At 37.7% G+C, this 72,089-nt stretch overlaps 6 protein-coding genes across 6 annotated transcripts; 4 read left to right on the forward strand and 2 right to left on the reverse strand.

Annotated features, from left to right (window-relative positions):
- Positions 1–31,482: 31,482 nt before the first annotated feature.
- K441DRAFT_677636 (uncharacterized protein) lies at positions 31,483–32,352 on the forward strand (the record flags this gene model as incomplete). The annotated part of the gene is made up of 3 exons (XM_067651086.1): positions 31,483–31,968; positions 32,023–32,091; positions 32,152–32,352. 3 exons carry the CDS (start codon positions 31,483–31,485, stop codon positions 32,350–32,352), a joined length of 756 nt encoding a protein of 251 aa, XP_067503609.1.
- K441DRAFT_611586 (putative zinc-binding alcohol dehydrogenase domain-containing protein cipB) lies at positions 32,302–34,170 on the reverse strand. Its single transcript, XM_067645580.1, has 2 exons — positions 33,573–34,170; positions 32,302–33,503 (listed from the first exon to the last, which is right to left on the reverse strand). The coding sequence occupies exons 1-2, from the start codon at positions 33,836–33,838 to the stop codon at positions 32,720–32,722; spliced, it is 1,050 nt and encodes a 349-aa protein (XP_067503610.1). The 5' UTR covers positions 33,839–34,170; the 3' UTR covers positions 32,302–32,719.
- Positions 34,171–34,401: 231 nt separating this feature from the next.
- K441DRAFT_611588 (uncharacterized protein) lies at positions 34,402–35,973 on the forward strand (the record flags this gene model as incomplete). Its single annotated transcript, XM_067645581.1, has 2 exons — positions 34,402–34,846; positions 34,931–35,973. The coding sequence occupies 2 exons, from the start codon at positions 34,402–34,404 to the stop codon at positions 35,971–35,973; spliced, it is 1,488 nt and encodes a 495-aa protein (XP_067503611.1).
- A 1,062-nt stretch (positions 35,974–37,035) lies between these two features.
- Positions 37,036–38,540, reverse strand: K441DRAFT_463304 (MFS general substrate transporter; the record flags this gene model as incomplete). Its single annotated transcript, XM_067641795.1, has 3 exons — positions 37,036–37,315; positions 37,370–37,992; positions 38,043–38,540. Coding segments are annotated over 3 exons (1,401 nt in total), but the record flags the coding sequence as incomplete, so codon positions are not given.
- Positions 38,541–41,637: 3,097 nt separating this feature from the next.
- On the forward strand, positions 41,638–42,219 carry K441DRAFT_660370 (uncharacterized protein; the record flags this gene model as incomplete). The annotated part of the gene is given in 3 exon segments (XM_067648688.1): positions 41,638–41,732; positions 41,743–42,002; positions 42,052–42,219. Coding segments are annotated over 2 exon segments (196 nt in total), but the record flags the coding sequence as incomplete, so codon positions are not given.
- Positions 42,220–58,068: 15,849 nt separating this feature from the next.
- Positions 58,069–61,095, forward strand: K441DRAFT_696623 (uncharacterized protein). Its single transcript, XM_067652905.1, has 2 exons — positions 58,069–58,397; positions 58,457–61,095. Exons 1-2 carry the CDS (start codon positions 58,175–58,177, stop codon positions 60,985–60,987), a joined length of 2,754 nt encoding a protein of 917 aa, XP_067503614.1. The 5' UTR covers positions 58,069–58,174; the 3' UTR covers positions 60,988–61,095.
- Positions 61,096–72,089: the final 10,994 nt, after the last annotated feature.

A 72,089-nucleotide genomic window follows, 5' to 3' on the forward strand; every position in this document is an offset into this window, starting at 1 on the left:
ATTATAGTAGTTATAGACCGACTATCTAAGATAAGACACTTAATCGCCTGCCCTAATATATTAATGCCTACTATCGCCTAACTATTCCTAGATTACGTATAGAAACTTTACAGACTCCCTAAAACAATTATCTCTAATAAAGGCAGCTAGTTTATCTTGGCATTCTGGAAAGAACTAACTACTTAACTCCGTATTAAAGCACTATTATCTACTACATATTACCTAGAAACGGATGGTTAAACGGAATACGTAAATGCTATAATAGAATAGTATATTCGGATATACACGTTATATTTATAGGATAACTAGATTAACTGGCTCGTATTTGCCGAGTTTACTATAAATAATTCCGTCTTAGAAACTACGAAAGTCTCCCTGTTCCTAGCTAATTATAGCTAGTACCTATAAATAGGTTTTAAACCCTTTAGTAATGTTCTTTACCCCGCTTATTACGCCTTATAAGTCATAGAAGTAAATAAATTTATAGAGAAGATGGAGGAACTATAATAGTTCCTTACTAATAAAATAATATGGGCTTAATCTATCTATAAAGCCGCAGCGAATAAGAAATAAACCCTAGCACTGGCCTACTAAATTAGTAATTTTATCTGGCTAGATACAAGAAATCTAAACACGAAACGACCTACTAAGAAACTTAATTAGAAGAACGCTGGCCCTTATAAGGTTAAAAAGGTTATCTTTCCTTATACCTACTGACTAAAGCTCTTAGATACGGTTAAAATCCACCCTATATTCTATACGTTAGTCCTTTACCCTACTACCCCTATATTAGACGCCCTGCCTAAATAGATATAGGACCCTCCCCCACTAGTTAAGGTAGACGGTAAGGATAAGTACTTTATTAAAAGAATTAATAATATTAAGTACAATAAACGGAAACGCTAATACATATATCTTATAAAGTGGAGAGGCTATACTAAGCCCTTATAGGAACCCGTTAACTCTATAGGACTTATATAAGCTATAGAAGACTGTTACAAACTTTACCTAAAACTACCACAGCCCTATCTTATAGAAGCTCGAGTTTAAAGGGGGGGTACTGTTATGGGACACCCCCGTAACACCTTATATACATCTACCTATTCCTACTAACTTAGTAATTAGAGACCGACCACGAGATAGCAATTTAATGGCAATCTAACAGTAATCTAATGGCAATCTACGGCAATCTGCTATATTCTGCCATATTCTACTAAGTCTACTAAATCCTACTAAGTTCTACCAGGACTGCTGCCCAAATCCTATTCTGCCCCGTATACGTGTTAACTAAGCAACTAAGTTAACAATATAGACCCTTTCTTCCCGTTTTCTTACCTTCTTTCCTTACGTAACGTCTTGACTTCCTTATACAGTTTATGTATATAGCTTAATAATATCTACCTTGCTATATATTATCATCGCTTATACTCACTCCGTGACACAAATAATATATATTAAGCTATAACTAAAGTCTTTATGCTAATACTCCTTAATGCTGCTTTCTATATATAGCCCTATATAAATTAGCACTTCTAAGTATATATACAGCTCTGCCCTTAATATTGGCTTCTACTTCCGTAGGCGTCCCTTTAAAGTCTTATTCTCTAGGGTTTAGTAGAGCTTTGCGTTCCTATTTATATACTCTATAAGTTAATCTAAAATTTTATCTATAAAGAATAGCTTAAATAGCTGCAGGGGGTCGCTATTATCGACGTTAGAAGGAAGATTTGGCTTGCTATAGGTATTTTCGTTCTTAATAGGAAAAGGTTTAGAATTAGGTAAGGGCCAGGGTTCGGGAGGAAGGTTTTAAGACTTCTAAGACGCGTATTTTAGGTGTTTGGTATAAGGAACAAAGTCTATATTATTGCTTTTACAATTACACACTATAATTGTAGTGTATTTAATTAATGAAGCTATATATTTACGACTTTAACGCGAAATTTCAATGTTCTTAACCGCGCGCACGGGCCACATTTATATCACATTGACAATATAAGGGATAATAGCGTTAGGGAGATTAAGCTTTAGGTCTTAGGGAGATATAAATATAAGAAAAAGTAGTAACTTATAGACAGTTATAATAGATAGACTTAAGGAGATTATAGATTGCATTAATATTAATTAAATAGGCTTTAAAAAGAAACTTAATAATATTAGAATAATAAAGATAAAGATGCTATTAATCGAATGATTCTTAGGGGAAAGGTTAAAGCTTAAAGGATTCCTTATATAGATAAAACTTAAAATATAGTATAAAGGAGCTAAGCTACCTACCCTAACTAATTAGGTAGCGTATATAAGATTATTTTTAATAGGTTGGGCACTAGAATAGTTTAAACCCTATCTTACGAAGATATAAACTAATAGGTTAGCTATAACAAATCTAGTAATTCGATATATGTTTTTAATATAGAATGGATTTATGGGGGCATCAGGATTTTTTTTTTGGGGCTCGTTGTTGCGGTTTGCGGCAGGTGGATATGGTCGATAGCAATTTGCGCAAAACGCACGTTTTGCAACAAGTTTGCAGCACCCTAATAGCAATTTACGCGTTTTACAATAAATTTGCAGCATCTAATAGCAATTTGCGGCAAAACGCTACCCCATAAATAAATAGTGCGCAAACTGTACGAATTGTACAAATTGTAAAAACTATATCAGGGCACTGAGCAGGCTGATGGAATAATACATATGATGCTCTATATGGAAGAATCTCAGGGGCTCGAAGGCCCCGAGAAGATATCTACACGATGGCCCGCGCGCTGTCACGTGACACGTCGCTGAGCTCAAAGAGACTGCCCAAGTACCCCCCCCCTACCAACAAACTATACAAATTATAAAAACTGTACAAATTGTAAAAACTGTACAAATTGTAACTATATAAATTGTAACTATATAAATTATAATTATATTATATAATAACCAAATTATCACATATTTCCATAGATTTCTGTAGTATACTTTTAAATATATTTATATTATAACTATATAAAATGTAGAGCTATCTACTTTAGGCGTTAAGGGGGAAGCCTCTCGCGGAGGCTCTAAATCATCTGCCTACCTACCTGCCCGCCTGCCCGCCTGCCTGCCTGCCTAACCTGCCTGCCTGCCTGCTTGCCTACTACCTACCTTGTCCTGTCTGTCCTGTCTGTCTGTCTATACCTACCCGTCTATGCCTAACCTATCTGTGCCTACCTGTCTGTGCCTACCTGTCTATGTCACCTTGATTCGATCGATCGATCGAATCGTTTATCGTGTCTGCTGCTGGCTGGTCGGTTCGAACGGTTGTCGTGTGGCTCTGGCGACGGTCGTCTAGCTCTGGCGACCGGTCATCTGGCGACGGCGACGGTCGTCCAGCTCTGGCGACGGTCGTCTAGCTCTGGCGACGGTCATCTGGCGACGGCGACGGTCGTCCAGCTCTGACGACGGTCGTCTAGCTCTAACGACGGTCGTCTAGCTCTGACGACGGTCGTCTAGCTCTAACGACGGTCGTCTAGCTCTGACGACGGTCGTCTGGCTCTGACGGTCGTCTAGCTCTGGCGACGGTCATCTGGCGACGGCGACGGTCGTCCAGCTCTGACGACGGTCATCTGGCGACGGCGACGGTCGTCCAGCTCTGGCGACGGTCATCTGGCGACGGCGACGGTCGTCTAGCTCTGACGACGGTCGTCTGGCTCCGGCGACGGTCGTCTGCTGGCTGTCGTTCTGGTGTCTTCCTAGGTAGGGAGGATGTAAGGAAGGGTAAAAAATGAGGTGGCTACCTAGGTGTATATAGGGGGTATACTTGGCAGAGGCACGTGTAGAGGCTATCGGGAATATAGCGGGGACCCGATAGTAGTGTGTCGAGCGCACACACAAAGGCTTTATGTAGAGCTTCGTGTAGAGCCTCCGTACGCAGAGCTTCGCGCAGAGCCTCGTGCAGAGCCTCTATATGTAGAGCTTCGTGTAGAGCTTCGTAGAGCTTTATGTAGAGCTTCGTGTAGAGCTTCATATAGAGCTTTGTGCAGAGCTTCGTGTAGAGCTTCGTGCAGAGCCTTGTGTAGAGCTTCGTGTAGAGCCTCTGTACGCAGAGCTTCATGTAGAGCATCGTGCAAAGCTTCGTGTAGAGCTTCGTGTAGAGCTTTGTGTAGAGCTTCGTACAGAGCTTCGTACAGAGCTTCGTGTAGAGCCTCGTGCAGAGCCTCTGTACGCAGAGCTTTGTGTAGAGCCTCTGTACGCAGAGCTTTGTGTAGAGCCTCGTGTAGAGCCTCGTGCAAAGCTTCGTGTAGAGCTTCGCGCAGAGCTTTGTATAGAGCTTCGTGCAGAGCTTCGTGCAGAGCTTTGTGTAGAGCCTCGTGCAGAGCCTCTGCATCAGGAAAAAAAATTTTAGGCACGTTATTGCAAGCGAAAATCGGGGTCTGCAAAACCTGCGTAAGTCGCAATTTTAGTAATTTGCGGCGATTTGCAGCAATTTGCTACGAACACATAGATAGGGCAGGCGCGTGCATAGGTAGCCTATGTGTTTGTAGCAAATTGCTGCAAATCGCCGCAAATTGCCAAAATTGCGACTTACGCAGGTTTTGCAGACCCCGATTTTCGTTTATAACAACGCGCCCAAAAAAAAAAAAATCCTGATAGGGACTTATATAGATATATAGAGATCTAGAATTAGCAGTTATAGTAGAATAAAAGCTATATAAACTTATATAGAAAACATCGGCTATAGACTATACAACGTAGTTCTAAATACTAGTAGCGTAAACTAAGTAGAATAAAGGGGCGTTAATAGCATAGTACTAATATTACGGACGCTTTAAGTACGATGTTACGACTACTTGGAGAGGAGTTAGAGGAAGCTAGTTAGTTAATACAAGCACGGTCTAGGATGGAACCCGTGGAACTATATAATGAGGAATGGTAAGTAAAGTTACGTAATATAATCTGTGTAATCTATATAATCTACAAGATCTATAATAGAGTAAATAGAGCAGATAGAGTAGATAGAGTAACGACTTTTTTAGGAGTACGGTTATGTATTTAAGGACCCTTAGTCCCTACCTAGATAGTTCCTTCCTTATAGTAATTCTTAGAATATAATTGGAGTTAATCTATTAGGCAACCACTCTACTAGTTATTATTTACGTTATTAACTTACTTATAATACCTATATACCTAGCCCATTAATAAGTCTACCGTAGTTCCTACTATAAGGCTCCGTTATACAATTACTACTATAGTTACGGTTTTAATAAGTTAAACAACATGCCACCAAAGCAGCCACTATAACGCCATTAATGGCGGTAACTACGTTAGGATTAGGTAACGATACTAGTATAGTAGATACTAATTTATAACAACCTATAACAGTAGGACAGTTATAAGCAATAGTTGACTAGTTAACGGGAGATAACACAGCACTTAAAAATAGGATTAATAGAATAGGAGTAGTAAAGGTTAAGTTACCATTAATTAAAAGATTTTTAGGAGAGAGATTAAAGCTTAAAGGATTCCTTACGCAAATATACTTTAAGGCTGCGTAAGAAGGAATAAAACTGGCAATAACTATAGATTAAGTAGCATACGCAGGATTGTTCTTATTAGGAAGGGCACTTAAATAATTTAAGCCTTACCTTATAGAGATATAAGTAAATAGAATAACAATAACGAACTAAGAGGTATGGTTTATATTCTTAAGTTAGGGAGGGTTTGCAGAGCGACTTATATAAATGTTTGGAGATCTAAAGGTAATAACTATAGTAGAAAGGAAACTCTAAGATATTACGTAATAAACCTTAGTAATTAAGTATACTATATAGTTCTAAACGCTAGCAATGTAAGTTAAGTAGAATAATAAGGCGCTTATAGCATAGTATAAATAGGGACTTAAGGCTAAAGTCTAGGATGTAATTATTCTAATAGAAGACGTGGATACCCTAAGGGAACTAATAGATTAAGTAATAAAGATTGATAATAGGATCTACTAAAGGGAATAGGCTAAGAAAGGCTAGAATAGAGTTCTATAGTTATATAAGATATAGAGTACGTAACAACCTAAGCCAAATTAGAAAATATAGTATGGCGTAGAGCTAATAGACTTAAGTGGTACTAAAGAAACCTATAAAAAATAGAGTAAGAAACTATAGAAACCTAGAGGTTAAGGATTAAGTAATTATAGGACTAAGGAGTATAGGCTAAACTAAGGATTTTAGTAATAAAAGATGTTTAAGCGGACTCTATAATAATAATAATTTATTACTTAACATCCGATTTAGATCCCTATTGGGCCCACGCGGACTACTCCTTATTTATATATAGGGAGAAAACTCTATTTAAGAAAAATAAGAAAACCCCGTAATCCATCTCCCCGCCTTTTAGGACTCGCCTATTTAGCGCCTATAAGTCGCCTATAGTACTCTACTACCTTACTATTTGACCTCCTTAGGAACCACTACTACCGTAATAGGCCTACGGACGCGCTAGTATTATAAACTTTTACTCTACTACTGTAGAGTTACTAGGGGGCACCTACTACTTACCCCCTTACCTTTTATTACCATTTCCCTTGCAACCCGGAACTAATTTAGTATATTTTAACTAATAAGCCACTAGGTAACCGCCTTAAGGCCTTTTTATATTAAGAGCAGTGTATTATAGTTCTCTATACCAGCTACTAAGAGTATTATTTCTTAATTGGTGCGTAGGGGGCATAGCAGTATTATATGTTTTGGTGTCTGTTTTAGCTAGCTATATTTACATCTTAGGCTACCTACTAGGATACCTACCTAGTAAAGCCAATCTTTTAGTCCTATTATTCCTGTTTTTAAGAGTGTTGCTATTATATTTTCTGCCTTTATTAGGCCTTCTTAAAGCCCTTAGGTATTTACCCCCTATAGCGTTAAATATACTATAGCTTAGGTTTATCTTGCCTAAGTTAGCCTCTATACCTTTAACTCCTATTTACCTCTTTAGTGTTAGTTTAACCAGTATTACATTGCGGTAGATAGTTTCCTGGCGTTCTTATATGTTCTATTTTAGCTCCTTTCTCTATCTTACTATTATTTTTACTAACCTCTTATATGTCTCCCTTCCTCCTCTATATAGGCCTAGGCCCTAAAGCGGCACTATTCTTCTTCTACTTTCTTTACCTATTTCTCTAATATCTCTTCCCTACTTTAGGGTTGTTGGTTTATTCTCCTATAGGGCACCCTAGGGTCCCTCTATAGTTTACTTAGGCGTGTTTTAATATACTTTATAACATTAGAGTTGCGTTTATTTTATATCCTTTATATTACAGCAGCTTTAATATATAACTATAGGGGGGGAATATTAGATTCCTTCTTAAGCAGTGCTATAGCCGTTCGCTTATACCCGCCTGTAATACTTTAAAGGCAGGCTATTTAGACCTTTTAAAGTGGTTTAAGGAGTGATTTAGGGAGGCCCTTCTTAGTTTCTCTAATGGCCTAAATACTGGATCTATATGTTATAGTTAGCTAGACGACTGCTATATATAGTAGGCGTAACCTCTAAAAGTATAGACCCTATATAGAATTGATAATCCTGGATAAACCGATAAACTATACTTAGCCTTTACGGGCTACTTGCGCCGCATATACGCTCTACTAGAGCTTACTATCTACCTATACTTCTAATACCCTTAGGCCCTAAACTGGTTAACCCCTAAAGCCTTAAATGCGAATTATATGCTAGAGATCTATAAATTGGTTGCGTTTTCTTATAAAATAGATTAGCTGGTATTTCTTTAGTAAGAATTGGACTTTATAACGTTTTGCCTATTTTATATAAGTATTATAGGCTTTCTTTAGTGTTCTGCAATTCTCTACGGCTATTAGCCCGTATATAATTAGGTTTGTGTTATTAATAAAGCCTATCCCCTAGGTCGCCCCTTTCTTAAAGGAGTTAAGCAGGCTACTTATAAAGAAGAGGAAAAGTATAGGCAAAAGGGGTAATCCTTATAGTATTTCTGTTATAACTACAATAGGGGGGCTCTAGTATCCGCTAAAGACTAGTGATATTTCTTTCTAGCCTATAAACCCTTAGATAAATTATATAATCTATTTTAGGAAGCCCTTTACCCTAAGGATATATAGGAGACGCTTATAGGGTATATTGTTATAGGCACTACTAATATCTAGGCTAAGTATTAATACTATAAAGTCCTTTCGCATCACCTATGTAGATTTAATAGTGGTAGTAAGTAGCGTAAGTACTAATAGTATTAAGCGGTTCTTTCTTGCCCCTATTTAGCTTTATGGTAGTAGGGCGTGTTCCTCTACTATATCTGCTATATATTCCGCTATTACCCTTTTTAAGATCTTGCTAAGGGTGTTTTTTAAGGCAATAGGGCGGTAGCTTCCTAGGATTAAGTAATCTACTTTACCTTCTTTTTTGTTACGGAACCCTACCGTAGGGGCCTCCATAGGAGAGCCCTATGCTCTTATATACACCTCACATATAGCTTACGTCAGCTACGCGTAGGTATATTACCTCCTTACGCCCTTAACCCTTACGATCGATCGCGTAATGTCTTATAGACTCCCTAAATACATACGCTTTATAGCCATTGCCCGCGTTCTATAACATTATATTGCGCCTTTTTCTTCACTAATGCTTAGCCTACGACTAATTCTATATCTTTATAATACCGTAGACGCTGCTAGAAGCAGCGTATCTATAGGTTACCTCACTTTATACTTTTAAAGAATTAACGATAGTAAAACGAAATTCCTTACTAGCTACTATGTTAAACTTAAAGAATAACCTAATACCTATATTAAAACCACGACACTAATTAGTCCTAGGAGGATTTAATTTATTAACCCTAGCCTTAACCCCTAAAGGGAAGCCTAGTGGCTTAAAAGACTATAACAACCACAAGGGGGATATTAATAATGTCTTATCCTTTATTAACTACATAACCATAGATAAATAAGCCGAAGGGCTACTACCTATTAAGATCGAGATACAAGACGCCGAGATGTTTGTAAAAATAGTAGTACAAGAACCCGATAAATACTACTACCTTTTATAGAACTACTATTTAAAGCTTATACGAGCTAAGATACGTACTGCTTAAGATTATAATATCATCTAAGACCTATAAGCTCGTAAGGCGCTCGCTAATAATACACGCTAAGAGATTAAAGATAACCTCCGCGCGTCTAAACGCGACGTTTAACGATTAAAGAAGACCGAGATTATACTTATTACTACAGTTACCAAAAAAAAGGGTATAATTAAATACCTATAATCTTAGCTTAACGAGCATATTCGTAATAATACTAGATACCCCTCTACTGCATATAACACCACCTAAGTCTCTACGCCCCTAGCAACCTTACCTACTTAATACTTAACAGAAGGTTAGCGCTAAGCAGCTTTACCTAATAGGAACCCTTACTATAGCAGCGGCGATAATAAAAGCTATAACAATTAAACCTAAACTACTACTATAGGGTCTAATATACGCTACCCTAATCCCCTAATCTTTAAGGGTGACTATAAGGAATATAGCTACTAGAAGATATAAACCCGTAAGAAACTAACCTAGAGCGCCTGCCTTTTCCCTATAGAAGATACTAAGATTAGCTATATCATCGGACGAACAAAGGGCATCCCATTTAATAGGCTTTTCGCTTAATAGGAGACTAGCAGTCCCTAGAAGTAGCAGTCCTACTAAAAAGTCCTTAACGACCTTAATTAAATATACCGCGACTATAACCTAGTGGCCACTAGTTAAGCTAAACTATACGCCTTAAAGATAAGTCCTACTAAATTATTTAATAAGTTTTATATTAAATTCTAGGAATATACTAGAGTTCTTACCTAAGACAACGCTAAAGACTAAAAAGACCTCCTTAAAAAAGTCACTTATTGCCTTAGTTACGCAGCCGCTAGCCACAACTATAACAACGTTTATAATATAGTAGCAGCCCTATAGAAGATTAAATAACGGCTAAACTAGATTACTACTACAAACCCCTACCTAAAGACCTCCCTATAGAAGCCCTTTAGACCTACTAAACTACTAACGCCTACTACCCTAAGTAATACTACTAGTCCTAATATTGACCTCTCTATACTAGCCTTCCTAAAGAAGCTACTAAATAAAGAGCGCGAGCTACTCTAGAAGCTAAGGCGTTACTATAAATGCCGTTAAGAAGGCTGTTATAGCTATAGCCTAAACTACCTAATAGCTAGGTTTAACAGCCGCTATTAAACACCTAACCCTATACCCTAGACACTAAATATATTACTATACGCCGCTACCGTATAAGACAAAGATATAGTAATGGTAGTAGAATTAGACGCGGAAGCAGAAAACGCAAAGTCCTAGCCCTAAGTCGTAGGTTAGGATACTCTAATAATAGAGGGATCTATATATTGGCTTACTTAATAGATAGCTTAGTAAGAATAAAAGGATAGAAGTAAATAGTCTTACCTATAGAGGGAAATACCGCTAAGAAATAATATAAAACCTATTCTATAATTAACTACGGAGCTACTAATAAATTTATAGATACCTAATTTGTGCGTACTTATAACCTACCTACCTTACCCCTTACTAAAGCCCGCGCCCTATAACTCGCTAACGGTAGTTATACTATATAAAAGATTACCTATATGGCATAACTTTACCTAAATATAAACGGACACTAGGAGGAGCTCTAGGCCTATATTATACTACTTACAAACTACCCTATTATCCTTAGAATAAACTAGCTTAAATAACACAACCCCGCCATTAACTAGNAAAAGAAAGAAGTAACCTTTAACTCTAAATACTGTAGAGAGACTTGCCTAGGGTATAGCCTAGCCGCCTCTATCTACTCCCCAGGATATCAACCTAAGGAAACCCTTATCACCCTACCTACGACCAACTACTACTACGTAAGCGCTGCGGCCTTCTACTATATAGTATATAGGAAAGGCTAGACCGTTGCCGTAGCCTTCTAATTACAACTATATAAGCTTAATAAAGATTAGGACTACGTCCTCTATAGTAATAGAATAGATATAGTCAACCTTCTAGAAAATAATACCCCCGTAGAACTCTACGGACTTTTACCCTTAGACTTTAAGAAGTTTATAAAGCTTAAAAAAGGACTTACCAACGAGGAACTCCGCAAGCTCCTCCCTAAGAGATACTATAACTTTATCAACATATACTTATAAAAGAGCGTAGATATACTCCCCCCACATTAACCTAATAACTATGCTATTAATATTAAATAAGGAAAAACGCCGCCCTATAAGAGACCCTACTTAATATTAAAAGACGAACTCCTAGTTGTTAAAAAGTATATCAACGAGCACCTTAATAAAGGGTTCATTCGTCCTAGTATATCCCCAGCAGCCGCCCCTATCCTCCTTACTAAAAAGCTAGGAGGAGGTATTTGATTTTGTGTTAACTATAAAGGACTTAACGCTATTATAATTAAGAACCGATACCCTATACCGCTTATACGCGAGACCCTTAAACGGCTTAGCTAAGCTAAAATCTATACTAAACTTGATATTATTATTGCCTTTAACCACCTCCGAATACGGAAAGGTAATGAATGGAAAACCGTATTTATATTATACTTTAGCCAATTTAAATACACCGTTATACCTTTTAGTGTATATAATGGCCTAGGCAGCTTTTAAAGCTATATTAATAATACCTTACGGGACTACCTTAATAACTTCTACTCCGCGTACCTAGATGATATACTTATTTATAGCAACGACCCTTTTAAGCATACTAAGCACGTTTAAAAGGTCCTATAGCGCCTTAGAGATATAGGACTTTATATTAATTTAAAAAAGTGCGAATTCTTAGTTATAGAAGTAAAATACCTTAGACTAATTATTACTACTAAGGGTGTCTATATAGACCCCGAAAAAGTATGCATAATTACTAGATAGTAAACCCCTACCTATATTAAGGACGTATAAGCCTTCCTTAGTTTCGCCAACTTCTATTAGAAATTTATATACAACTTCTTAGGTATTATAGCACTACTTATAGCAATAATACAAACAAAGGGCCTTTCCGCGAAAGGAAGAAAAATATATTTATATTTTATCTAGACGCTTAAATACAAAAAGGCGTTCTAAGACTTAAAAGATACGTTTACTAAAGCACTTATCCTAGCTCACTTTATACCAGGACGACAACTCTATCTTAAGACTAACTTCTTAGACTATATTAACGCGGGTATCCTCTCTTAGATAGGCGACAACGGTTTCCTCTACCCAGTCGCATTCTACTCGTCTAAGCTTATACTATAAGAATATAACTACAAAATCTATAATAAGGAACTCCTCGCAATTATATAAGCATTTAAGGAATTCTAACTAGAACTCTCCTTAGCAGAACCTAACTAGCCAACTAAGGTCCTTACAGATTATCGCAATCTTAAGTACTTTATAACTATGAAATAACTAAATTAACGCTAAGCATGTTGGAACGAGTTCCTCTCCAGTTTTAACTTCAAAATCGCATATAGGCTAGGAGTATAAGGTACTAAGCCTAATAGCCTAATACGCCGTTCGTAAGACCTTCCTTAGTTAGAAGATAACCCTTATAATTAATTCCAATGATAAATAATCCTAAAAGCACAAAACTTAGCCCTAGGCATACTACCTAAGATAGAACTAACCGCCCCTTAGCTTTATACTATAGAACTAAAGTTACCCCCTAAAATTAACAAACTCATTACCGTAGCATATAACACCCCTATTAACCTATTATTATATTAACTAATTATTATAAAGATCGCCAGCACCCGTACACTACCTACTAACCTCTAAAGCTTAGGCTAGATTAATATAGCAGCCTTAAAAGTAAAAGAGAATAGGCTCTATTATAGAGGCCGTCTATTTATCCCTAACTTAAAAGACCTATAACGGCAACTAATCCAAATGGCCTATAACCTCCAATTAAGCGGCCACCTAGGTAAAGGAGAAACCTATAAGCTTCTCAGCTAATACTACTTCTGGTCTAAAATAATAGACTTAGTTAAACGCTTTATAAGCGCCTACTATGGCTATAAACGTACTAAAGCATTTTATATAAAGTACTAAGGACTGTTATACCCTCTACCAGTACCTATATAATAATAGGTAGATATCGCTATAGATTTCGTTGTTAACCTACCGCCTTATAAACGATATAGCCGAACCTATAAGAATATCCTTATGATAATATGCCAACTTATAAAAGAACGCCACTACGTCCCAACTAAAGGCGTAGCCGTAAGCGATGTTGCTAACGCCTTCCTCCGCAAAGTCTACTAACTACACGGGTTACCTAACTCTATTACGTCTAACTAAGGCACGTAATTTAACTCTAATATATAGAGGCGGATTTACCAACGCCTTAGTATCTCCGTTAAGATGTCTATATCCTTTTACCACGAAACTACAGAATAACTAGAAAACGCTAACGCTAGTATAAAGGCGTACTTACGATAGGTAGTCGCCTATAGTTAGAACGACTAGGTAAACCACCTTCCGCTAGGTAAATTCGCAGTAAATAACTACGTTTTAGCCACTATAGGACTTACCCCGTTCTTCGCGAATAAAAAATATTACCTATAATCCGGTATAGAGCCACTAGAGCCTATTAATAAGAAACTGCTATATAGAAAACGCCTTAAGAAGCTACTTACTAATTAATATATAGACCGTATAAAAGACCTACTCGACTACTATAAAGGAGAGATGGCCTAGGCCTAAGTGAAATAAGCTTACTTCGCCGACTACTATAAAACACCACTACCTAAGATGCGTGTTGGCGACTGGGTATAGTTAGATGCACGCAATATCTTCACATAGAGACCTATAAAGTCACTTAATTATAAGAACCTTAGCCCCTACTAAATTAAACGAGTTATTGACAGAAGAGCTATATATAAACTAGAACTCCTACCTACCTTAGCCACCCACGGGATATAGCCCGTGTTTTACCTATAGCTACTACACCTTTATTAGCCTAACCCTCTACTAGGATAAATATAGCCTAAACCCCTGCTAGTACTAATCCGAGATAAGAACGAAGACGAAAACTATAAGGAGTGGACCGTTAAACGAATTATTAACTCTAAATACTTTAGTAAAGGCAGAGGACGGCGGCTCTACTATAAAGCTGTCTATATAGGATTTAATATAGATTAGCTAGAATGGTAACTATAGAAAGACTTTAAAAATGCAAAGGACCTAATTAGTGATTTTTACTATATAAACCTACAGAAACCGGGCCTAAGTAGAGATTTTGTACCTAATCCTCTATAGGAGCCCTTATAGAGTTAAACCGTTATATATTACCACGTAAGGGCAAATTACCGTTAGATTGCCGCAGATTACTATTATATAATGGCAAAATGCGATTACGTGACCGGAATATTAATAAGATGTCCAGGAACTTTAACCGCCGGTTAAAGTTATCTAATTGGTCGGATTCTTAGGTGCTAAGCCTTATTATATAATGTTGTTTTAAGCCCTTAGCGATACCCCCTTACTTTTCCTTCCCTATACCTTAAATGTCCCTTTTATATATATATAGCAACCACAGCGTCGCCGGAGCTCCGCCTTTATAAGAGGGGGGGTAGTGTTACGGAACCCCACCGTAGGGGCCTCCATAGGAGAGCCCCGTGCTCTTACATACACCTCGTGTACAGCTTACGTCAGCTACGCGTAGGTATATTACCTCCTTACGCCCTCGACCCTTACGATCGATCGCGTAACGTCTTGTAGACTCCCTAAATACATACGCTTTGTAGCTATTACCTGCGTTCCGTGACATTTTTATAGGATAATTGTCGTTATAGATCTTCCAAGTCGCGGGTAGTAGCCTATAGTAAAGCATACTCTAGCTATATTTATAAGCCACGGTGCTATAAGTGGCCTATAGGTTTTTAGGGCCTTATTTAAAATCCTATCTAGTCCTAGTACTATATTGTTTAAAAGGCGGCTAATGGTTTTAGCCATTTCCTTTATTATTATGTCGCTGTTAACCCGTAGGCGAGTTACTAGTGTTTTACCCGTAATATTACTAAGGTCTGCTAGAGCCGGTTAGGGGAAGAACCTTTCTATAAGGATCTTTGCCTTCTTATTATTGTTATTTATAGCCTGTAATTCTCCTGCTCTTTATAGGGGTAGTAGGTATAAATCTTCTGCTAGGCGCCCTGCCTTTTTCTTTACCCATTTTACTATAGCCTAAAGGCCCTTATTATAGGGGAGGCTCGGGTTAAAAGTATGCTCGTTTATAAACCGTCTCTAGTTATTCCTTGCTTTTTTTTTTAGGGTATTCTTTAGCTAGTTTCTTGTATCTTTGTATTATCTCTCGTCTTTAGGGTTATGGCTACTTATATATTTCCTTCTTACTCATCGTTAGCTAGTAACTAGAACTGCGTATTATATAGACTATGCGTGTCGCGCGTAAGGGCCCGGTTTTAAGATCGGGCAGTACTCTTCTAGCCTATTTTTAATCGCTGCCTGGATCCTTTTTAGTCTTTAGTCGATTTCCTTAGGGGTGGCCAATAAGCCTCGCTTGTTTGGTATTAGGTGGATTTCTTCTAGGTCTTAGAGTTGCTATTTAACTGTATTAAGGAAACTGTCTATCTTAAGCTTCCTTATTACGTATCTTTTTTTATTTAGTTATGCTTTGGTATCTAAGTCTAGCTATATCTAAATAGGGATATAGTCTAAGGTAAGTACCTATTCTTCTTCGGGGTTATACCTTCCGAGTCTCTGGTATAGGCCTTTGTTTATAAATATAAGGTTAATTATACTTCTAGTGGTGCCTTATTGCCATATAATTACTTCTAGGGGGGTGGCTAGCTTAAGGCCCTAGATATTTATAGCTCTTAGTAGGCATTCTAACTGTTAATCTATAGTAATATAGATACCTTCTCACCGCGGGTAGTAGAGGTTTATATCTCCTAATAAGATAAACTCTATACCTTTGGTTTCTAGTAAGCTTATTACTAATATAATATTCTCTATTTATAGGACCCCTTTAACCCTAGGGTTATATATATTAATAATTTGTACCGGTCCCCTATATATTTAGATTATTATAACTATAATATTTAGGTTAACTACCTGCTATAACTATAAAGATAGGCTAATAGCCTTACTAATTATAAAGCACACGCGTATAGCTGCTTTTGGTTTATATAGGAGCTAAAATCCTTAGGGGCAGTATGTTAATTATATAAAGGTATTATAATACGGCTCTTATATAGCAAGGATATAGTGTTTCTCTAGGTCTAGACTATCTAGTAGGGGCCTTATAAGGCGGTGGTTTATATTGCCGCAGTTATACTATATAATGGATAGGTAGCGAACCCCCGGCGAGGGTCCTTTGACTTTTCTTCGTTCCTCGCTTCTTCTATTTCCACTTTCTTTAGGATATTTAGAGCTTCTATCTCTTATATCTACACCCTAGTTACTACTTATTTTATATAGAGCTTTCTATTCCCATGTCTTATATTCCTATTAGCGCTTCTATATCTAAATCTATTATTATTACCGNTTCTTCCCCTATTCTTACTAGTCGGCTATATACCCTTTATAGGTCGGCTGCAAATATTATATTTGCCGCATTAAGTCTAATTCTTAATTATCCTAGTCTTAAGCCTACTGTCGCTATCCATAGGGGTCTTCCTATAGGGCGTCCTCTCCCTTATGTCCCCTATAACCCTTATATCCCTAATTAGTCTAGTAATATCGCGTGGCGTTACTTCTGGCCCGTTAAGGCTTGGGATAGCTGGCCTAGCCCTCTAGTATTAAAGGTAGGAAACGCTAGGAAAGTACCTACGTCCCCCTAGCTTATTGCCTGTTATTTCCATTTATATAACCTAGCGTGCAGTTATTCCCGCAGCTGTTAAGCCCTTGCCTTCCGTCTCCTGTATTTAATGCAGTCTTCTTTCTCCTACGCCTTATGTATGCTTTAGTGGCAGTTCGCGTATTTTATTTGGTCTTAATTTAAGCAATGTCTTATATTATAGGGGCCTATATAATAGCCGCAGCACACCTGTACTGCGTATATAGATTAGGTATATCCCTATTATATATAGCAATACTAGCATCGTTCTAGGCGTAGTCTGTGGTTATAGAGCCTTATATTGTATATAAGGCCATTTATAATTATTCCTTTTTAGATAAGAAGTTTTTGCATTCCTAGTATATATGTGCTAACGATAAGGGAGCTATACGTTTGTTTAGCGTCTCCCTAGCAAGTCTCCAGCAACCCTTATATCCTCTTATTATTCTCGTTATATACTTAGTTTACATTTTTCTGTTAAAGCTATTAGATTTGGGTGATTTTAAGTCCTAGTATAAGGCGTTCCATTTATCTTACTATCTTCTATATAATTGCTGTATTGTCTACCTAGCGTCCCTTTTCTACCCTAAGGCTTATAGAAACCGCTAGAACTTTAACTAGGTAATCCTTACGGAGTACTTTTATGCCAATACGTTCTCCTAGCCTATCCCCTACCCTTATAGCTTATTCCTTTACCTATTAGTCCTTTAGGGTAACTCTAATATCTCCGCTCTTAAGGTGTTGGACTATAATAGCGTTATGGACCTCTTTGCGTATCTCTATAAGGACTTCTGTTTCTAATTATCCCCTAAGCCCCTCTACTTATTCTATATTTGGTTATATTATAATTATATACCCGGTTATTAACTTAAGGGGGGTAGATTCCTTATACTATAAAAGCGCAGCTATAGCGGCCTAGGTGCGGTTCGCCGGTAAGGGGGGGTTATACTTATTTTTAATTTTGCTTAGCCGTTAGAGGATTTAATTAAGGGTTTGCTAGAGGGGCGCCTAAGGTTTACTAGACCAGCGGAGCCATTCTACTAGCTNTATTAGTTNGTTATAGCTAACAGTTACTCCCCTATAATTCTAGATACTAGACGCGTCTAATAGGCTTTATATTTTATTAGATGCCTTCTTAATAGAGGTATTTCCGCTTTATAGTATAGTATTCGCCCGTCTTTATTATAGAGGGCTATTACTAGGCGTAGTTCTAGCGGTCGCGCGCGAGTGCGAGCCACCGTTGTTTGACGTGTGCCTCCCCTACGATGTATACATCTTAGGGGGATTCTCTGGGTGTTTTTCAGGGTTCTTTTAGTTAGTTTTGGTCTTTTTGGGCCGGGTGCAGCAAGAGCTCCTTTTTAGCGTTTTTTGCGGACTCTATAATAAAAGCAATGGTTTAAAGAGGGAGCTTATATAAATTGCGGGAAATAGGGTTATTTCGCTAAAGACTATAGAAGTGGTTAGAGTTATTACGCAGTAAAGGGAACTAGACTAGTAGTATATAATATAAACGTATAGAGGGACGATAGTGTGCTATAAGGAACAAAAGAATATTTAATTAGAAGTTTTACGTTTTGTTATAATAACGTATACTAAATTTATAAAGACGCTAAGTATAGCGTAAGCTATTAGCTATAAGAACCAGAGTTAAGAGGACTTAAAGGAACTAAAGAGTTAGATAAAGAATAAGATTAACTCTATAAGCTAGATTAGGATATTATAGCAACATATAGATAATAATTAGTAATAATAATAATAGAGTTGGAGTACTTATTAATTAATAGCAATAAGGATAGTAAAGGAACTAACTAGGGGTATTTAGACCTTAATAACGCAATAGAAGTAGAGACTAAGACCGCTATAGAGTAAGGTTTGGTAATAGGTATTATAACACCGTTAGATACGGCATCTATCACTTTATAAGACGGAAGGAGTAATATCTAGAGACGATTAAGTAAGTAGATAACTGCTAGTGCTAGCTTACTACTTAATAAAGGCAAAAGGCTAAAGGCTTAAGATTCTTAAGATAAGATAAGAAATAACTAAGACTCTTAAGATAAGATAAGGTATGCTTAAGGACCTATAATAGACGAAAACCAATAGGATAGAGTAATAGCTTAGTTTAGTAATATACGAATAAGCTTAGGACGAAGTTTCCTAAAGGTATAAGACTTTTAAGATAAGATAAGTGAGATCTAGGACTCTTAAGACGAGATAAGGACACTAGTAAAGCCTAGTTAGACTAAGGCTAGAGCGCAGCTTAAGAAAGAAGTAAGCTTAGGTTTAAAGAATCTAAGGGGTTAAGAATTTAGAGTACGAATAAGGACACCCGTAAGAAAGAAGTAAGAGATTTTGCTATAGATTAGGGAATCTATAGTATAAATAGCAGTTAGATTAGGAGATAGATATATAGACCTAGAAGACTTACTAGGTAAATGTAGTGTTTAACCTAAAGATTAAAAAGTTAATATAGTGATTAAGAAGTAAGAGAACTTTAAGGATTTAATTATAAGACGTAAATAATAAGAAACTATAGACGAGTTTAGAGCAAGAATTATCGTATAGTAAGAAAAGAAACTAGATATAAGATCTAGTATACTAGGTTATATAAGGGACAGAGTACCTATATAAAGAATTACTAATAGGCTAAGAATAGGTATACTAAGAGCTAAGTGGCTTACCAAACTGGAAAATGAAGAGGATTTAGGGATTTTTACTAGGTTTAAAGAACGATACATAAAAGGCTATTATAACGCAGTAATAAGAAGATACTTCTTTACGGACAAACTATATATACTCTAGCAGCTATACTAAAAGTGGTATATTGGGAAAATATTCGCAGGCTAGGTTTCAAGTCGACTTTGTTAAGCGCGTTTTGCGTAATTAATATACAGTTGACTAACTTAACACATTTAAAAGTTAAATGACACGCAGTTAACCAACTTGACATATTTAAAAGTCAAATAACACGCAATTAACCTATAATTGACCTGCAATTAACCAACTTGATATATTTAAAAGTTAAATAACACGTAGTTAACCAACTTATATATTCCTTAATATACAATTAAGGTAATATAATATATTATTTTTAAGTTATATGCTCAAGAGGCTCTGCACGAGGCTCTGCACAAAGCTCTGCAACAGAGGCTCTACACGAAGCTCTGCGTACAGATACTCTACACGAGGCTCTGCACAAAGCTCTACACGAAGCTCTACACGAAGCTCTACGTACAGAGGCTCTACACGAGGCTCTGCGCGANGCTCTGCGTACGGAGGCTCTACACGAAGCTCTGCGTACGGAGGCTCTACACGAAGCTCTACATCGGGTCCCCGCACGTGCCTCTGCCAAGTTACCCCCTTTGCAGCCACCTTATTTTTTACCCTTCCTTACATCCTCCCTACCTTAGGAGGCACTGGAACGGCAGCCAGCAGAGGACCGTTACTAGAATTAGACAACCGTCGCCAGAACCAGACGACCGTCGCCAGAACCAGATGACCGTCGCCAGAACCAGACGACGACCGTTTGAACGACTAGCCAGCAAACACCACGAACGATTTAATTAATTGATCGATTGAATTAAACCAGAGCTTTAATATCGGCCCATTACCGAATCGAATCAAGACTTCCTAGGGAGGCACCCCAGACGACTACCGTTTAAATGTACAGCCAGCGAACGGCTATAGAGAACGATTCGAATCAATAAGAGCCTTCGATCAGGCCGACTCCTCCCCCGAATTAAACCAGACACTGACGCAGGCAGGCAGGCAGGCAGGCAGGCAGGTAGGTAGGTAGACAAACAAGTAGGTAGGCAGACAAGTAGGTAGGCAGGCAGGTAGGTAGGTAGGAGAGGACCGTTGCCAGAACTAGACGACCGTCGCCAGAACTAGACGACCGTAGAACTAGACGACCGTCGCCAGAACCACGACCGTCGCCAGAACTAGACGAACGTCGCCAGAACCAGATGACCGTCGCCAGAACCAGATAACCGTCGCCAGAACCGGATGACCGTCGCCAGAACCAGACGACCGTCGCCAGAACTAGTAGACGACCGTTACCAGAACCAGACGACGACCGTTCGAACAACCAGCCAGCGAACACCACGAACGATTCAATCGATCAATTGAATTAATCTAGAGCCTATTACCGAATCGAATCGAATCAAGGCCTCCTAGGGAGGCACCCTAGATGACCACTGTTCGAATATATAGCCAGCAAACGGCTATGGAGAACGATTCGAATCAATTAGAGCCTTTAATCGGGCCGACCTCTCCCCCGAATTAAATTAGACACTATAGGCAGATACAAACAGGTAGGCGATACAGACAGGTAAACAATATAGACAGGTAGACGATGTAGATAGGTAGGCGATGTAGATAGGTAGGTGATACAAACAGGTAGGTAATGTAGACAGGTAGGTAATGTAGATAGGTAGACGATACAGACTAGTAGACGATATAAATAGGTAGGCGATGCAAACAGGTAGACAATGCAGATAGGTAAGTAATATAGATAGGTAGGTAATATAGACAGGTAGGTAATGTAGATAGGTAGGTAATATAAATAGGTAGATAATACAGATAGGTAGGCGATGCAGATAGGTAGGTAATATAAATAGGTAATATAGACAGGTAGACAATATAGATAGGTAGGCGATGTAGATAGGTAGGTAATACAGATAGGTAGGTAATATAGATAGGTAGGTAATATAGATAGGTAGACAATGCAGATAGGTAGCAGATGTAGATATAATAGATTATATAAAGAAGTGTATACAATTTATCTTACTAGCTTTATAAACGGCTTTAAAGTAGCCTTTATTATCTAAAATTATAAGTTATATAGGTTGCGCAGGTTGCGTAGGTTATATAGGTTACGCAGGCTATACGTAGACTGCGCGTAGGCTGCGCGCAGGCTGTATGTTAAATAAACTCAATATAGGCTGGTTTATTAAGTTAGTTAATGCCCTTAATGGCCCGCCAACGACGCCAACTTCTAGCAGCTGAGGTCATTTATAAGGGACAATATTTTGCCGGTGTATAGACAACGATATAATAATAAATAGGAAGATTTCTATATATAGTTAGATAAAAAAGTTATCTAAGACTACCTAATTACGGAAAAAGTGATAAATTATATTAAGGGAGCCTTAATTATAACATTAAAGGATCTAAAGGAATAATTAGAGGACTAGAGAAGTGAGAGGCGCGTCTTAGTACCTATAAATAAAGTCATAACGTTTAGATTAGTGCGATAGAGGTTTAAACTTAAGGATAAAGATAAGTTAAGAGTTAACCTAAAGCACCTAGTACACTACACGCTATTATAAATTGCATGCGTAGATAATATATACAAAATATATAAGAATCTAAAGGAAAAGAACCGGAAATACCCTATAAGGATATACTGGATAATAGATAAACAATAGTATAGGAATGCTAAGTATATACATAGCTGGCATCTAGCAGAAGTTTAAAAAAAAGGAAGTTTAATACTTTAACTAGGAAGGTTCCTTACGGAAGAATGCTTAGATAGATAATAATAGTAGAAATATCTAGAAAACACCTATTTATAGTATATTAAAGACAAAAAGCGAACTAGGTATTGGTTAAAGAATAAGCTAAATATAATAGGATTAAGCAGCTAATAGTTGGGAAAAGTAGAGGCCTATAGGACTAGAGGGAGCTAGTAGTAGAGCCTTAAACCCTTAAAGGAATTTAAGGACGACACCTAAACCTAAGAGTTAATTAGCAAAATTAATAGTTTAAAGCGTTAGTAGATAGTAGAGCAACACAAAACCATATCTTACTAGTAGTAGTTAAAAGGATAGGGCTACTATATAGGTAAAAAGAGCACCCTTATTTATTAGTAGTAGTTCTTTAATTAACGTCTAATACGGATCCTATCTTAGCCCACGCAGACTACTCCGTCACAGGGGGGAAAACTTGTAATTTACATGAAGAAAACCCTGCAGTTAGGGGAGGAAAAACCCTATAAGCAGCCTCAGTAGGATGAAAAACCCTAATTTACCATGTTTACACATAGCAGCGGCCCTACGGGCCTACTGCACGTCCTCCTCCTTAAATGTTTTGAACTCCTTGGGAACCACTACTTCCTTCTCTAGCTTATCAAAGCTAGGGTTCACTACGTCCCAACTAGGCCTTGCTAATCGATTACTGTGTCTTATTGTCTCTTTGTGTCCCATATCTTGCCCATCCCCTATATGCTATCTCTTATATAGACCACTGCCATATACGCCTTGCCTCCCCCCCCCTAGAGCCATTAAAGGCGTAAGGGGGATTCATCCGTTCTAACTACCGTAATACTGATAAGCAAGCGGGATATTATGTTATTTGGGTATCTTTTATGCCTAGGCCCCAGCTAGGCCCTCTCTAAGGGTCACCACTCCATTAAAAGGAGACAGGGAAAACCGTGGGTCGCAATCCAAGCTGCTAGGTAGTATTTAGTAGTTGAAAACGGCAAGTAACCGCATGCTCCGCGGGCGACTGCCCTAGGGGTTAGGAGGGGCCGTATATTTACTCGTTCGTTCATTCGCTTATACGCTTGTTCGTCCGTTAATATAAGGTCGTCAATGCTTTCCATTGGGGGCTAGGGGATGCTTTTAAAAGCTATTTATCCACGTTGGATTACACAGGTGCTTAGTAGGAGAACTAGTGGCTGTATTGTGAAGGGGTACTGTTAGTAGTGGTTTTCGAGATCTCACCATCCCATGTGAAAACTTTTCACTACGCCCCACGACGCACACAACCACCAGGTCCTACTTACACGCGCTATACAACGTCTCTGCGTTGGCTCTAGGTCTAAACTTCGAAGACCTAGGTTTGTAGCCGTCACCACGTACAGGTGCAGAATCCGTTTTCGACGGCCCACCCTTATTTATTAGTAACAATTTTAGGAGATCTAATAGCCTATAAAGGAGGTATTATTAATCTTAAAATAGGACTAATTTAGATAACTATTAAAGGAAGATAGGTTAAGATGTTTTTTAATATATTACTATTAGGGAATAATAAGGCAGTATTAGGAATACCTTAGTTATAAAAATATAATCTAAAAATTAATTAGGTTATAGGTTAGGTTAATATTAGAGATATATAATAATATAAGATGCAATAATAAACTAAGTTAGTATAGTACTAAGTTGGAGCAATATATAAGGAGACTAATTAAGGATTAAGCTATATACTAAAGAGATACTATAAGTATAGTAAGAAGCTATAGTTACNAGAAAGTAAAAAGCTGTTANATTATATAGTATAGGACTATAANATAGANNTAGAACTAGGAATNAGTTTAAGGTTCTACCTAACTTATAAGTTAATAGAAAAAGAGTTATAGGCACTTAAGNAGTTTGTCCAGGAAAATCTTTAAAAAGGATATATTAGACNATNNNAGTTATTAGNNGGATATCTAGTACTATTCGTACTAAAGAAGAATAGAAAACTTAGGCTATGCATTAACTATAGATAGTTAAACAGCATTACTAGGAAGAATAGGTATCCTTTACCCTTAATTAGCGAAATCTAAGATAGGATTAGTAACGCGCAAATCTTTATAAAGATAGATTTAAGATAGGCGTACTATTAGATTAGAATTAAGAAAGGCGATAAATAGAAGGCAGCCTTTAGGTTAAAGGAAGGACTATATAAACTACTAGTTATATAATTTAGGCTTATAAATATACTAGTAACGTTTTAAAAGCGTATTAATAATATATTAAAAGAATACTTAGATAAATTTGTTATAGTATACCTTAATAATAATATTATCTACTTAATAAGTAAGGAAGAATATAGAGAACACGTTAAATGGGTCTTAAAGAGACTATAAGAAGAATAGATGCTAGTAGCAATTAAGAAATACGAATTCTTTACTAGGAAGATAGATTTTATTAAATTTATTATTAAACTAGGCTAACTTAGTATAGATCTAAAGAAGATCGAGGCTATAGTAAATTAGTAAAAACTAGAAAATGTAATACAGTTAAGGTTATTTTTAGGGTTCTACAACTACTGTAGAAGATTTATAGCTTAATAGTTAAAGAATATTAAGCCACTTATAAGATTAATAAAGAAGGAAGAACTATGGGTATAGGGAGAGAAATAAAAGGAACTGTTTAAGAAAATTAAATAGTTGTTTACCTAGGAGCCAGTTCTTAAAATCTATTAACTATAGTTAGAGATAGTAGTCGAAATAGATATATTAGACTATGCACTAAAAGCGTGCTTCCTATAAAAATATAAAGATAGATAGCACCTAGTAGCATACTATAGTTAAAAGATAACACTACTAGAACTAAACTATAACATCTATAATAAGAAGTTATTAGGTATAGTTATAGCATTAAAAAAATAGAGATTATTCTTATAAGGTATAGAAAAACTATTTATAGTTAAGATAGACTATAAGAACCTAACGGGGTTCCTAATAATAAAAGAACTTAATCGCAGATAGGTTAGATAGGCGGAGATGCTTATAGAATACTATTTTAAGATTTAGTATACTAAGGGTATAGAGAATGTATAAGCAGACGCTCTAAGTAGAAAGGCTAAACTATAAAATAATAAAAAGCCATTAGGGGCTTTATTGCGAAGGAATATAGATAGATTAATCCGGTATAATTATCTAAAGATTATAGTAATATGAGAAGAGAAGACCCATAAATTACTAAAGAGTAATTAGATATAAAAGATCCTAGACGTATAAACAGAGGATCTAGACTTAGAGTAGTACGAAAATTAAGAAGCGATATATATACTAAGATCTATTATAAAGGAGTTTATTAAGTTATTTTATAGAGAATTAACTTAAGGATATAACGGAGCTATAGGCTTAGTGTTAAGACTTTAAGAGGAGTATATTATTAATAGAATCTAGGGACTAGCTAGGTAAGTTATAAAAGAATATTTAGATTGCTAAAGGAATAAACTAATAAGGCATAAGCTATATAGAGAGCTACAACCTATTAAAATACTAAAGAGACTATAGGAGGTTATATTATAGGACTTTATTATTAAGTTATTAAAGTTAAGAGATCTTATTACCGGGTAAGATTATAACGTAATCTTAATAATAGTAGATAAGCTTATAAAGTGGGGATACTTTATAGCATATTTAGAAGAAATATTAGCGGAAGATATCGCTAGAATCTATATTAAAGAAGTATTTATAAGATATAGAGCACTAAGTAAGATTATATTAGATAGAAATCTAAGATTTATAGCAGTATTTTAGGAAGTATTCTTAGCAGAGTAAGGAGTTTAAGTAGTAACTTCTACCGTATATTATCTATAGATAGACGGTTAAACGGAAAGATTAAATTAGACACTAAAATAATATCTAAGGCATTATGTTAATTATATATAGAATAATTAGGTATCGCTATTACTAGTTATATAGTTTATATATAATATAACACTATAAGAAGGAATAGGCATGTTACTATTTAAGGCGAATTACGGATATAAGCTAAGGACCTTATTATTACTATATTAAGTAAAGAAGATAAGTAGCACAGCTAAGTAAAGAATAAAGAGTTTAATAAATCTTTATATAAACCTTATAGAAATAGCTAAGGTGGTATAGTAAAGGATAAAAAAGTACTATAATGCTAAGAGATCTAAGGGACCAGATCTTAAGGAGGAAGATAAAGTATAGCTACTATATAAAAATTTTAAGAGTTAATGACTAAGTAAGAAGTTAAACCACGTTAGACTAGAACCTTTTAAAATTATATAAAGAATTTTATTGGTTATATTTAAGTTAAACCTACTAGCTAGGATAAAGATCTACCCTATATAGTATATTGTAATACTAGAGCTAGTATATAGGAATGTTAAGCCACTAGTTTACGAGGTAGACACATATAGAGGATAGGAAGAAAATAAATAGCAAGTTTTAAGGATTGTTAGCTATAAAAACGTAGATAATAAAACATAGTACGAAGTAAAGTAAATAGGCTATAACGAGACTACCTAGGAACTACTAGAGAACCTGAAAAACGCTATAGGAAAGGTATAGGAGTATTAGAAGAAAAAAGGTTAGGTAATAGTAATAAAGAGGAATTGCTAAAGAATAAGTTACCTAAGGGGGACCTAGGAAGAGCGACTGCTAAACTACTTAGAGTTATTTCCTTTTCTATTAGAAGAGAATCTATTCTTTTATTACCAAGTTTCTATAAACCTTATTAAATAAGTTTCTACTCCTTTAAACGAACCTTTTTATAGACATGTTCTAAATGCTAAAGATAAGCGTAAGCTAAACGCTAAGCTTTAAGAATACGTGCGGACTTTTCTAAGGTATATTAGACCGTAAGCAGCGCCAAGGATAGCTTACTATTAAGCTTTACAGTAGTAAATTAAATATAAGACCTTATAATAAATTACTTAGGGAACTTAGAGACTATTAAGAGTTATAGGACGTACATACTTAGCGTTAAAAATTAAGCAAATATCGCAGGACGATTAAACGTTTGCTTTAGTGCACTCTATATAAGAAGAGGGCTGCCGAGACAAAGGACTCGCCAATATAATATAGACTAACCCCTTTTTCGCGCAACGAGAACACGGAGATAGTATTACTTCACTAAGCGATAGTATAGAAGAGACTGTACACGTATAACGAAGAGTTAAAGAAGAAGAAGGTACTTTAGGTATTATAAGTAACAATATTAACTAAATTAATTAGATAGACATTATACCTCTAGTAAACAACTTAGAGATACTAGGTATCTTTAAGGACGAAGATAAAGAGAAGGGAGATAGTGTTACGAACGCTTTAAGTATAATATTATAACTACTTAGAGAGGAGTTAGAGGAAGCTAGTTAGTTAATATAAGCACGGTTTAGGATGAAACCCGTGGAACTATATAATAAGAAATAGTAAGCAGAGTTACGTAATATAATCTGTGTAATCTATATAATCTGTAAGATCTATAATAGAGCGAATAGAGTAGATAGAGCAGATAGAGCAACGACTTTCTTAGGAGTACGGTTGTGTATTTAAGGACCCTTAGTCCCTACCTAAATAGTTCCTTCCTTATAGTAATTCTTAGAATACAATTAGAGTTAATCTATTGGGCAACCACTCCACCAGTTGTTATTTACGTTGTTGATTTACTTATAATACCTACATACCTAGCCCATTAACGAGTTTACCGTAGTTCCTATTATAAGACTCTGTTACAACTAACGCGGGCTAAAGGCTAAAGTTTAAGCAATAATAATACCTATAAAGGATATAGCTACTAAAAGGGATCTAATTAATTAGGCGATAAAGGTTAATAATAGGCTTTACTAGTTAGAAAGGGGCGGTAAAAGTATAGGTAAACTAATATAGATAAATAGAGCTTCGCAATAGGTATTAAAACTATAGTATAACGAACTAGAGCTAATAGACCTAAGTAATATAAAAGAAACTAAAAGGTAAAATAAGAAACTATAGAAACCTAAAGGTTAAGAATTAAGTAATTAAAGAACTAAGGAGTAAAGGCCGAACTAGGGATCTTAATAGTAGAAGATATTTATGTAGACTTTATAGTAAGATAAGTAGTTTAGAGAAGGAGCTTATATAAATTACGGAAAATAGGACTATTATGCTAGAGACTATAGAAGTAGTTAGAGCACTAACGTAGTAAAAGGTACTAGATTAGTCTAAAATATAAAGATATAAGAAGATATTAGTATACTATAAGGGATAAAGGAGTATTTAATTAAATGTTTTATATTTTAGTATAATAATGTATACTAAATTTATAAAGACGCCAAGTATAATATAAGCTATTAGCTATAAGAGCTTAAATTAAAAGAATTCTAGGGCATATAAGAATTAGATAATAAGTAATATAGGCTTTATTATAGGAAGGATATATATAAATATAATATACCGGAAGATCTAATGAACTTATTTTAGAATAAATGCGGATTATAGTAATAATATAGTAATAAAGGCGGTTTACTAGAAATATATAAATCTTAAGAATATAATAATAGAGGTAGAGACTAAGACAGCTATAAAGTAAGGATTAGTAACGAAGATTAGAGCTCTACTAGATATAATATCTATTACTTTATAAAATAGGAGGAGATAAAACTAAGACGGCTAAAGTAAGTAAATAACTACTAGTACTAACTTATTACTTAATAAAGGCAAAAGGCTATAGGTTTAAAACTGTAAAGAATAATAAGAATATAAGCTAGTTATCTATAGGAATAGATTAAGGCTATAAAATGGACTTAAGATTCTTAAAATAGGATAAGAGCTAACTAAGATCCTAAAGAGAAATAAAGGAAATAATTAAGAATTTATAAGATAGGGCTAAAATATTTAAGTAGACGGCTTAAAAACTTAGTTACTAAATAAATAAAACAGCTAATTACGTAGATATATAAAAAGGTAGAAGTATAAAACCTTTAGAGGACTAAGATTTTAAAGAATAAACAAAGATACCTATAATAGGCAAATAAAGTATTTAGCCTAAAGGTTAAAAGATTAATACTATAATTAAGAGATTTAAGGATATTAAGGATTTACTTACTAAATATAAACTAGAAGAAGGCTAAATAGGGCTTAAAGTATAAGTTATAAAATAGTAAGAATTAAAGGGATATTAAGGGCTAAGTATACTAGGTTACTTAAGGGATAGAGTATTTATATAAAAGGTTACTAATAGGCCAAGGGTAGGTATACTAAAAGCTAAGTAGCTAGAAGAACTAGAATAAGTTTTTTTTTTAGGAATTTTAACTAGATTTAAAAAACGATATATAAAAGGCTATTATAATATAGTAATAAAAAGATACTTCCTTGTAGACTAATTATATACGCTTAAAGAAATATACTAAAAAAAATATAGGTAGCGTAATAGGGATAATTAGAAAGATTTCTACCTATAGTTAAATAAATAAGTTATTTAGTATCGCTTAGGTATAAGGGATCTTTTAGCAGCTGCTAAGGCTAGCCTTCGGCTAGGCCTTAGCACCTCCTTATAAGCTCCCTTAGGCTTATGGCCCTTTCTCTCCTTATCAGTTCTTCTCTCTCTCTCCGTACAAGGCTATTGCCATACTCTTTACCATATTATCCTCTTCCATCGACTCTCATTGTAACTTATACTCGGCTTGCCTACTCCCTACCGTACACTTAGGCAATATGCCTTACATTAGGTCTATTAGGTCTACGCTATACTATAGTTTAAATACCTACTATAGCGTCTTCATTATTTATATTAGTCCCTACTATATTCTACTAAACTTATCGCTCTAGTATAATTAGTTATCTACTTTAATAGCTTACTTAATTAGCTCTCTTATATCGTTTAGGTCGTCTATTTACATTATATAATCTATTACTAATCCATTTTATATAAGTTAATAAAGCTTTCCTTTAGCTATTACTATTAATTCCAGATCTCTATATATCTATATTAGTCTACTAGTAAATCCTTTTTAGCTTAAGAATATATACCACGTTTTTAAATTAACTGTTGCTAACCTATTAAGAACAGTCCTATATACTACTTAGTTCCTTTATACCTAATCTTTAGTTTTATTTGCGTAATAAACCCTTTTAGCTTATACTTTTCTCCTATAAACCTTTTAATTAATAGCATTTTAATATTTTCTCTTCTTATATTTTATAACTATTATAGTAGTACTCCTTAATTATTATCTGCTTATTCTATAAAGCCTTGAAATTATACTATTATAACTAACTATAAATTGTTATCCCTTATACTAGTATCCCCTTTTAACTCTAGGGTAGTTACTCCTATAGATAGCGTTATAACTAGTGCTTTAGGTAGTATATTATTTAACTTTATTAATACTATAACTAGATAGTAAATATATAATAAAGCCATATAGGAAATGCTATAGTAGATTTACTAATAGGCTAGGTATATAGGTAAATAAGAAGTTAATAATATAAATATAACTAGTAGAGTAGGTTATTTAATAGATTAACTCTAATTATATTCTAAGATTACTATAAAGAAGAGAACTATTTAGGTAGAGACTATAGTACTTTAAATACACAATACTACGCCTAAGAAATATACTGAGTACGTTGGTACGTTAGTACGTTGGTACGTTACCCGCGTTCCTACGTTCCTACGTTCCGAACTAGTAACGTGACTGGTTATGTGACTCGGCTACCCCACGGCCCGATCGGTTCCAGCGCCTCCCGTGCTGTCTCAACCAACTCATTCATGTCTCTTCTTAGTAGTCGTACTACTGCTGATACAAGGCCCGTAACAGTTACACTAGTTATATATATCCTAAACCAGCTTAGATTACAGAATATAAATTGGATCAATTGAAAGTTTAAAGGCTCGATTATCCCATGCGCGGCTAAGGCGCAATAAGAAGGCCCGTGCACAGACTTGAAATTCAACCTTGTATTAATAAATTAAAGCCCAATATTAACCCTATCGTGGCTTAATTCGATTGAGGTGCTTCTACCGGCCGGGCCCATGTTTGCAGAGCGGTATTTTACAAAGAGGATAGCCATACTAATCCTTAGAAGTCGTCGTTGTCTTGCCCACTCCCTGCGATCGCGAGACTTTTGGTGTTCGCGCACGGGCCACTCTTTATTGCGCCTTTCTCGGCCGCGTATGGGATAATCGATTAGATTTATAAAGGAATTGGGCCGTATTATGGAAAGATATTGCATCAAATATTCAATTGAAAGGGTGGATTTTAGGGTTCTGACTTTTCTTCCGCTCCAGCTCGGCGACCTGTCAATGATCAAGAGCTCGGCTGAGCAATTCTTGGCCAAGGAGACGAGACTGGATGTCCAGTGGAACAATGCAGACGTCATGGTGTCGCCGCAGGGCTCCAAGACGAAGCAGGGCCTTGAGTTGCAAATTGGCGTCAACAACCTAGGACATTTCTTGTTCACGTGGTTCCTCAGGCCAGTACTTGAAGCTACTGCGAAGATAGCGCCCAGGAACTCAGTACGCGTCATTTGGGTGTCGTCCAGTGCCGCGGACGCGGCGCCGCATCCCGCAATCGATTTTGAGAATATGGATTATCATCGCGAAGAGGGCATTTGGCCCAAGTACTCGCGCAGCAAGGCTGGTAGCGTGATCCACTCAGCCGAGTTTGCGAGGAGGACCCAGGGGTCAGGCATTGTCAGCATCGTAAGTTCTGTCTCGTGGAGGTTGGTAGACTCGATGTGCTGATGGGGTGCGCAGGCTCTCAATCCCGGCAACTTTGTGGCAAATCTCCAGCAAAACATGTCCAAGATGCAGCTCGCCATGTTTGTAGGTCGTTTACCCACCCATCCGTTGATGGAATGCACTTTGCGCTCACACTGTGTTCAGAAACTCGCGACCTCACATCCTAAGAACGGCGCCTACGCCGAGCTCTTCGCAGGAGTGAGCTCGACCATCACGGAGAAGGACAACGGCGGATGGGTTTCACCATTCGGTAAGGTCGGACCGGCACGCAAAGATCTACTCGATCCGGAACTGGGGCGGAAGCACCGGGAATGGTCTGAAGCGCAGATTAGGCCATTCTTGTGATGGCAAAACGCTCCATGGAATTCGTGCTTGGAATATAGGTAGCTATGCATCAAGGGCGTCTGGTCTTATTATCACGCGAAGCGATAGGTGTGGTCTGAGAGGGCACACAAAATTTGACGATTACGACGTCTAGCCACACAAGTATCACAAGGTCGGAAGATAGGGGAACACGGCGCACATCAACTTCTGAAAAATTCCCTTTTCTTAGAAGGTTTTATAGGGTAAGCTACTGCTACCAGGATCCGCTAAAGCTTTGCCAAGGTAAGCTACTACTACTGATGAGACATGAGACATCACCACCCGTGTGATGAGTGCCAGCTAGTTCGCCGTCCTGACGCACTCTCACGAAGAGGACTCGATCCCTCTTCTACAATGTCACTACCAGCTTCGTTGCACTAACACCGGCCCTGGACTTCTTCAGCGCTTCGTTGATGTGCTCCAAACCCTTGCCGACGACGGTAGGTGGCGGAAGACACCGGAGCTTTCCAGCCTGCAACGCAGGCGTCACGTAGTTCTTGTAGACGGGCGTCGCAACGTCGTTGACGGCGAAGATCATACCGGCCCTCACGTTCGCGGGCACTTCGGTGGGAGGAGGATGCACGCAGGCGAGGTGGCCTCCGCCCAGCTTGGAGAGGATGGCGAGGTCGTTGGCGTATGTCTCGGGAGTGGCGATGGCGTCGAAGATACCGACGAACTCGCCTCCAGATTTGCCGATGGCTTTGATGACTTTTTTGATGACTGGAGGGTCCTTGTGGTCGAAGACTTGGGCCGCACCGCAGCGCTTGCTGAAGTCGAAGTTGTGGGCGCCGGAGATGGCGATGACGTGGATTCCGGCGGCTGTAGCTAGCTGAGTCGTCATGGAGCCGACGGAAGATGAGCCGCCGTACACGACGAGCGTCTTGCCCGAGGACGGCATAGCATCCAGTGAGGGGTACGGCAGGCCGAGGGCTGGTGTAGAGACGCCGGGCATGGCTATGCCAGGCTCCTTGACGGAAAGCGCGCAAACCGCTGCTTCCACCGCAAATGAGACCACGACACCGTCCTGAAAGGAAATGGCATCAGGGAGTATAGCCGCTTTGTCAGCGGGGATGACCGTGTACAGAGCAAAGGCGCCGTCCTGGGGGCGGCCAGTGACCAGATTGATTGCATGTCTATAAAGGGAAGGAAAGTCAAAATCAATCCGGGCTTCTTTGCCAAAGAAAACATGTCAACAAACTTACCCGATGACACGGTCTCCTTTCTTGAAGCCCTGAACGTCCGGCCCCGCTTCATACACCTCGCCGGCCACGTCACAGCCGAAGATGGCAGGCCATTGCTGGACAAAGACGCCCTGGTCCTGCATATGGCAGTCGAGCGGGTTGATGGCGATGGCAGCATTCTTGACGACGATCTCGCCGGGACCGGCCGTGGGCAATGGAGCGTCGCTCACCTCCAGGGGGGTGCCGGCTTTCTTGAGCCATGCGGCTTGGTTCTTCGGTGCCGACATTCTTTCTTTCTTTTGTTGTTGCTTGTCTGGGCGGATTGAATAGGGTGGGCGAACGAGGTTGAGTGGGGAGTCTGAGGATAGAGGGTTTCGTGAATTGACAAGTGTGAGGTTGAGGGAAAGAAGAAAGCACTTCAAGTAAGGTAGTCAGGTACTGCGGCTGCCTAATGTGAATGAGGGAAGGCACGATCTTGTGGGCTGGAAACTGCCTCATATAAATATGACTCCGCATGCCTGACCGAGTGATGGAGAAGAAGCGGAATTCGCAGGCGGAAAACCAGCGACATGATTTAAAACCAGCGACATGATTTGTAACCAGCGGATGATTGAAAACCAGCTTGATTTCCGAGGAAATTTCAGAGCAGAAAGGAGTGTTGTGCTGAAGTGCAGGGTAAGCAATCCAGAGCCTCATATGGCGTTCCCCATGCAGAACCACACCTACGGTTCCTACTAAAGCCCCCGACATGAAACTAATTGTTCACTCACCGTTACTCAGTCACCTTTCTACATCACCTTGTCCAACATCAATTCCATACCAGACGTGATTCTTATCACGGTCAAGTATCATGCCGCCCATAAGACTCGGCCCACGTGACCTACTCGAGTACAGTGCTCGGTACGGCGTCCTAATCTGCCGAGAATGCCAGTACGCCATTCAGAAAAGCGCGCTGGAGAGCCACTTGCTCAAACACAAGATCTACCGCGACGAAAGACAGCGTTTGCTCTCCTCTATCGCCCAACTCGAACTTTTCGAGCCGGATGATGTGCCCCTACCCACCCCGGATTCCCCACCCATCGATGCTCTACCCATCATCTCCGGCTACCGCTGTACGGCGGTTGGCTGTAGAAATCTCTGTGCTAGTTCCAAGCGTATGAGACGCCACCGAAGCGAGATCCATGGCCTTAGCGACCCTCGCAACTTTTCCTCCTTCACCCGTCCGGTGAAGCTTCAGACATTCTTCCGCGGCACCAAATTGAGGTATTTCGAAGTCACGCCTTTATCGGGGGCGGGTGCGGCGGGAGCGGCACCGCTGACGACCACCAAAGATGATGATTATGAAGATGAAAATGAAAATGAAAAATATGATGAGGAAGAGCTTGATGAGCAAATGCATGATGCGGGCATGCCACTGCTACCACCCCGTGTGCGAACGCCCCCTGAGACACCTCCCAAGTCTTCTCTAGTCGACCTTAACCTGGAAACGCTGACGTATTTCCACCATTTCACCACTACGACGAGTCTCACGCTTCCTAGTGCCGAAAGCCCACAACTCGCAACGCACTACTGGCAGACGGACGTTGTTCTCCAGGCTCTGGGGCGGCGATGGCTGATGTGCGGTCTGTTGGCCATCTCGGCGTGCCATTTGGCCGTACTTGCGGACGATGCGACGGTCGAGCGGGTCCACCGCGAGCGATCGGCGCAATTCTTTTTGGAATTCTCCAACGGATGGGAAGAGGCAGCAAATCGTGATTTAAGTATGGAGGTTGAAGAGGAGGCTAAGAAGGCAGGCGGGCAAATGGTATGCATTCTACGTTGTGCACAGTGGGCGTCAGCTGAATACATGCCTGATCAAGGCATCATCCCGGAGCCGGCGGCCCCTTCTCAACTGCAGTCCATCATGACAACCATTCGGGGTTTCGGCGTCCGGAGTGGCGATGACGATAGTCAAGAGCAAACCTTCGCTCAGGCAAGCAGAATCCTGAACACGAGGAGCGCATCAAATGCCGGAAGCTTCGGCGCCTTCCCCCCCTGCGACAACACGCTCTCCACACTACTTAACCACCTTGGTACACTCCCTTCCCGCATGGCGGAGGCGTTGGGAAAACCAGAGAATACACAGGACGTCTTGGCCACGCTGTCGGCCATTGCTGCTTTGGTCGAATGCTGTGTCACCAGCTTTGCTTCCGATGAGGCGGGGACAGCATGGCGGGCTATGGCAACGTGGTTGATCAAGGTACCGGGTCACTTTAACCACATGGTTTCGCGTCACAGCCGAGCCGCCCTTGTGGTGCTGGCTCATTGGGCGGTGTTGGTCGAGCGAGCCGAGCATTGCGGCTGCTGGTTCTTGAAGGGCTCGGTGAGGAAGATTCTGCTGCGGATTGCGGAACGAGTTCCCGCAGACGACTTCGCGGTCTAGAGTCTGGTTGGAAACTTAATAGCATGAATAAAATAATATTGAGTATTTCATTGTTCTAGAACTAACGTCTGTTAAAATTCCCTCCTCTCCGACTCATCATGAAACCTCGCCATTCCTATGTAAGGGTCCGATTATATGTCCTTGTTCTATTTATAGCCTAGTAAATATATTTAAGTTCCTTTTTAGGAAGAAAGAGTAGTATAAGCTTTAGATAATATTAGTGACTTAGTTAATCGAGGTATAAGCATAGGAAGGACGTATGCAAGCCTATACGATTGGATTATCTATAAACGAGAATCCAAAGCTAGAGAAAGGAAAGGAGAAGAAGAGCAGCGCCGCTCGATGTTTTATAAGATCTTTGCGTCATATAACCGCAATCTGCGGCAATCGGTGGCAATTTGCCAGTATCGTAACAGTCACGTGACCGCAAAGTTCTGCCAAGTTCTGCTAACCAGGTTCTGCTATTTTCTGCCAGTGCCGTGACAATATTTAATTAAATTTAATATAGAAATAGAGCCTCCAGAGCCTTTACTACTAACTATTTTACTTACCTTTTTAAGCCTCTATAGGTATATAGGACGAATTTAGCTATATTTAAACACTATATTAAGTAGATTAGGGCTAAATTTTAATTAGGTAATATTAATATTAATATATAGGGGGATGCTACTAAAGAACCGCAATAAAATACCACAAAGTTTATACTAATTTCCTAATTGGGACATCTAGCTGACAGCTTGACAGTCGGCGTACGTTATCCAACAGTCAGCGGACAGCGAGCGATCCAATTGACGCAGTCAGTCAGCTATTTTTCTCGAGCTCGCAGCTAAGCTGACTGTTGGACACACTGAAGGTGTCTTGAAATTCATGAACATATTCGCCGTCATCTCGTCCAGCTAGGCATCCCGGATCTGTGACCGAACAAGCAAACAAACAACAGAACGCTCCATGGTGTTCGGTCCAGATTGTCTGAGCTCAAATTGAACAGCAAATGCACCATCAGCTTGAAGACATCCGATTTGGATGACACGGCAGAGCGTAACACTAAGCAGCGGTCTTCTCAGAGATGCCGCTTATAGGAGCAACGTCCTGGTAGGTCTCGTCTGAGAATTTGAGATCTTCCTCGATCGTGACGTGATCCTTGATCTTGGTCAGGATTACGGGCAGCGCAATGAGGAGGGATCCACCAAGGAGTGCCCAGCAGGATGCAAAAAGATTGATATACGGCTTCTTGACGCCGTCCAGACGCCATATAATCGCAGAGCCGGCAGATTGGATGCCCTTGTAGAAGCCCGCAAAGTTGGCGAGCTTACGGCCGTTGTTCGTCAGAGCGCCCATATACCTGCAGGCACGTGAGCGGCTGCCCTTTTGAGATACGGATTCACCAGGAGCTTACCAGTAAACGCTAGTCTGCCAAGCAGCATCGTAGAAGCCGTAGAACATGTACAAGAACATCGGACCAACATAGCCGTGGCTGGTCCAGTCGTAGATTGGGAACCCCTTCTGAGCAGCTTCCTTACGGGTGTAGTTCTTCTGGAATGCATAACCACCACCCCAGACTGCAATCGTTAGGATGAAGAGGACAGCCCAGCACACGCGAGCGCGGATCCTACGAGGAAAGTTAGAGCGGTCGAGCGCATAGCCGAAGACGAATGCGCCGACCATTTGCATTAACCAGTAGAGGACGTTGTTGAGAGCTTTGGTGCGGGTGTCGAACTTAGCGGCATTGACGTCGTTGAATTGGTAGGTGTAGAACCAATTGGATGAGAAGAACATTGGGAACATGAAAACGATGTAAGGGTCGGTCTGGAAAGTCTGGTACAGACCCATGATCTCAGTCCACCAAGTCGGATTTTTCATGAGGATGACCTTGGAGCCATCATGACGGACCACGTCCTTCGCGCTGACGAGGCACCATGCGAGGAGAGCACCGAGAACAGTAAGGACGAGGAAACCAACATATGTGCCAGTCGAGACGGTTGTGTTGCTCCTCGCGTGGATGTTCTCTCCGAGGGGAATCTGCACGGTTGTGAGTAAGGGATTACGCGGTATCACCCGAGACGACTGACCAAGCTTCCGATGAGTGCACCGAGGTTGAAAATCATCCAGAACCAGGAGATATACCGGCCCTTGGAGTCTTCAGGCGGGTAGGACATCATGATGGTACCCTGGGCGCACCAGAGCAGACCAGCGCAAAGGCCAAGCAAAGCTCCAGCGAAGATGCAGAAGCCCGTGTTCTGAGTGTAGTCATAGCACAGGAACGAGGCGATGTAGACACTGTAGCCCAGACCGCCAAAGGACAGAGTTGTCTTGACTCCGAGGACGTTGGTGAAGGTCCCTGCCGTGAACCCAATCACGGCGAAGGTAGAGTATAGCGCAGTGTTCGCGTTGTCAGCGACTGTGACGTCCTCGTTGCCGCCACCGCCCATGCCAGTCAAGGCGTTGAACATGCCAGGACACAGGAAACAGACGAAAGCGACGATAACTAGCTGGATTTGCGGCGATGCATAGAATGGCAGGCGAAAGCCGCCAATCTTGAGCTGCTTGTACTTCCAGCTCTGCGGGAGTGCGGCATGATGGCCTACTTCTTCGGCTGAATGGTCCTGAGAGTGCCCGGGCCCGTCGACTCGAGGAGCGAACTCTTTCTCATTGGTGAGCACGGCCATTTTGTGGGGTGGTCAGACGGGGTATGAAAATTGTTCGAAACCTTGGGCGCGGAGCTCCAGTGACGTGCAGAGATGACGCGCTTGGGCACGGATGGGGTAGTGGAAATTTGACTAAACACTAGAATTAGACCGTTTTTTCTGGCAATCCATCTGCTACAACACCTGCCTGAAAGGGCAAGGTGTTTGATCTTACCCTTGCCACCCCCTGCTCACCCCTTGTACGAGGCTTGCACAGTAAAATGAGGTGGCTTGCACAACTCTGCCAAGCAGGTGGATTGGTGGTTCAGTTCATCCACCAGGTGGGTGAGCTCTACCACCAATCCACCTACTGTATAAGGCGTAGCTAAAATTTTAGTTCCCGTTTAGCCCGTCATAGGGCTCGTTGTAAGGCTACCCCCGTGATAGTGCACGTGACGGTGTACTACTACTCTGAGCTGTATAACACCTCTCTATCCCTAGTATATCTAATAGAGCCTACAGCACGTAACGGCCTTATAAAAATATAAAGTTCTCTTCTATAGGCCAAAGCTTCGTTCTACGTTCAGGATATCACGTGGGGGAAGAAAAAGGCATGGCTTCGTGCCTACTGGGGGGGCCTTGTTAAGTGTATCGACGGCGTTGTATACTAAATCCGACACCAGCTGCGTGCGGCAGGTGGTTCGACGATCCTAATTTTCTCGAAAAAACGGTCTATTAGGGTACAGAGAGGGATGTGAGAGGGCGAGAACTAGCGGAGCGGGGCAGGTCCTGTATATAGTAAGCGTGGGAGCTAGTCAGTGATGCGAAGGAGAGATGTCCATCCGGTGGCTCAATTAAGCTCTTCATATCGCAGAGGGGCGAGCAGGAGGTCTAGGCCCTATCTTACACTCTGAGCAACGCTTCCAACCGCCCGGACTATGTTAGGCTTTGAAACCGGGGGAATAGAGTCGCAGCGGAAGGGCGTCGCCCCGCCAGAGAAGGCGCAGCGGGCAGCACCTCGGCCCCTCCCCCACCACCCGCATACCCGCTTGACGCCTTTTGCCCCCCCAGTACGCCCTGTCAATTCCGGTTGTTAGCGCAGCCACATCCGCACGGCCTTACTTTCCCTTAAACAGCAAAAATACCACAACTTCCCCTCCAAAAGGGCCGTGCAGACGTGGCTGCGCTAACAAGTGGAATTGGCGGGAGGGCGTTATACAGCCTTATTGTCCGCGCCGCAAAACCAGAAACATGTTCCGATCCAGCTGCCAAGTCCGTACCAAACCCATCGTCCTCAAACGATCCGCACCCCGTTAATTTTTGACACACTTCTGCGTCTTCGGCCTTAGCTACACCAGCCAGCCTTGCCCGCCAATCCCAAAAGACTCACCTCACAAAGCCGCGAGTTCAGTTGTTGATGGAAATTCCCAATATGCATACCTTGTGATCGAACGGATTCTCTATCTAGCCTACAACCCTGATTTGGCTCGTGCTGGTGGTGGGCTCTGCAGATAAATTCTGTCTATTACCGATCAAGGCCTCTTACCTACCGTATTACATTGCCGCCATGGCGCAAGAGTTTCTGCTATGCCTTTGGCACGGTGTGCATCCGAGATGCACAAGCCTGCACGCAGGCGCAGCACCACACAACTTTCTGATAATCGTCATAGGTCTGGAGGATACCCCGTCAGATAAACATCTCTTTTACCGGGTCGATCCAACATCGTGCTGCCATCCCCGTCAATTTTTTGGTTTCGTTATGTCTTCAAGATCTCATCGTTAGAGGAGAAATGACTGCCTGTAGTGCATCGTCTTCTCAAGATTGCAACTTCACCTGTCCAAGCGATGATGCGTGGTGGATATGCAAGGCTATAAGCACCGTAGGTGCACGTGCCTAGGAGGGCGTCAGCCTTCGGGAGATCCCATTCTAGCGCTTACAGTAGCGCTGGGATTAGGTTCGTCTCGGTGCCTATGTCTCAGACGATCTACTCCGTGACATGTTCGCAGGAAGGCCGCATTCGTTATAGCTACTAGGTGTGCTTTACTAGTTTACCTCATTCCTAGACGTTATTATAACGCGCTTATTGCATTGGATATAGATTATATAAGCTTAGATAAAACGTCTTTACCTTAGCAAGCTTAGACTAAGGAATTAATACTCTCTATTTGTTTTACGGATAATTAAATATCCGCTAAGCTATTTTTAAATAAAGGGTCAATTTAATCAGAAATACTTTTATATATTTTATTAAGCTTATTAGCTAGCTTTATATAGCGCCTAATTACTAACTTTAATAAAATTAATCCATTTTTCTATAATACTTTTACCTTTAAAAATAGTGTTAAATTAAGCGATAATATTTACTATATAATTGATAAATATACTAGCTCTAACTATACCTAACGTAGGTAACGGGGTTATGACCGCTCCCTGGGTTATGACCGTTTTGAACATCAAAACTTTACCTAAGTTATATCTATCACGCCTAGGTAAGCCTTAGCACGACACACCGCCTTTTAAATGTATGTGTTACTTTAATTTTGGCAGAATAACAAAACTTTACTTAAAATAGCAGGCGGTACGCTAGCGCGGTCATAACCCAGGGAGCGGTCATAACCCCGTTACCTACGTTATACTATTAAATAGTTAAGTATTAGGTGACGAAGTTACCTTACCTATATATATTGTTCCGCAAAGCCGTACCTAGTATCTTACTAGTTACTCGCTTATCTTTTATAGGTTTATACTATAGCTAGGTAGTATAGAGCCTATTACCTTATATTAAGTGTCACGGCACTGACCTGACACGTTGTTATGATTTAGTGTTGTCATGACACGAGCACGGACCTGACCCCTGAGCGACGTGTATATATACCACCTCACCTCCTACATAGATCCTCACACGACATCGTTTGTCAATGATATACAGTCACCTCGTACATCGTACCTTGCCAGTCCGCACGTACTGTGACAGTATGTCGTGTCATCTCATACGCCCCTAGTAGGGCCTCGTTTCCAAAGCCACGTTTCCAAAGCTACCCTACCCCGGGCGGGATTCTTACCCCCGTTCCACGTCAATGCGACCCAGTAAAATCTCTGTTGAATCTATTCGAGTACCCGAGCCGATCTCCTCTCCGTCCACCCGAGTTTCTAAGCTAGCAGCAGGGAGACACCCTGCGGGCTATAGTTTCTCTTCTCAGTCTCTGAGTTTCCTAGGCCGGCAGCAGGGAGACACCCTGCGGGCTATGGTTTCTCTGTCTCAGTCTCCGAGTCTCCGTTTCTAGCCATGCTACTGCTTCACGTCCAAGTTCTAAGCCGGCTGCAGGGAGACACCCTGCGGGCTATGTTCCTTGTGTCTTGATTACAGTGTAAGACTATGGGTTACGATCTCGATCTCGATCTCCGTCTCCGTCTCCGTCTCCGTCTTCGAATTTGCATAGATACTACTTCAAGTTTACCGCGACAAGAATCTACACGTTAACCTCGATCTCTGCACTCCGAGCCTGTCGAACCTATACCTTAACCTCGATCTCCGCAACCGAGCCTTTCGAGTCTACGCCTTAACCTCGATCTCCGCAACTTCGAGCCTTTCGAGAGTCAATATCCGCAATACGCCCCGCGGTTACATTTTTTTTCGTCTCCCCCGTTTTACCCCTTCGCCTTCGGCTTTATTTAGTGCTCGAGACAAGCACTAGCGGAGAGCGATGTAGTAGGGATATAGGTAGGAGGGTCTGAGGACTGTAAGGACGAGGACCTTTAAGGACTGGAAGGACGAGAACCCTTAAGGACTGGAAGGATGAGGATATGTGGTCTATTTTTTTACTTCCGTGTTTTTACTGCCGTCACTTAGCTCACAGGAGCTCGCCTTGTTGGGAGGGATGTACTGTCACGGCACTGACCTGACACGTTGTTATGATTTAGTGTTGTTATAACACGAGCACGGACCTGACCCCTGAGCGACGTGTATATATACCACCTCACCTCCTACATAGATCCTCACACGACATCGTTTGTCAATGATATACAGTCACCTCGTACATCGTACCTTGCCAGTCCGCACGTACTGTGACATTAAGCCTATAATTAAACCGCCTACTTTTATTATAAATATAGTTAATCTAATATAAATATAAAATATATATAGCTAGTAACTCTAAAGATAGTAGGGTGTTTTCCTATATAGATATTATCCTAAAGTATAGACGTAGTATATTACGACCTACTATTATAATATAGACTAAATTGGCCTAAATTAGACTAAGTAGGGCCAGCTTAGCTATAAGGGGCTAGGGCTAACGCTAAAGGCTATAGTGTTAAGATATTAGTTTATATATACGAGAGTGTAACGGGACAAGCTTAGTTATAGTAGGAATGTCTTGGTAAAATACTCAATAGATAAATTCCGACGCTTTAACTAAATTCTGCCGAATTTTACTAGCTTAATTAACTTCTGCCAAGTTCTATTAGATTAATTGAATTTAATTAAAGTCTGTTAAAGACTGCATGCGTATATGCATATATATTAACCACTAGGACCTCTAACTATTTAATTATATAATTTTCTTATTATTTCTTTCTCTTTTCTACGTAACGTCTTGTCCTTAGCAAAAGCTATATACCCTTAGATTTAGATAGAATTTATATTATTTCTTTAAATCTTCTTTAAAGTCTCTTCGCGCCCTTATAGAGAGCTAACACTACGCGATTGCAAGATTGTTATTAAATTATAATACTACGCTTATTTAGTATAGATATTAGTAAAAATCAATTATAGAGTAAGTATAAGCGACGATAATATATAGTAAAGTAGATATTATTAAGCTATGTATATAAACTGCGTAATAAAGTTAAGACATTATATAAGAAAGGGGTATATATCGTTTATTTAGTTCCTAGGTTAATAGATATCGTACTATATACGGGGTAGAATAGGATTTAGGTAGTAGTTCCAGTAGAATTTAGTAAAAGTTACGGATATTATAAATATTGTAGATATTATAGTAGGTATGGTAGAATAATAATATTTATTTATTGCTTAACGTCTAATTAGGATCCCTAGCGTGGGCCTACGTAGACTACTCCGCACACATAGGGAAAAGTAATATTAATAGAAAAAACCCCTAGTATATTAGGGAGAGAAAAGCCCTATAAGCCACCTTATTAGAATTAAAAGGAATTAATATATCGCATATCGATCTAGGCCGGCTAATTAGTAGAAGGAACTATACTATCCCTTATACTTTATTCCGTAATAAATACTAAGTTTTAACTACTACTTTAGCTAGCTTAGAAGTAAATATCTTTATTTTAATTAATACTAAGTATACTATAAAAATAGCTAACTTTTTTAATACGCCTCTAAAAAAAACTACTTATACTAATTTCTATACTAAGATATAACAGATAGGTGGAAGAACCTATTATAACTATTATGTAGACTTACCTCCGTATTAACGGGCAAAGGTAGTATAAGATCCCTTTTTTATTATAGACCTTAAAAGCTATAATGTAATCTTAGAAAGAAAGTAGCTAGCCTATTTAGATCTAAGCTTAATAGTCGGAATAAACGGCTTACTTAGCCAAAAAACCTACCCCTAACACCTTTTATAAAAGAGATTAGTATTAGTATAGAGAACGTTATACAGGTATAGGTAAATACTATTTGCTAGGATAATACTATATATAAGGGCTAGGTCTTTAAGGAAGGCGTATAGCTTAATCTATAGCTAGTCTATATAATACGTCGTCCTTAGGCCGCCTATAATATACTACCTATACTAGGAACTAAGGGGGCTAGCTATAGCCTAGCTAAATCTCCTATAAGGGACTAAATCCCAGTATAGCTATAAAGGGTAGTAAGAAATATTAGACGCTGTACTAAACTTATAGACTAAAGGAATAACTTATAAAATATAAAATATAGGCTAAGGAAGCTTATAAACCCTTAGCTATAAACAATAGCCTAATAAATAACTGTAAAGAAACTTACGGGCCTCCTATAGGTTAACATTTACTATATTAATGTTATAGAATTCTACCGGAGCTTAGTTTGGCCTAATACTATTACCTTTATAACTAGCTTATACGAAATTAACTAAATTATTAAGGATAAAGAAGTCCTAGACTGTAATTAGCTTAGTGGAGAAAAAGTAAAGTTATAAATAAGGTGCTAGTAGAATAGAAACTGCCTAGTTAATACTAGAAATTTAAAGATATATTTTTTAAGATAACGTCTAATATATTTCTGCTATGCCAACTATATAAATGTAAGATTGAGGTTAAGCTAGATAAGAAAAACATCTTTAAATATAGCCCTCTTTACTAGTAATCTATTACTGAATTATAGGCTATAAAGTAGTATCTTATTAATAACTTAAATAAGGCCTTTATTAAGCCTAGTTTAGCCCCTTTTATTTTACCTATTTTCTTTACTAAAAAGTTTAATAAAGGATTCCATTTCTATATTAATTACTATAAGCTAAATAATACAAACTAAAAGGACCGCTTCCTATTACCCCTACTTAACGAGACTTTAACTTAAATAAGTAGAATAAAGCTTTTTATAAAGCTTAATACTTATTAAGCCTATTACCGAATTAGGATAAAACCTAAATCTAAGGATCTTACTGCATTTTAGACCTATTACGTATTATATAAATATAAAATACTTCCTTTTAGACTAACTAACGGGCTAGCTATATACTAGTGGTATATAAATAACGTACTCTTTAATTACTTTAATAGCTTCTATATGCTTACCTAGATAATATTATACTATACTCTAAAAACGAGCTAGAATATGAGGAGTATGTTTATAAGGTCCTATAACGGCTCTATAAGGCTAGTCTCTAGGCCAATATTAAAGACTTAAAATTTAGTATTAAGCGTATAAAGTAATAAGGGTTTATTATTAGCATAGATAGGATTAAAACTAACCTAAAAAACGGCTGTAATTAACTAATAGGAGTTTCTATAGACCGTTAGAGGAGTATAATCTCTTTTGGGTTTCTATAACTTCTGCTAACGCTTTATTAAGAACTATAGCGGGATTACTTAACCTCTTAACCACCTTACTAATAAAGTCTAACTCTTCTACTTTAACGCTATATAAATAGGCCTTTAATAAGCTTAAAAAACGGCTAGTCTCTACTCTTTTACTTATCTTCTATACTAAGAACGGCCCCTAATCCTAGAAACTAATACTTTAAATAATAGAAATAGCTAGATAGAGAATAGCACCCTATCGCCTACTATTTAATAACTATAGTAGATACTAAGCTAAATTACCTTATCTATAATAATAAAAAAGCTAGCTATTATCTCTAGCTTTTAGTACTAGCGTATACCGCTAAAAGGGGCCCCTAAGCCTATCTGGGTAATTTTAGATTATAAGGTTTTAGAATATTTTATAATAATATAGGCCCGTATAGCCCGATAGGCACGCTAGGCGGATATCCTATCCTAGTTTAACTTCCTAATTATATATAAACTGGGCGCTATTACCTATATAAACGCCCTTATAAGACCTAGATAACTAAATAGCCGTAAATATTATATTATGGACCTAGACGCTGTTGTAGCTAAAGTACCTTAACTCCCAGATATGGGTAGAACTAAGTATAGGCTCTTTAGGCGCTAAGATATACCTTATTAAACCCTAACCTAGTACCCTATTTAGAATTTTATAGACTACTCCTAGAAGCTTAAAGAGTTCTATAACTAATACTCTAATATACCTAAACTCTTAAAGTACCTAGATAATTAGATACAATACTAATATAATAAAGACAATAAGCTACCGGAAGAGTATATAGATAAGAACGCCTAAAGGCCCTAATATAAGAAAGAAAACGGAGCCTATTACAATATATAGTTAAGCTCGGATCCCTAGAACTCGGTTACCTCCCAAACTCGGTTACCCTACCAAATCGGCCACACCACTTTGGAAGCTATTTACACTCAACAAAAATTAATTAATTATCTGCCCTTATATACCATTTAGTATCTCGGCTTCTAGCTTTCTATCTAGCGTATTTTAAAGCCTTAATTTTAGCCCCTTTACCCTTATTTTGGCCTTTTTTCCCTCTGCCTTTACTATAGCTTTATTAATTACATCTATATATTTTAGTATTATATTTAGATCTACCATTATCCATTTATATAATTTTGGACTTTTAAGGTCTTTAAGTTATAATTATAAGCTATATATTTAAGCGCCTAGGTATAGAGCCTTTAGAATAACTCTCTAAAGTTGTTAACTTATTTTTTATAAAAGTAACTAAGTCTTTTAATTAAGTATATACTTATTATTAAGACCTTAAGCTATATAATATATATTATAAGGCTTCTTTAGGGTCACTATATTATTAAATTAATTACTATTAGCTTTTTTAAAGCTTAACCCCTTTTTTAAAGCCCTATTTTTTACCTAAAAATATTTAAAGCCTTTATCTAGACTTTATAAATAAATACTAAAGATATACTGCCTGAAATTAGTTATTTTTATTAAAAGGCCTTTTTTTAGATCTTATAGTAATACTTAGTAAAATAGTACTTCTTAATTAGAGCTATATTACTAAGATATATATACCTTATAATTTACTTAAATATTTTAACTTAATAGAGGAGATTTAAAATGGATTTAAGGGTTATTATATTAAATAAAGTATTAAAACAGAATCTATATATTGTATATTTTATATTTTATTAAAAACTTAACTATATAATTGTTGGTCGCACAGGGTGACTTACTAATAACGACTACTCGAGTAGGGTTACAGTGATGTTGGTTAATAATGCTTATTAATTAGAATAAGGAAGGGCGAGGAGCTTAAGACTCCTCGCCAGTGCCGCGGCGTCACGTAACGACCGCTTGCCTCATTCCCGACACTGGCAACTCTTCTTTTATAGTTGCCATCTATATACAAATACTGCTTAACTAGCGTAACAAATATAAATCCTCCTTACTTACTATTACCATTGCAATCTAGGTCTCGCTGTCCTAAAATTTGCCTCTTAGCACGTAGTGCTCTCTTGCTAAGGGGTCGTGGGTAAACGTCGTATTAGGGCCGCTAAGGCGCTAGTTATAAGCGAGCCAATAGTGATTTTCCATCCCAGGGATGGAAAATCCTAATTGGTTGGTTAGAATTAGGGTCCGCAGAATATCGCAGGTAGAAGTAATAAAAGTCGGTTGGCTGCAGGTAGGGTAGTAAGGGTCTATCGTAATAGCAGTACGGTGCTAGCGACAGGTTATTTAGGCGGCAGTATAATGCTAGTAATAGGGTCGTGTTCTAGGGAGCAAAGCTCTACTTAGTCCTGTTCGGGTCGTTCTTATCAGCACAATCATTTAGTTAGTAGATCGCAGGCGTATTAGTGTAATTAGTATCGTAATAGCAGGCATAGCGGCGCTATTGGTTTATTAATAGTATATAGCAGTACGGTGCTAGTACAGGGTTGGTTCCGTAGGCAGATTGGCATGGAATCTTATTATAGGGTTAGTTCGCAGGCATATTAGTTGCAACAGTTATCGGGTTTATAGCTACCGTAGATACTAGCAGTTCTTTCTTTTTATAGATTAGCTGCGTGACTATGCCGTTCTAACCGCTCCCTTCCCCCCTACATCACTCTCTCTTCACGGTACCCTCTATAAGAACTTCCTATCTAGATCACACTAGTAGCCACCTCTATAGCTACCTTGGAAACTATAGGAGTCTTAAAATTCCCCTCTACGCTAGATCTTCTAAAGCTTATTAAATGTTTATAGAGAAGTAGAGGCTTATTACAGGTATTGCTGCAAAAATTACTGCGGAGATTGCTGCGGAGATTGCTGGTGGGACGGAGCTTAAGGCACAGGTTAAGATACGGCAGCTTGAGGAACTTAAGGTATTTAATAGCCTAAGGTTATCTATAGTGGTTACTACGGAGGTTCTTGCGGAGATTATCTAGGCGCGGTAGGGGTTAGAGAAGACGTCTTAGCACTTAAGTTAAACGGAGCTTATATAGACGGAGCTTATATAGACGGAGCTTGTGTAGACGGAGCTTATATAGACGGAGCTTGTACGGGCGGAGCTTACGCTAGTGTAGCTTGTGGCTATCCGTTATTGGGATTCCCTTAAGAGTAAAACTTCTTTATAGCGCGTATTTGGTGCTCAGTCTTAATCTCCTATGGGGTCCATTTATGCTCTTCTTTTACGTTAATAACCTGCTCCTAAATATTGTCTCTAATAGTACCCCCATCCTTAGGGATAAATACTCCATTCTCCCGAAGGAAGTTACAGAAGTCCTGTACGATATCCTTATTCACAGGGGCCTATATTTTCTTTATCCATTTAATAAAGTCCTCCTTTATACATTTCTATAGCGCGGTATTGTTATATTTACTATCCTTATAATATGCTATACGGTATAATAAAAATCCATTTAAGTCTTATTTATTAGCGTTTGCAAGGTTAATTATAGCTTTATTCTATATCTTTAGGTTAATATCTTCCTTATACTTCTTCAGGTAGGTTAATACTATAGTAGGTATAAAATTAACGGGGTGTCGTACGTCGAAGGTAGGTAGGATTTTCGGTTTTATAGGATCTCGTAGGTTTACTGTTAAGAGGTAAACAATTTGAGATATTGTTTAACGCATTTTGGACGTCATTTAACGCATTTTAGACGTTAACTTGGGACTCTAGGTTTAGTAACACTTCTAACCTAAAGTACTTAACTAAATCTTTATAAATACGGTTGTTCTATATAATAGACGTAACTTAGTATCTCCTAGTACTTAGTAACACTTCTATTACTAGTTTTCCACAAGTCTAAGGTAGCACAGTATCGCTAGGATCCATTCCATATAAGCGCATATAGCACCCCTATATAAGACTATCTCTTCTATTTAAAAACCTAGCTGCTCTATAGTTAACTGTGTATTTAACCACTGATTAGTATTAATTATATAGGGTGACTCACCAATAACGACTACTCGAGTAGGGTTATAGTGATGTTGGTTAATAATGCTTATTAATTGGAATGAGGAAGGGCGAGGAGCTTAAGACTCCTCGCCAGTGCCGCGGCGTCACGTGACGACCGCTTGCCTCATTCCCGACAATAATAGCTTATATAGCTATTAAAGAAATATAATTAAGCTTTATTACTAAAAAAAAAGTTTTAAGTATAAATTTTTTTAATAAATTGCCTAAATATAATACAATTAGCCATTTAACTATTCTTTTGGGCTATATATATTTAATAAAATACTTTACCTTAGTATACTTATATTAATTAGGGGTATTTTCCTTTAAAATAAATTAACTAGCTAAAGGCAAACATTATCTTTATAATAAATACCTATTTATAATTATTAAACAACTTTCTAGAAAACTTTTTTTAAAAGATATATCTTATTATAATTAAATTTATATATATACTTAATATAACTCTAAATTTGTCTATATTTTAGGTATTTTTTTACCTATATATTAACTGTAGCTAGAATATATTGCATTGCAATAGGAGGCAAATTGCCGTCACGTGCGGCAAGCTGCCGTTACGTGTAGCAAGTTGCCGTTATGTGAGGCAAGTTGCCATTACATGTCGCCGCGGCACTAGCGTGGTAAGGAACCTTAGGTCCCTTACCCTTCTTCGTATTAAAAGATAAGATCCACCTACAACACCGCATAATACATATTATCGTAATATATATATTCTGCACGTTGTTAAAGTATACTAATACTAATTAGTGAGTGCGTACAGATCAGGAAACACGCAGATAGCTTGGAAGACAGTTATACTGTCCACCTTGCAGCAGATTGGAAGATAGTTATACTTATCCACCTTTCGTATCAGCCTATTTCAGTTAAAGAGAAGAAGAGAAACTACCTAGAAATACTTGTCTGGTATCCACAATAACTTCTAGACGTCTTATTCTATCTACTCCAGAAGATTACTGCGCAGAACACCTTAACCCTTACCCCAACTGCCTCCTTAACCGCCTCCTTAACCGCCTCCTTAACCGCTCCCCTACTTTTACCTATAAACACCCTTATCTACCTAAACAATATATAAGACACAAGATGTCAGGAACAGAGAAAGATTGGGAGGAAGAAGCAGCTAAATAGAAAGACGGAATTAACCCAATAGAAGTTACTAAGGATGACCTAACCAACTACCTATAATATAAGATATACCTATACACAGAGATATACAACTAGCTTAACTTAATACTCTAGGAATCGTTCTAGGGAGATTTTAAGGACTTTACGGTTAATATTTTTATATAAATCCCTTTATACTAGCTTTAGTAATTATATAATTGCCTAAATATTAGAGGAGTATAGGTTAATTTTAACTATAAATAAAGCAAATCGCTCCCTTAGTCTTTATATAATATAGCATAAAAAGAAGACCAAACTAAATAGAGCAGAGAGATAATTAAATTAGCTAAAAATAAGTATGGACTGATGCTATCTAGATCAATTAAGGTATATATAATAGAGGGTACCTTAAAGGAGTAATAATAAACTAAAGCTACTGTAACCTAACTAACCGGTACACTAAATACCTCTACCTTTATACTATCTGTTACACCTTAATCTATAACTACCTCTACTTTTATACTATCTGTTACACCTTAACCTATAATAATAACACAGTAACTCTACATGTAACCTACGGATAAGGAGAACTGCCCTAATACTATAACTAGCTACGGCAAGGAAATTGCGAATATAGCTAAGATATATATAGAAGAGCAGAAATACGGTAGCATAAATAAAAGCCTTAACTACAAATTAATAATATTCTACGACATCTATAATCGAGCGGATGTACCCCAAGAGGCTTACCTTAAAGTATTCCCTACTATATTAAAAGGACTAGCTTTAGACCACTTCTACATAAACTAACTGTCCCGCCTATTATTTACCAAAGCTTATAAGCATCTTTAGAATTTCTTTAAAGGACTAGGATTTTAACGCAAGAATCTAGACAAATGGAATACTATTACACTTATAATAGTAATGGCAGAAAATATAGACAAGTCTATAAGCGAATATCTCTAATTGTTAATCTATAGACTTTGTTAACTACAGCATGGCCTTAGACCTATCTTATAAACCATAGACTTCCTTTATAATAAAATTGTTACTTCTTACTAGGGAATACCAGTATACAGATATGCAGTCTCTAACTCACCAGATAACCTTAAAGCCCTTATTAATAAACTCTAATCGTCTATTATAGTATATAAGAAAGAGCATACGGAGAAGATATAAGCCTTCTTTATAGACTGATAATTTTATAAAAGAGATAATAACTACGACCGTAGCAACCGTAGCAACCCTCCGTATAACCGCAACCGAAAGAAACTACGTTGCTTTATATATAATAGGGAAGGATGCCGCTCATAGAGATATACTAAGGAGGAGTAAGAAGAGTCTAAAGCTAAGTTCAAAACTGCTAACAAAGACAGGTTTAGCAAATTCGACAACTAATTCAAGAAACGACTTAACTAATATATTATGGATTACAAGGATAACAATACCGACTTAGAAGAAGAGCTTAAGGAAGCTTTTTAAGCACTAACTATTGATGCAAGTCACGAGGCAACTGATAAGAACTTATAACTGAATATTGATTACTACTATACCTCCCTTAGCCAAGTGGAACAGTAGAAAGCGATTTCTATAGCCGCCACCCTAGCTGATAAAGCCTTTGGCCATTTGGTTATAACTATAGATAATACAGTACCTTTTATAACCGACTAGGACCCCTTTACTTATAATATAACCACATCTATGTCCCGCTATACTGCAGACAAGTTTATAGGTATAATAATTAATATAGGAGCATCCAAACGATCCACAGTAGGATATAGCCAATTTTTGGCATTCTAGAGACTCGATACTAATGTATAGCTTAATACCACCACATAAGGTATGGTTAACGTACAGTTTAGCATTAGATTAACCTTATTAATTAGATTAGCTAAAGTAACTACCCTAATTAGTATAATCGAGTTTTATATTATTAAGGTCGACACCCCATTTTTACTTTACTTGGCAGATATAGATTACCTATAAGTATACTACAACAACCTAAAAAATATGCTAATTACCCCTCGGAGCGAAGTACCCGTTATACGTCGCTTTGGCCACCCTTTCCTACTTTAGAATATATCCCTATATACTTATTTAACTAAGTCATTTAAATAAAACCCCTACTACCTTACCGATGTAGAATTAAAACGACTATATCGCCGTTTTGGCCACCCTTTAGTTAAGCGTCTTGTATAAATACTTAAACGCTTAGGATATAATATTAATAGTAAAACCTTAGATTATCTTACACGCTACTACCACCATTGTTAAAAATATAGAAAGTTGCCTAGTAGATTTAGATTTACCTTATATAATAATATTAATTTTAACTATTTAATCGTGGTTAATATTATATATATTAATAGCGCTCCCCTTCTATATATTGTTAATAAAGGAACACAATTTTAAACTAGCAAATGGCTGCAAAATATCAACGCTAAATATATATAGGATATATTACAAATATACTAGATTGATATATACCTAGGACCCCCTTATATTATTATATACAATATAGGCAAGAACTTTATAAGCAAGGAATTTAAACAATACGCTATAATATTTAGAATAGCTATAAGAAGCGTACCTATCGAAGCCCATAATTTAGTTAGAATGGTAGAACGCTACTATAGCCCCCTCCGTTGTATATACCATATCATTACTACGGAACTACCGGACATTAGTAAGGACATAGCCCTATAAATGGCTTTTAAAGCAATTAACAATTCCACATGCCCTAACGGTCTTATACCTACCTTACTAGTATTCGGAGCTTACCCACACATAGTGGAATCCAACATACCTAATCCTACGGTTGTATAACGAGCAATAGCTCTTAAAAAGGCTATAGAAGAAGTTAAGAAGCTTAGAGCTGAGCGCTAAGTAGTAAATGCCCTTAATATGCGTAACGGACCTAAGATAACCGCGATTTATAAACTACTACTTAACTTACCCGTATTGGTATAGAGAGAAGGACCTATAGGCCAACCTGGTTACTGGTCTGGTCCGTATAACCTACTTAGTATTAAAAATAAGACCTATACTATATAACTTCCCTATAGACCTACTAACTTCCGTAGCACAGTTGTAAAACCATATTTGGTAAACCCTAAGATCACAGAGGATATATAGCTAGAAGATGATAAAAGCAAACTACCCTAAACTAAGCCTAAACCCCTATCTTAAATTAAACCTAAACCCCTACCTTAAACTAAACCTAAACCCCTACTTTAAACTAAGCCTAGACCTCAACCCATTAAGCGTAAAAGAGGTAGACCACGTAAGTACCCTATTAAAGCGAATATTGTAAATATCTTAATATATCTATAAAATAAGGACAATAATTAACTTATAAATTCCAATTAGTTTATAGTATCACGCCAGAAGGAAATTAAGGGATTACTTAAGAAAGGAGTTTTTAAACTAGTTAACCCTAAAGATATACCGTAAAGTAATAGAGTATTCAACTCTAGATTCGTTAACAAGATTAAGAACCCTAGCACTAATAAAGCCTTTAAAAAGTTAAGACTAGTTATATAGGCATACAACAACCCAGAGAAAGACCTCGTACTAACCCAATCACCTACAATTTAACGAGTTAGCCAACGCCTTATCCTCTGCATTACAGCTATAACTTAGGACAATAGTAAATATCTCTACTTACGAGATATTTCACAGGCCTATATATAATTAGCTACGAAACTAAATTAAGACTTTTATATTAGAGCACCTCTTAAACTTAGTATAGCATTTGGAGTCTTATAAGGTACAATCTTAAAGGTTATTAGACCTTTATACGGCATTCCTAAGGCAGGCAATTATTAGTTTAAGACTTACCATAACCACTATATTAAAGAACTAAATATAAGCCAATCTACTTATAACCCCTGCCTACTTCACCTTAATAACTCTATAAACTTTAGAATAGTTAGTTTACAGACTAATAATACCCTCCTATTGGCTAACCTAGTCTTTATAGCTTTAGAATAGGAGAAGATTAAAAAAGCTAAGTTCCTAACTAAGGAATGCGAGCAACTCATGCCGGAGCACCCAATTAAGTTCAACGGAGGTATTATCCGATAATAGGATTATATAATTACGCTTATACAGGAGCGCCAATACTAGAACTTAACCCTTATTAATATTAAGGAAGCTGTTATAACAACTAGCTCTAGAGGCACTATCTATATAGCACTTACACCTAAGGACTAATATATCGCCTAATAAGTAAGAGGAGCCTATATTGCGTCTATATGCCAACCTAAAGCCTCTTTTAATTTATCCTATACTGCCTAGGTAATTAACCCTGACGAGAAAGACGTAAAACTACTTAATAAGAGGATTTAGTGGCAAATTAAGAACCTAATAAGAGGTTTAAGCTTTGTTAAACTCGACATAGAGACATTATAACTACTTATATTCACTAATTCCTTATTTATAAATAATAAGGACCTCTTATTATAGATTGGATATATCCTAGTACTAGCAGACTTATTAAATAAGGCGAATATTATCTACTAGTCCTTAGTTAAGTGCAAGAGAATTACTAGAAGTATACTAGCCTCCGAATTATATGCTATGGCCTATAGTTTTAACATCGGCGCTGCAATTAAGGCTATAGTTAAATTGCAACTTAATATCAGCCTACCGCTTATCCTTTATACTAATTCTAAGTTAATTTATAAATGCCTTGTTAAGCTAGGAACTATATAGGAGAAAAGACTTATAATTGATGTTATATGCCTACGCCAGTTATATAAAAGACGCGAAATAGCTAAGGTTAAGTGGATCAATAGAGACAGCAACCCTGCGGACGTTATGACTAAAAGTAAACTATCATTAGCCCTTAAGCGACTTATTAATATAAACTAAATCGAGTTAAAGACAGTAGAATGGGTAAAACGTGCTACTAGTAATAGTACTAGTTTAAAAGCATAGGGCAAAAAAGCAAGGAAGGAAGGAAGGAAGAAGAAGTATATATACAGATTTTTGTGATACTAATTCTTCGCGGTTTAAAAGTACTCCTAGTGTAGCTAGAATATGTTGCATTGCAATAAGAGGTAAATTGCCGTCACGTGCGGCAAGCTGCCGTTACGTGTAGCAAGTTGCCGTTATGTAAGGCAAGTTGCCATCACGTGTTGCCGTGGCACTAGCGTAGTAAGGAACCTTAGGTCCCTCACCCTTCTTTGTATTAAAAGATAAGATCTACCTACAACACCGCATAATATATATCATCGTGATATATATATTCTGCACGTTGTTAAAGCATATCAATATTAACCTTTTTTTATACCTTTTAATAAAGGCTATAAGACTTTCAAATTTACTTTAGTTATACTCTATTAATTTATATACCTTCTATTAATTAGGTATATATAATTTTTATATAAATATTTTATTTAGAGTAGCTAATTACCTATATTTTACTAAGGGGCTTAATATTTCTACCTTAACTAGAGACTTAAGCTTTTTTTTTTTTTATAAATCCTATTTAAGTACCTAATTAGTAAGGAAGGCCTACTATATAGAAGTTAATTGCTATTTGCATTAGTGCATAAATTGTCCTAGTAGTCTGCTATTTAATTATCGCTTAAAATTACCAAAGGGACACTATATATAAGCACTGCTTTTTATATAGACTTATAAACATTAGATTTACAATCTATAATTGTTTTTTATATATTCTACTTATTTTGGTCTATATTGATTAATTCGTTGTAGAGAAAATAGGTTGACAAGTCGGTGGTTTGATTTTGGTTGGGTGGCCGAGTTTAGGGGCTAACCGAGTTCTAGGGGTCCGAGCTTACCTAAATTCGCGTGTTATATAGGAGCTTTAGATATCCTAAAAGTTTAACAGCTAGTTAAAGTTATTTATATTAGTTAGATTTTCTTACTAAGATCTTTAGTGGCTACCCTATCCTTATATTTTATAGCTAATTTCTATTTTATTTCTAGTAAAGCCTAAGGTAGTCTTTTTGGAGTAGGGGAGGAGGGTAATATTACGGTGCCGGTAGAAAACGGTAGACTATAGTAGAACTTAGTAAATAGCTATAGTTGCGCAACTAGAGAACTGTATTAAAAACCCTATTTTAAGTAGCGTTGCCTTTTTTTTTCTTTCCTTTCTTTAGCTTTAGATCCTTTTTAATAGACTGTTAATTATATAGGCTTATATATACTAGATGGCAGCTTATATAAAGAAGAGAGAAATAAATTATAAAAGAATAGGGATAGGCGTTAGGATTCCTTATATATAGTCTTTTATACTATTTTCTTATTATCTAATATTTATAAGCGATTTAGTATTTTACTAGGGAGCTATAAACCCCTAGCTTAGGGGTTTATAAACTACTAGGATATAGCTACTAGTTTATATTAAGCTGCTTAAGAAGGATTTATATATATAGAGCTATAGTGCTATAGCCTAGAGGCTATATACGTAGTATTATATATAGTATAATAGAATATATATAATAGAATAAAAATAAAAATAGGCATATATATATATCGTACTACTATACCTGTACCATTGAAATCTAGCTTAAAATTATAAGGTAACAAGCCCTATACCACTTAGCCACGGCATGGAACAATATATATAAGCGAGGTGACTTCGTCACCTGACAATGCATCCCTCCCAATGGCGACTGTCCTCAGGCGCAACGCCCTGTCCCGTAGGCTCAGGGGCGCGGATCAGGCCAAGCTACGGCGACGCTCAAGGATGTGCTTGCGGCGCCCAATATATTGGACCCCGGCAGCTACAGCGCGGCGCCTGAAGAGGCCGCCTCGCGCTTCGGTCGCAGGCCGACCGGCAAAAAGGCTGTCCCCGACACAGCCCGGGGTTCGAAAGAGCCACGAAGCCTCGGGCAGTCACTATATGAGGTGGCTCCGCCACCCAGCCACAGCACAAATCTGTAAAAGGTAGGCGAGTGACTGCCAGGACGCTACGCATGGCTGTGCGGAACAATATATATAAGCGAGGTGACTTCGTCACCTGACAAAAAACACTGTAAAATCTCTATAAATTACCTAATTAGCAAATTACGCGGATAGCGGACAGTTGGTGGGGCTTATTAAAGCCGTTAGTTAGTTAGCGATAGGGCTCTCACGCTCGCTAAACGCTGACTATTGGACACACTGACTGGTTTCGGGTTTCCTATATAAAATTGCGAAAATTTAAGTTAAGCCTTACCAAAACTCGTACTATAGGCCCTTAGACTTAAGGCCAGTAGATAGCTGATTGGTTAAAAGTAAGTGGCGTTGAGACTAGTGACACTTTAGTATTAGTGAGTGCGCCTTAAGTTCTGCCCTTGCCATCTGAGTCGCTTACTGAGATAAGCTTCATGTTCACCCCGCTCCGATACATAGCCTTGGATTCAGAGCCCCGGATTCGGGGCCTTACAACCTCTCGCACTTCTTCGTCGGCGGCGGCGACATCGAATCCTGCTTCCGAGACTAGCGATTCACCTGACCTTTCGCTTCTAGCGCGGANCATGTCTGCCTTTGTTGATACTAACGCTGCGAACTCTACACCAGCTCGCCTGGGGAACCGTTCCCAGCAGGCTGAGCAGCGGACAGTTGTAAAAACCCTGCCAACAACTCTCGACTATATAGTCAATGGAAAGCGAGCCCACATTTCAAATCAGCAGTATGAATGCTATGAGCATATTTGGCGTCAACTACCGCACCCTGTCCTTGGAGCAGTCGACGTCGAGGGTAAGGCATCGAGGAATTGTACTGATAGGCTGAAATCATGGCTAATAAAGATCTAAAAGAGGATGTTGCTGCGAGTACGGTCAAAAGGTCAGGTCTGTCTGATGAGGATCTATACGACCTTTGGGATCTTGCTCTCTCAGCGCAGGTATCTTCTCTTGGCTGCCCCGACTATCGCGAGGGTTTCTTGAGTAAAGTCGAGTTCTACGTCTTGCTCTCGGAATTGCAGGATAGAATCAGCATTCCGGTCGAGCAACTAGCAGCAAAGCTAGGATATAAACCAGCGCCACCTAATCGTAAGAATCCCTTCGCGAAGACTCGACAAACAGACAATATCCCTTTACCATCGCCCAAGGTACCCATCAACTCTACTATACAAGCACCCAGCATGGCGAACGTATACGATGAAAAAGAAGTTGTTCAAAGATCGGACACGAAGTCCCTCGTCGTCGCGCCAAACCCGACTGAAAACTCAGTACGGAATCTACCAATACCAATCTCCCTCGAAGTTCCCGAGAAGCCACCCGTGCTTTCTGAGTCGGATATGGCTTATCTAGAATCTATAGGAAACAAGACCAAGGCAGAGGAATCACTGCTTCAGGAACAAACTGCACTTATTGACCTAGATAGCGAAAAGAATGCACCAGTACCGCTAAGGCTTGGAAGCTCTGACCAAGCGACACAATTCCAGCACCGGCCTATTTCGGATGACCTGTCGAGACTCCATCCAGACATATCTGAGTCGACTTTCGCTGAGGCAACAATCTCAGATAGTGCCCATAGCTTGAGAGAAACAGGTTCACGCGGCGATAGTGCAAGCAACTACTCCGCTTCTCGTGTTAGTATTCTTGTGGACTCCTCGCGAACTGGAAGGAATCACTCTTCAACTCAATTCGAGAACGCACATGAGCTCTATTTGCCCTTGACAACGGCCGAGAGCGATCAACACGCAATTTTACTTCTCGAGCGCTTGAAAGCGGAAATTGACAATGGGGGTCGCAAAGCGAAATATCCGACAGATAAACTCAGACTGTCAGTGTCACGTGGCGTTAATCCGCTTAAAAAATTTCGTAAGGAGACCACAGTTACACGTTATCCAGAACCCCTTGCTGCGGAAGCTCTTGAAGAAGCTGCTGCTCAAGGAAATGTCCCACTCATGGTCTCTCTCGTGAAATATGGAGCAGACGTCAAGTATGCTTCCACCGTGAAGAAATTACCGCACGATGCCATCCAACGTGCTGCAATCCGTGGACACAGTCTTGCGGTCAACTTCCTGGCATCTCAAGGAGTTTTGCATGAGCAACTCGAGTATACCCTTTACCATGCTTGTCATCATGCACATGTCGATATCGCGATCAGTCTGATTGAGAATTATGGGGCCAATATTTATTTGGACCATCTTTTGAAGAGGAGGATGAATTGCCCAAAATCAAATGGCCTCCAATCTCTAGCGTCAGTTGATTACATGTCGTATTCGTGCTTTGAAGCCATGGGCTTCATTGCGAACAAGTCAGATCGATCTAGGCTACTTGATTGTTTCCTGCGTCAGAAATCCTTTCAACTTGACAAAAATGTTAGCAAGCGATATACAAATGTCCCACAGGGCGACGTGGATTGCGCGAAGCTCACGGCATTGGGAGTTTTCACATCAATGCGGTGGACAGAGGGTGTGACTAGACTCCTGGAAGCCGGAGCCAACTGCGACGTAGGGGCCGTTTATACGGATGATGATTCATCACGATTTTCTGGCTATCGCAGGCCCGTTACTCCGCTCTGTTGCCTCGGAAACATCGATTGGGCCGAAAGACCGGAGGAATCCTTCACTATCGCCAGATTGCTTCTTAATCATGGTGCGCCCGCCAATGTCGACAACCATAACTTTCTGTTAACATGGGCGAAGCAACCCATCTTTCACCCGATTCGACTGGGCAACTTGGCGGCCACGAAGCTCTTCCTCGAGCATGGCGCCGACGCAAATGCAACTTGCTATGTCCAGGGATTAGAAACCTCCTCGCTTTTGCAGCTTGCCGCTCATTATGGACACCTGGAAATCGTGCGTGGGCTCATTGATGCTGGTGCTGAGGTGTGTAAGGGCCAGCATCCTCCGCTCTGGATCGCCTGTGACCTCGGGCATGAAGCAATCGTGACCGAGCTCCTACGCCTTCAAGCGCACAAGACCGGCGATGGGGCCGAGGACTGCCTGAAAGTTGCTGTTAAGCGCATTCGTCTGCCCATCACCCAACTCCTACTTGACGCAGGCCTAGAACCAACATCGGGGGTTCTCTCCGTCGCGCTGGCCATTGAGGCAAATCGCCAGCGGCAATATGGGTACATTGAGTTATTAGACCTACTCATGATTTACGGCGCGGAGCTTAAAGGAGTTCATATTTTGACAGCTATCGAAACCGATAATTACATCGGTCTGGAGCGGGTTATGGACCATGCTGCAAAACGGGGCACTCTTAAAGCTGGCATTCATCTAAAGACCAATAGGCAAGACCTTCTTTCCAGGACATATCTGAGCCATGCTCAATCTCTAGGGAAGAATAACTTTGTGCGATTGCTGCAGAGGCATGGGTTTCAGGGCAGCTAGAATTCTCTCGCCTTAGAAGGCTATTAAGCGGAAGCGACTATTCCTTACTAACTTATCTATAAGTCTAATAGTTAAAGCGGAGGCAAGAATATATGAACCTAGTATGCGAATAGTAGTAATCTTTAAAATAAAAATTTTTACTTTAATCTTCTATTAAAAGCCGAAGTATTAAGAAATAAAGTATTAGAGCCCGAACTCAAAGTATACTAAGGAGACTATTTATATTAATTATATATCTTAAATATATAACTAATGGCAAATGTGGGCCAAGTTAGAGAAATAATATATTATTATTTATTTATTGCTTAACGCCCGATTCGGATCCCTATTAGGCCTATATAGACTATATTTAATATTAGTAAGGTTTTTAATAATCGAAATTCTAGCTAATAAAATATAGGCATTTGTTAATATTTGCGGTGTTAATATTAAATATTAGTAATAATTTAAATAAAATTATTATAATAGAATATATATAACGGGCTCTCCTAAAAGGTATATATTAGACGAGATAAATAAAGGTTTTATTAATGGGCAATACTAGCCGGACACCCCCTAATTACTGCTCGCACACCCCCTCGAAACAGGCTTAGATCCTTCCTCCTCAGGTTAGAATATCACGTGTGTTTGACTTGTTTACACCCAAATCGCGAAAATAACACCACGCACCTATACATAAATTAACACCTCGCATTTACGTTACCTTCTTATCTAAAGGCCTGCAATTGTAGAGCGTTATCGCGGTCGCCCGGCTAACTCTACGAATCGCATTAATAACTCTACTCAGCGGGAGCTCTCAGCATTCGAGCGAAATGCTAGCTGCACTACCCGCGCGCGAGCGCGGGCGCGGGTGCGGGCGTGCCCATAGAGGCAATCTACAGACGTTAAAATAGAGGCAGCAGCACCAAATCTAGTTCTTACAGCGCTTCGCAGAGCACTCCGCAGAGTTATTAGGTATGGGCGCGTGGTATTGTTTTCGCGATTTAAGTGTAAACAAGTCAAACACACGTGATATTTTAACCTAAGGAGGAAGGATCTAAGCCTGTTTCGGGGGGGTGTGTGCAGTAATTAGGGGGTGTCCGGCTAGTAGTGCCCTTATTAATATCCTACCAATGTCCTAAAAAAGGCATAGTTAGATATATAAAGGGTAAAGGGTTTTACTAGTATCTTAAAAGGATTATAAAGGGAGCTAGTTCTCCTCTAGAGAAGAACTAGTAATTAGTCTCTAAATAGAAAAGGTTAAAAGTTTTTTTCCTTTAATATATAAAGCTTATTCTACCCTTATACCTTTAACTTACCTTTAACTTATATATAACACTATCGATTTAAGAATTATACCTTCTAGTTAAACTGGCCTCTTATAATTCCAATTACTTATAATCCGTTACGGAAGAAACGTATAGCTATTAATTAACAATAACGGGCTATACTCCTTTACTCCCTAAACTAATGCCCTTACTATAAGAGGCTTAAAGAACTTCCCTAGAGGAGCGCATCCCCTCTATTTACGAAGGAGTAGACTAAGAAGCTACGGCTAGTCCGCCTAACCTTATAAGACTATTAAAAACAACTACTACTAGGGAGTTATTAGAGCGGTTATTATATAAGACCTTATTAAAAAAAAGAGCTAGAGATATAATTAAGGTAAGCATATTAAAACTATTAAAAATAATTATAAGGATAAATAGAAGAAGTATAAATACCTTAAATATAAAGCGGACTTAAAGGAGTAACGCTATACTATACTATAGCGTTAAAAAACCCTAAATTTTATATAAAGGACCTTAATAAGTATAAGGGTGATAGTCTTTAGAACTATAATTGTCTTATCCATTAATATAAAACTATATTTCGGCTAGATCTAAAATAATACTTTAATAAGTATAATTAGACACTAATTATTTCTACCTTCCTATATAGCACCGTTAAGAGTTTATAGATATACTATAAGAAGAAACTTACTATACCCCTTAAATTTGGCAAATTTAAGTTTTAGTTAGTTAATTAGACCTAAAACCCTACTAATTAAAGGATAGATTATAACTAGTACTACTATAACGCTAAATAGAGAGAAGGCTGGAGTATAGTCTAGTTTATAAACTATTTAAAAGAACTAGAAGATAATATACCCTACTTAAATCTATAGGATAACTCTATATAACTTTACTAGCTACTCGCTAAGCTATAACCTAAGATTTGGCATATATAGGAAAGGGGCGAAATTTATACCTCTAAAGAAAAACTTATCTCTAAAGCTATTCGGATTAAGAACGCTAAAAGAAATAACTAAGGTAAGTAAAAGGAATAATATACTAATAATAAAGAGCGTAAAACTAAACCTAGCTTTAATAATAGGGGTAGATTTTAACCTAACTACTTTATAGAAGGATAACGCGAGTAGGCCTTATAGCCCTAGAGTAACGCTAGTTAACCCTAAAATAATAATAGGCGGAAACCTAATCTAAATAAGTAGAATAAAAAGCTACGCGTCTATTATAACTGCGGTAAGAAAGGCTATATAAGCCGCTTCTACTAGTAAAAAGAGTAAGAGTTAGCTTAATTAGGAAAAGAGAGAGCCTAGTAGATCTTTACTCCCTTATTCTAGGCTAGTAAGAGAAAGAGGGAGTAAGCTGCCGTATAGTTATTCCTGTCTCTATTTAAGTTAATAATAAATAGGTAACGTAAGACTGCCTTATAGACAGTGGCGTAAACATAGGGTTTATTTCTTAATTACTAGTAAAAGAATTAGATTTAAACCTTAGCAGCTTACAGGTACGCACTATTTAAAGTATTAAAGGCTACCGGATTCTGTACTACGGAGAGTAGACTTTCCCCATAGCTAGCTAGGACGGCGATAGTCTATAAAATATATAGGAGATACGCTTCTACGCCGTAGAAATTAAGGGGTATAACCTTGTTTTGGGATACCTATAGCTTTACCAAGTTAATCTAGATATTAATTAGCCTTTAGCCTCGTATTAATACCGGAAGTCTTAACTGCGTATTATAGTTAAAGATTAAAAAACCCTTTTAAGCTATATATAAGAAGAAGGGTGGGTATATATTATATATACTACTTTTAATAATAAAAATAAGGGTATAGGGTATTTATTTTTAGATATCCGGCTATATATAATTAAGGAACTAAAGATTTTATAGAAATATATAGACTTAGAGGATATTTCTAATAAAGAGGCTATATAATCCTTACCTAACCCTATATTAGTTAAGCACGAGATAAATATAGGGTATAAGTAACCTCTTTTTAGACTACTATATAACCTATTAGAAAATAAGCTGGTGGTATTAGGTTAATATATAGTAGGCAATCTTTAAAGAGGATAGATTTGGCCTTCTACAAGCCCGGTAGGGGCACTAATCCTATTATACTTAAAAAGGACAAGACCCTCTATCTCTATATTAACTATTAGGCGCTAAATAAGATTATTATAAAGAATTACTACCTGCTACCCTTAATAGAGGAGCTTATTAGTAGACTATTAAGCGTAAAGATATTTATAAAATTAGATTTAAAATATATATACTATTAAATCCGGATTAAAGCTAGCGATAAGTAGTAAATAGTATTTTAAATATAGTATGGCCACTTTAAGTACCTAGTAATACTATTTAGGCTTAATAATACACTAGTAATATTTTAGGCCTATATTAATAAAGTATTATTTAACCTATTAGATATAATATATATAGTCTACCTTAATAATATTGTAGTTTACTTTATGTTACGGAACCCCACCATAGGGGCCTCCATAGGAGAGCTCCGTGCTCTTATATACACCTCGCGTACAGCTTATATTAGCTACGCGTAGGTATATTACCTCCTTACGCCCTTAACCCTTATGATTGATCGCGTAACGTCTTATAGACTCCTTAAATAAATACGCTCTGTAGCTACTGCCCTCGTTCTATAACATTACGTTGCGCCTTTTTACTACTAATACTTAGCCTATAACCAATTCTACGTCTCTATAATACTATAGGCGCTGCTAAAAGCAGCGTATCTATAAATTACCTTACTTTATACTTCTAAAGAACCTATAATAGTAAGATAATATTTCTTACTAGCTATTATATTAAACCCAAAAAATAACCTAATACCTATACTTAACCTATAACGCCAATTAATTCTAGGAAAATTTAATTTATTAACCTTAGCCTTAACCCCTAAGGAGATAGACACTAATAATATCTTATTTTTTATTAACTATATAACTATAAACAAGTAAATAGAAGGGCTACTACCTATTAAAATTAAAATATAAGACGCTAAGATGTTTATAAAAATAGTAGTATAAGATCCTAATAAATACTACCGCCTTTTATAGAACTACTACCTAAAGCTTACATAAGCTAAAATGCGTACTGCCTAAGATTATAATATTATCTAAGACCTATAAGCTTATAAGGCGCTTACTGATAATATATATTAAGAAACTAAAAATAACCTCTGTGTATCTAAACGCAATATCTAATAATTAAAGAAAAATAAGATTACACTAATTGCTATAATTACTAAAAAAAAAGGCATAATTAAATACTTATAATCTTAGCTTAATAAATACATTCGTAATAACGCTAGATACCTCTTTACTATATATAACGCCACCTAAGTCTCTACGCCCCTAGCAACTTTACCTACTTAATACTTAATAAAGGGTTAGCGCTAAGCAGCTTTACCTAATAGGAACCCCTACTAAAGTAGTAATAATAAAAGCTATAATAATTAGACCTAAACTACTACCGTAGGGTCTAATATATACTACCCTAATCCCCTAGCCTTTTAAGGAGACCGTAAGGAATATAGCTACTAGAAGATATAAATCCGTAAAAAACTAACTTAAAGCGCCTACCTTTTTCCTATAAATAATACTAAGATTGGCTATATTATTAGGCGAATAAAGGGTATACTATTTAATAGACTCTTCGCCTAATAAGAGACTAGTAGCCCCTAGAAATAGCAGTCTTACTAAAAAGTCCTTAATAATCTTAACCTAATATACCGTAACTATAACCTACTAGCTACTAACTAAGCTAAACTATATACCCTAAAAATAAGCCCTACTAAATTATTTAACGAGTTCTATATTAAATTCTAGGAATATACTAAAGCCCTTACCTAAGATAATACTAAAGACTAAAAAGATTTCCTTAAAAAAGTTACTTATCGCCTTAGTTATATAGCCGCTAGCTATAACTACAATAATATTTATAAGATGGTAGCAGCCCTATGGAAGATTAAATAACAACTAAATTAGATTACTACTGCTAACCCTTACTTAAAGACCTCTCTATAAAAGCCCTCTAGGCCTATTAAACCTATATATATTAAGCCACTAACGCCTACTACCTTAAGTACTACTAGAGCTAATATTAACCTCTTTATATTAACCTTTCTGTAAAACTCCTAGATAGAGAGCGCGAGCTACTCTAAAAACTAGGACGCTACTATAAATACCGTTAAGAAGGCTATTATTATAATAACCTAAACTACCTAATAGCTAGGTTTAGTATTTACTGCCTAATACCTAACCTAATACCCTAAATACTAAATACGTTGCTATATGCTACTACCGTATAAGATAAAGATATAGTAATAATAGTAAAATTAGATATAGAAGCGGAAAACGCTAAGTCCTAGCCCTAAGTTATAGGTTAGGACGCCCTAATAATAGAGGGATCTATATATCGGCCTACTTAATAAGTAACTTAGTAAAAATAAATAAATAGAAATAGATAGTTTTACTTATAATAGGAACTACTGCCATAAAATAATATAAAAGCCGTTCTATAATTAACTATAGAGCTATTAATTAATTTATAGATACCTAACTTATATATACTTATAACCTACCTACCTTACCCCTTACTAAAGCCCGCGCCCTATAACTTGCTAACGGTAGTTATGCCGTATAGAAGATTACCTATATAGTATAACTCTACTTAGATATAAACGAGCACTAGAAAGAGCTTTAGGCCTATATTATACTACTTACTAACTACCCTATTACCCTTAAAATAAGCTAGCTTAAATAATATAACCTCACTATTAACTAGAAAAAGAGAAAAGTAACCTTTAACTCTAAATACTATAGAGAGACTTACCTAGGATATAGCCTAGCCGCCTCTATTTACTTACTAGGATATTAACCTAAGAAACCCCCTATTACTCTACCTATAATTAACTACTACTATATAAGTGCCGTGGCCTTCTACTATATAGCACATAGGAAAGGCTAGACCGTTACTATAGCTTCCTAATTATAACTATATAAGCTTAATAAAGAATAAAACTATGTCCTCTATAGTAATAGGATAGATATAGTCGACCTTTAAAAAAATAACGCCCTTGCGAAACTCTACAGACTTTTACCTTTAGACTTTAAAAAGTTTATAAAACTTAAAAAAGGAATTACTAACAAAGAACTCCATAAGCTCCTCCTTAAGAGGTACTATAACTTTATTAATATATGCTTATAAAAGGGCGTAGATATACTCCCCCTATATTAACCTAATAACTATACTATTAATATTAAATAAGAAAAAGCGCTACCTTATAAGAGACCCTACCTAATATTAAAAGACAAACTTCTAGTTATAAGAAAGTATATTAACGAGTACCTTAATAAAGGGTTTATTTGTCCTAGTATATTACTAGTAGCCGCCCCTATCTTTCTTACTAAAAAACTAAAAGGAGGTATTTAATTTTACGTTAACTATAAAAGACTTAACGCTATTATAATTAAAAACTAATACCTAGTACCGCTTATATAGGAGACCCTTAAGCGGCTTAACTAAGCTAAAATCTATACTAAGCTTAATATTATCGCCGCCTTTAACTATCTCTAAATATAGGAAGGTAATAAATAGAAAACTATATTTATATTATACTTCGGCCAATTTAAATATACTATTATACCCTTTAGTATATATAACGGCCTAGGTACCTTCTAAAGCTATATTAATAACGCCTTATAGGACTACCTTAATAATTTCTACTCTACGTACCTAGACTATATACTTATTTATAGTAATAACCCTTCTAAGCATACTAAACATATTTAAAAGGTCCTATAGCGCCTTAGGGACGTAGGACTTTATATTAATTTAAAGAAATGCGAATTCTTAGTTATAGAAGTAAAATACCTTAAACTAATTATTACTACTAAGGGTGTCCGTATAGACCCTAAGAAGGTATATATAATTATTAAATAGTAAGCTCCTAACTATATTAAGGACGTATAAGCCTTTCTTAGTTTTGCTAACTTCTATTAAAAATTTATATACAACTTCTTAGGCGTAGTAGCACTACTTATAGCAATAATGCGAATAAAGGGCCTTTTTATAAAAGGAAGAAAAATATACCTACGCTTTACCTAGACGCCTAAATACGAGAAGGCGTTCTAAGACCTTAAAAATGCCTTTACTAAAGCACCTATTTTAGCTTACTTTACACTAGGATAACAACTCTATTTTAAAACTAACTCCTTAAACTACGTTAATGTAGGCGTTTTCTTCTAGATAGGTAATAACGGTCTCTTTTACCTAGTTGTATTTTACTTATCTAAGCTTATACTATAAGAGTATAACTATAAGATCTATAATAAAGAACTCCTTATAATTATATAGGTGTTTAAAGAATTTTAACTAGAACTCTCCTTAGTAGAGCCTAACTAGCCAACTAAAGTCCTTACGGACTATTGTAACCTTATGTACTTTATAACTATAAAGTAGCTAAACTAATGCTAAGTACATTAGAACGAGTTCCTCTCTAGTTTTAACTTTAAAATTATATATAAACTAGGAGTATAAGATACTAAACTTAATAGCCTAATATGCCGCTTATAAGACCTTCCTTAGTCTAAAGATAACCCTTATAATTAGTTCCAATAACAAATAATCCTAAAAGTATAAAATTTGGCCTTAGGTATACTACCTATAATAGAGCCAATTATACCTTAGCTTTATACCATAGAACTAAAATTACCTTCTAAAATTAATAAGCTTATTACTACGGCATATAATACCTCTGTTAACCTATTACTATATTAACTTATTATTGCAAAGACTATTAGCGCCTATACGCTGCCTACTAACCTCTAAAACTTAGGCTAGATTAATATAGCAGCCTTAGAAGTAAAGGAGAACAGGCTCTATTATAGAGGTCGCCTATTTATCCCTAACTTAGAAAATTTATAACGGTAACTTATCTAAATGGCCTATAACCTTTAATTAAGCGGCTACCTAAGCAGAGAAGAAACCTATAAGCTTCTTAGCCGATACTACTTTTAGCTAAAAATAATAGACTTAGTTAAACGCTTTATAGGCGCCTATTATAGTTATAAGCGCGCTAAGGCCTTTAGTGTAAAGTACTAAGGACTACTATACCCTCTACTAGTACCTATATAACAATAGGTAGATATTACTATAGATTTTATTATTAACCTACTACCCTATAAATAACACGGCCGTACCTATAAGAACATTCTTATAATAATATACCGACTTATAAAAGAGCGCCACTACGTCCTAACTAAAGGTATAGCCGTCAGCAACGTTACTAACGCCTTTTTTTATAAAATTTACTAACTATATAGGTTACCTAACTTAATTACGTCCGACTAAGGTATATAATTTAACTCTAATATATAGAGATGAATCTGCTAACGCCTTAGTATCTCTATTAAGATGTTTATATCCTTCTACTATAAAACTACTGGGTAACTAGAAAACGCTAATGCCAGTATAAAAGCGTACCTACGATAAGTAGTCGCCTATAGTTAGGATAACTGGGTAGATTACCTCCTACTAAGTAAATTTATAGCGAATAATTACGTCTTAACCACTATAGGACTTACCCCGTTCTTCGCAAATAAGGGTTATTACCCCTAATCTAGCATAAAGCCACTAGAACCTATTAATAAGAAACTGCTATATAGAAAACGCCTTAAGATGCTACTTACTAACTAGTATACAGACTATATAAAAAATCTACTTAACTACTATAAGGGAGAAATGGCCTAGGCTTAAGTAAAGTAGGCCTACTTTATTAACTGCTATAGAACGCCACCACTAGAGATGCGTGTTGGTGACTAGGTATAACTAGATATACACAATATCTCTATATAAAGGCCTATAAAGTTACTTAATTATAAGAACCTTAGCCCCTATTTAATTAAATAAGTTATTAATAGGGGAGCCGTATATAAGCTAGAATTTCTACCCACTCTAGCTACTTATGGGATATAGCCTATATTTTACCTATAGCTATTATACCTCTATTAGCCTAACCCCTTACTAGGGCAAATATAGCCTAAACCCCTACTAGTACTAATCCGAAATAAGAACAAAGATAAGAACTATAAAGAGTGGACCGTTAAATAAATTATTAACTCTAAATACTTTAGTAAAGGCAGAGGACAACGGCTCTACTATAGAGCTATATATACAGGATTCGATATAAATTAGCCAGAATAGCAACTATAGGAAGACTTTAAAAATGCAAAGCATCTAATTAGCGACTTTTACTACGCGAACCTATAGAAACTAGGCCTAAGCAGAGATTTTATACCCAATCCTCTATAGGAGCCCTTATAGAGTTAAACCGTTATATATTACTACGTAAGGGCAAATTGCCATTAGATTGCGGTAATGTGCAATTATATAACTAGAATATTGTTAAGATATCTAGGAACTTTAACTAGCGGTTAAAGTTATCTAATTAGTTGGATTTTTAGATGCTAAGCCTTATTATATAACGTTGTTTTAAACCTTTAGTAATACCCCCCTTTCTTCTTTTCTATACCTTAAGTGTCCCTTTTATATATATATATAGTAACCACAGCGTCGCTAGAGCTCCGCCTCTATAGGAGGGGGGGTAATATTACGGAACCCTACCGTAGAGGCCTCTATAGAAGAGCCCCGTGCTCTTACGTACACCTTATATATGGCTTATATCAGCTACGCGTAGGTATATTACCTCCTTACGCCCTTAACCCTTACGATCGATCGCGTAACGTCTTGTAGACTCCTTAAATACATACACTCTATAGCTACTACCCTCGTTTTGTAACACTTTAATAACTATAAAGTATATACGTACTATATGCAAATAGTACTAAATAGATTACGGGAATATAAGCTTTATATAAACCTAAGAAAATACATATTTTATACTACTAGCATTAATTTTCTAGGCTTTAGTATTAGCATTAATGGAATATTAATAGAGAAAAGCCGAGTAGACGCTATTAGGGAATAGCCCTACCCTATAATATTTAGAAAAAGTATAGGTTTTCTTAGGCACGGCGAACTTTTACTAAAGGTTTATTATTTACTATATAAAAGTAGTATTTCTAATTACTAATTTACTAAAGGGGTTTAAGAATGGCAAGAAGATAGGACCCTTTATATTTAGGGAAGTTGCTAAGTAGGCTATAGACCGGCTAAAAGATTTATTTACGTTAGCGCTAATCCTAATATACTTTTACTAGGAGCTACGTATATACCTTAAAATAGATATATCTGGATTTACCCTAGGGGTAATTATATCTTAATTAGGAGACGGAAACTAGTATTCTATAGCGTTTTGGTTAAGGAAAATAACCCTATAGAATAGCGTTATATAGCGCATAACTAGGAGCTACTATAATAGTTATAGTAATAAAGTACTGGCGACATCATTATATAGAAAGCAATTATCCTATTAAAGTCCTTATAGACTATAATAATCTAAAATACTTTATAACTATAAAGGTATTAAGCGGTTAATAAGCTAGATAGGTAGAGGTACTATTATAGTATAACTTTAAAATTACGTACCGCCTAGGAAAGATAAATCCCACTAATAGGTTATTAAAACGTCTGGATTATAAGACTAGGAGAATCTAGGATAGTATAGGGGAAATAATTCCTATATTATAAAATTTGCTTAAGAAGAAAAAGGACTCTTTCCCTAGAACTACCAAATTTTATAATAGGGTAGAGGTCTTAATAATATAGCTGCGAAGCGCTATAATAAGAGAGCTGTAGGATATAGTTATGGGCTAAGTTATAGATTAAGTAGACGTTATAAAGTTGGCGTA

This window comes from Cenococcum geophilum (assembly GCF_001692895.1).
Source record: "Cenococcum geophilum 1.58 unplaced genomic scaffold K441scaffold_23, whole genome shotgun sequence".
Taxonomy (NCBI): Eukaryota; Fungi; Ascomycota; class Dothideomycetes; order Gloniales; family Gloniaceae; genus Cenococcum; species Cenococcum geophilum.

Excerpts from the sequence above, each read along its gene's own strand:
- K441DRAFT_611586 (XM_067645580.1), bottom strand. The coding sequence starts at position 33,838 with ATGTCGGCACCGAAGAACCAAGCCGCATGGCTCAAGAAAGCCGGCACC. Across the intron at positions 33,504-33,572 it reads AAAGGAGACCGTGTCATCGG|ACATGCAATCAATCTGGTCA; the intron begins GTAAGTTTGTTG and ends TTCCCTTTATAG.
- K441DRAFT_696623 (XM_067652905.1), top strand. The coding sequence starts at position 58,175 with ATGTCTGCCTTTGTTGATACTAACGCTGCGAACTCTACACCAGCTCGC. Across the intron at positions 58,398-58,456 it reads TGGAGCAGTCGACGTCGAGG|AGGATGTTGCTGCGAGTACG; the intron begins GTAAGGCATCGA and ends AAGATCTAAAAG.